Raw genomic sequence first — 71,865 nt, 5'->3', positions numbered from 1 at the left:
TGCGAGTCCTCTGGACCTAGCCCCGAACCAAGTTCCCCGGAACGACAATTTTTCGTCGATTCCTCCGCAATTCGCCGAGCAGGACTGGCACCGAACGGTGTTTGTGTCAAGTTCGACGAAATGCTCAACAGTCGGCTGGCAACGCTGTTCTTCGTGCGGCGACGAGAGGGGCGTATTTAAGCGCAAGCCGTACGCTCCATCATTTGGGCACGACACCGACTGCAGAATACGGCACTCATGTCGCATCGTTTCCCAGGTGGCCGGTGCTTTCTTCGTTATGTTCCTGCTGGGTTCATCTGCGACTCCTCTGGACCTAGCCCCGAACCAAGTTCCCCGGAACGACAATTTTTCGTCGATTCCTCCGCAATTCGCCGAGCAGGACTGGCACCGAACGGTGTTTGTGTCAAGTTCGACGAAATGCTCAACTGTCGGCTGGCAACGCTGTTCTTCGTGCGGCGACGAGAGGGGCGTATTTAAGCGCAAGCCGTACGCTCCATCATTTGGGCACGACACCGACTGCAGAATGCGGTACTCATGTCCCATCGTTTCCCAGGTGGCCGGTGCTTTCTTCGTTATGTTCCTGCTGGGTTCATCTGCGAGTCCTCTGGACCTAGCCCCGAACCAAGTTCCCCGGAACGACAATTTTTCGTCGATTCCTCCGCAATTCGCCGAGCAGGACTGGCACCGAACGGTGTTTGTGTCAAGTTCGACGAAATGCTCAACAGTCGGCTGGCAACGCTGTTCTTCGTGCGGCGACGAGAGGGGCGTATTTAAGCGCAAGCCGTACGCTCCATCATTTGGGCACGACACCGACTGCAGAATGCGGCACTCATGTCGCATCGTTTCCCAGGTGGCCGGTGCTTTCTTCGTTATGTTCCTGCTGGGTTCATCTGCGAGTCCTCTGGACCTAGCCCCGAACCAAGTTCCCCGGAACGACAATTTTTCGTCGATTCCTCCGCAATTCGCCGAGCAGGACTGGCACCGAACGGTGTTTGTGTCAAGTTCGACGGAATGCTCAACAGTCGGCTGGCAACGCTGTTCTTCGTGCGGCGACAAGAGGGGCGTATTTAAGCGCAAGCCGTACGCTCCATCATTTGGGCACGACACCGACTGCAGAATGCGGTACTCATGTCGCATCGTTTCCCAGGTGGCCGGTGCTTTCTTCGTTACGTTCCTGCTGGGTTCATCTGCGAGTCCTCTGGACCTAGCCCCGAACCAAGTTCCCCGGAACGACAATTTTTCGTCGATTCCTCCGCAATTCGCCGAGCAGGGCTGGCACCGAACGGTGTTTGTGTCAAGTTCGACGGAATGCTCAACAGTCGGCTGGCAACGCTGTTCTTCGTGCGGCGACGAGAGGGGCGTATTAAAGCGCAAGCCGTACGCTCCATCATTTGGGCACGACACCGACTGCAGAATGCGGCACTCATGTCGCATCGTTTCCCAGGTGGCCGGTGCTTTCTTCGTTATGTTCCTGCTGGGTTCATCTGCGAGTCCTCTGGACCTAGCCCCGAACCAAGTTCCCCGGAACGACAATTTTTCGTCGATTCCTCCGCAATTCGCCGAGCAGGACTGGCACCGAACGGTGTTTGTGTCAAGTTCGACGAAATGCTCAACAGTCGGCTGGCAACGCTGTTCTTCGTGCGGCGACGAGGGGCGTATTTAAGCGCAAGCCGTACGCTCCATCATTTGGGCACGACACCGACTGCAGAATGCGGCACTCATGTCGCATCGTTTCCCAGGTGGCCGGTGCTTTCTTCGTTATGTTCCTGCTGGGTTCATCTGCGAGTCCTCTGGACCTAGCCCCGAACCAAGTTCCCCGGAACGACAATTTTTCGTCGATTCCTCCGCAATTCGCCGAGCAGGACTGGCACCGAACGGTGTTTGTGTCAAGTTCGACGGAATGCTCAACAGTCGGCTGGCAACGCTGTTCTTCGTGCGGCGACGAGAGGGGCGTATTTAAGCGCAAGCCGTACGCTCCATCATTTGGGCACGACACCGACTGCAGAATGCGGCACTCATGTCGCATCGTTTCCCAGGTGGCCGGTGCTTTCTTCGTTATGTTCCTGCTGGGTTCATCTGCGAGTCCTCTGGACCTAGCCCCGAACCAAGTTCCCCGGAACGACAATTTTTCGTCGATTCCTCCGCAATTCGCCGAGCAGGACTGGCACCGAACGGTGTTTGTGTCAAGTTCGACGGAATGCTCAACAGTCGGCTGGCAACGCTGTTCTTCGTGCGGCGACAAGAGGGGCGTATTTAAGCGCAAGCCGTACGCTCCATCATTTGGGCACGACACCGACTGCAGAATGCGGTACTCATGTCGCATCGTTTCCCAGGTGGCCGGTGCTTTCTTCGTTATGTTCCTGCTGGGTTCATCTGCGAGTCCTCTGGACCTAGCCCCGAACCAAGTTCCCCGGAACGACAATTTTTCGTCGATTCCTCCGCAATTCGCCGAGCAGGACTGGCACCGAACGGTGTTTGTGTCAAGTTCGACGGAATGCTCAACAGTCGGCTGGCAACGCTGTTCTTCGTGCGGCGACGAGAGGGGCGTATTTAAGCGCAAGCCGTACGCTCCATCATTTGGGCACGACACCGACTGCAGATTGCGGCACTCATGTCGCATCGTTTCCCAGGTGGCCGGTGCTTTCTTCGTTATGTTCCTGCTGGGTTCATCTGCGAGTCCTCTGGACCTAGCCCCGAACCAAGTTCCCCGGAACGACAATTTTTCGTCGATTCCTCCGCAATTCGCCGAGCAGGACTGGCACCGAACGGTGTTTGTGTCAAGTTCGACGGAATGCTCAACAGTCGGCTGGCAACGCTGTTCTTCGTGCGGCGACGAGAGGGGCGTATTTAAGCGCAAGCCGTACGCTCCATCATTTGGGCACGACACCGACTGCAGAATGCGGCACTCATGTCGCATCGTTTCCCAGGTGGCCGGTGCTTTCTTCGTTATGTTCCTGCTGGGTTCATCTGCGAGTCCTCTGGACCTAGCCCCGAACCAAGTTCCCCGGAACGACAATTTTTCGTCGATTCCTCCGCAATTCGCCGAGCAGGACTGGCACCGAACGGTGTTTGTGTCAAGTTCGACGAAATGCTCAACAGTCGGCTGGCAACCCTGTTCTTCGTGCGGCGACGCGACGGGAGGGGCGTATTTAAGCGCAAGCCGTACGCTCCATCATTTGGGCACGACACCGACTGCAGAATGCGGTACTCATGTCCCATCGTTTCCCAGGTGGCTGGTGCTTTCTTCGTTACGTTCCTGCTGGGTTCATCTGCGAGTCCTCTGGACCTAGCCCCGAACCAAGTTCTCCGGAACGACAATTTTTCGTCGATTCCTCCGCAATTCGCCGAGCAGGACTGGCACCGAACGGTGTTTGTGTCAAGTTCGACGGAATGCTCAACAGTCGGCTGGCAACGCTGTTCTTCGTGCGGCGACAAGAGGGGCGTATTTAAGCGCAAGCCGTACGCTCCATCATTTGGGCACGACACCGACTGCAGAATGCGGTACTCATGTCCCATCGATTCCAAGGTGGCCGGTGCATACTTCGTTACGTTCCTGCTGGGTTCATCTGCGAGTCCTCTGGACCTAGCCCCGAACCAAGTTCCCCGGAACGACAATTTTTCGTCGATTCCTCCGCAATTCGCCGAGCACGACTGGCACCGAACGGTGTTTGTGTCAAGTTCGACGGAATGCTCAACAGTCGGCTGGCAACGCTGTTCTTCGTGCGGCGACAAGAGGGGCGTATTTAAGCGCAAGCCGTACGCTCCATCATTTGGCCACGACACCGACTGCAGAATGCGGTACTCATGTCCCATCGTTTCCCAGGTGGCCGGTGCTTTCTTCGTTACGTTCCTGCTGGGTTCATCTGCGAGTCCTCTGGACCTAGCCCCGAACCAAGTTCCCCGGAACGACAATTTTTCGTCGATTCCTCCGCAATTCGCCGAGCAGGACTGGCACCGAACGGTGTTTGTGTCAAGTTCGACGGAATGCTCAACAGTCGGCTGGCAACGCTGTTCTTCGTGCGGCGACAAGAGGGGCGTATTTAAGCGCAAGCCGTACGCTCCATCATTTGGGCACGACACCGACTGCAGAATGCGGTACTCATGTCGCATCGTTTCCAAGGTGGCCGGTGCTTTCTTCGTTACGTTCCTGCTGGGTTCATCTGCGAGTCCTCTGGACCTAGCCCCGAACCAAGTTCCCCGGAACGACAATTTTTCGTCGATTCCTCCGCAATTCGCCGAGCACGACTGGCACCGAACGGTGTTTGTGTCAAGTTCGACGGAATGCTCAACAGTCGGCTGGCAACGCTGTTCTTCGTGCGGCGACAAGAGGGGCGTATTTAAGCGCAAGCCGTACGCTCCATCATTTGGGCACGACACCGACTGCAGAATGCGGTACTCATGTCCCATCGTTTCCCAGGTGGCCGGTGCTTTCTTCGTTACGTTCCTGCTGGGTTCATCTGCGAGTCCTCTGGACCTAGCCCCGAACCAAGTTCCCCGGAACGACAATTTTTCGTCGATTCCTCCGCAATTCGCCGAGCACGACTGGCACCGAACGGTGTTTGTGTCAAGTTCGACGGAATGCTCAACAGTCGGCTGGCAACGCTGTTCTTCGTGCGGCGACAAGAGGGGCGTATTTAAGCGCAAGCCGTACGCTCCATCATTTGGGCACGACACCGACTGCAGAATGCGGTACTCATGTCCCATCGTTTCCCAGGTGGCCGGTGCTTTCTTCGTTACGTTCCTGCTGGGTTCATCTGCGAGTCCTCTGGACCTAGCCCCGAACCAAGTTCCCCGGAACGACAATTTTTCGTCGATTCCTCCGCAATTCGCCGAGCACGACTGGCACCGAACGGTGTTTGGGTCAAGTTCGACGGAATGCTCAACAGTCGGCTGGCAACGCTGTTCTTCGTGCGGCGACAAGAGGGGCGTATTTAAGCGCAAGCCGTACGCTCCATCATTTGGGCACGACACCGACTGCAGAATGCGGTACTCATGTCCCATCGTTTCCCAGGTGGCCGGTGCTTTCTTCGTTACGTTCCTGCTGGGTTCATCTGCGAGTCCTCTGGACCTAGCCCCGAACCAAGTTCCCCGGAACGACAATTTTTCGTCGATTCCTCCGCAATTCGCCGAGCACGACTGGCACCGAACGGTGTTTGTGTCAAGTTCGACGGAATGCTCAACAGTCGGCTGGCAACGCTGTTCTTCGTGCGGCGACAAGAGGGGCGTATTTAAGCGCAAGCCGTACGCTCCATCATTTGGGCACGACACCGACTGCAGAATGCGGTACTCATGTCCCATCGTTTCCCAGGTGGCCGGTGCTTTTTCGTTACGTTCCTGCTGGGTTCATCTGCGAGTCCTCTGGACCTAGCCCCGAACCAAGTTCCCCGGAACGACAATTTTTCGTCGATTCCTCCTCAATTCGCCGAGCAGGACTGGCACCGAACGGTGTTTGTGTCAAGTTCGACGGAATGCTCAACAGTCGGCTGGCAACGCTGTTCTTCGTGCGGCGACAAGGGGGCGTATTTAAGCGCAAGCCGTACGCTCCATCATTTGGGCACGACACCTACTGCAGAATGCGGTACTCATGTCCCATCGTTTCCAAGGTGGCCGGTGCTTTCTTCGTTACGTTCCTGCTGGGTTCATCTGCGAGTCCTCTGGACCTAGCCCCGAACCAAGTTCCCCGGAACGACAATTTTTCGTCGATTCCTCCGCAATTCGCCGAGCACGACTGGCACCGAACGGTGTTTGTGTCAAGTTCGACGGAATGCTCAACAGTCGGCTGGCAACGCTGTTCTTCGTGCGGCGACAAGAAGGGCGTATTTAAGCGCAAGCCGTACGCTCCATCATTTGGGCACGACACCGACTGCAGAATGCGGTACTCATGTCCCATCGTTTCCCAGGTGGCCGGTGCTTTCTTCGTTACGTTCCTGCTGGGTTCATCTGCGAGTCCTCTGGACCTAGCCCCGAACCAAGTTCCCCGGAACGACAATTTTTCGTCGATTCCTCCGCAATTCGCCGAGCACGACTGGCACCGAACGGTGTTTGTGTCAAGTTCGACGGAATGCTCAACAGTCGGCTGGCAACGCTGTTCTTCGTGCGGCGACAAGAGGGGCGTATTTAAGCGCAAGCCGTACGCTCCATCATTTGGCCACGACACCGACTGCAGAATGCGGTACTCATGTCCCATCGTTTCCCAGGTGGCCGGTGCTTTCTTCGTTACGTTCCTGCTGGGTTCATCTGCGAGTCCTCTGGACCTAGCCCCGAACCAAGTTCCCCGGAACGACAATTTTTCGTCGATTCCTCCGCAATTCGCCGAGCAGGACTGGCACCGAACGGTGTTTGTGTCAAGTTCGACGGAATGCTCAACAGTCGGCTGGCAACGCTGTTCTTCGTGCGGCGACAAGAGGGGCGTATTTAAGCGCAAGCCGTACGCTCCATCATTTGGGCACGACACCGACTGCAGAATGCGGTACTCATGTCGCATCGTTTCCAAGGTGGCCGGTGCTTTCTTCGTTACGTTCCTGCTGGGTTCATCTGCGAGTCCTCTGGACCTAGCCCCGAACCAAGTTCCCCGGAACGACAATTTTTCGTCGATTCCTCCGCAATTCGCCGAGCACGACTGGCACCGAACGGTGTTTGTGTCAAGTTCGACGGAATGCTCAACAGTCGGCTGGCAACGCTGTTCTTCGTGCGGCGACAAGAGGGGCGTATTTAAGCGCAAGCCGTACGCTCCATCATTTGGGCACGACACCGACTGCAGAATGCGGTACTCATGTCCCATCGTTTCCCAGGTGGCCGGTGCTTTCTTCGTTACGTTCCTGCTGGGTTCATCTGCGAGTCCTCTGGACCTAGCCCCGAACCAAGTTCCCCGGAACGACAATTTTTCGTCGATTCCTCCGCAATTCGCCGAGCACGACTGGCACCGAACGGTGTTTGTGTCAAGTTCGACGGAATGCTCAACAGTCGGCTGGCAACGCTGTTCTTCGTGCGGCGACAAGAGGGGCGTATTTAAGCGCAAGCCGTACGCTCCATCATTTGGGCACGACACCGACTGCAGAATGCGGTACTCATGTCCCATCGTTTCCCAGGTGGCCGGTGCTTTCTTCGTTACGTTCCTGCTGGGTTCATCTGCGAGTCCTCTGGACCTAGCCCCGAACCAAGTTCCCCGGAACGACAATTTTTCGTCGATTCCTCCGCAATTCGCCGAGCACGACTGGCACCGAACGGTGTTTGGGTCAAGTTCGACGGAATGCTCAACAGTCGGCTGGCAACGCTGTTCTTCGTGCGGCGACAAGAGGGGCGTATTTAAGCGCAAGCCGTACGCTCCATCATTTGGGCACGACACCGACTGCAGAATGCGGTACTCATGTCCCATCGTTTCCCAGGTGGCCGGTGCTTTCTTCGTTACGTTCCTGCTGGGTTCATCTGCGAGTCCTCTGGACCTAGCCCCGAACCAAGTTCCCCGGAACGACAATTTTTCGTCGATTCCTCCGCAATTCGCCGAGCACGACTGGCACCGAACGGTGTTTGTGTCAAGTTCGACGGAATGCTCAACAGTCGGCTGGCAACGCTGTTCTTCGTGCGGCGACAAGAGGGGCGTATTTAAGCGCAAGCCGTACGCGCCATCATTTGGGCACGACACCGACTGCAGAATGCGGTACTCATGTCCCATCGTTTCCCAGGTGGCCGGTGCTTTTTCGTTACGTTCCTGCTGGGTTCATCTGCGAGTCCTCTGGACCTAGCCCCGAACCAAGTTCCCCGGAACGACAATTTTTCGTCGATTCCTCCTCAATTCGCCGAGCAGGACTGGCACCGAACGGTGTTTGTGTCAAGTTCGACGGAATGCTCAACAGTCGGCTGGCAACGCTGTTCTTCGTGCGGCGACAAGGGGGCGTATTTAAGCGCAAGCCGTACGCTCCATCATTTGGGCACGACACCTACTGCAGAATGCGGTACTCATGTCCCATCGTTTCCAAGGTGGCCGGTGCTTTCTTCGTTACGTTCCTGCTGGGTTCATCTGCGAGTCCTCTGGACCTAGCCCCGAACCAAGTTCCCCGGAACGACAATTTTTCGTCGATTCCTCCGCAATTCGCCGAGCACGACTGGCACCGAACGGTGTTTGTGTCAAGTTCGACGGAATGCTCAACAGTCGGCTGGCAACGCTGTTCTTCGTGCGGCGACAAGAAGGGCGTATTTAAGCGCAAGCCGTACGCTCCATCATTTGGGCACGACACCGACTGCAGAATGCGGTACTCATGTCCCATCGTTTCCCAGGTGGCCGGTGCTTTCTTCGTTACGTTCCTGCTGGGTTCATCTGCGAGTCCTCTGGACCTAGCCCCGAACCAAGTTCCCCGGAACGACAATTTTTCGTCGATTCCTCCGCAATTCGCCGTGCACGACTGGCACCGAACGGTGTTTGTGTCAAGTTCGACGGAATGCTCAACAGTCGGCTGGCAACGCTGTTCTTCGTGCGGCGACAAGAGGGGCGTATTTAAGCGCAAGCCGTACGCTCCATCATTTGGGCACGACACCGACTGCAGAATGCGGTACTCATGTCCCATCGTTTCCCAGGTGGCCGGTGCTTTCTTCGTTACGTTCCTGCTGGGTTCATCTGCGAGTCCTCTGGACCTAGCCCCGAACCAAGTTCCCCGGAACGACAATTTTTCGTCGATTCCTCCGCAATTCGCCGAGCACGACTGGCACCGAACGGTGTTTGGGTCAAGTTCGACGGAATGCTCAACAGTCGGCTGGCAACGCTGTTCTTCGTGCGGCGACAAGAGGGGCGTATTTAAGCGCAAGCCGTACGCTCCATCATTTGGGCACGACACCGACTGCAGAATGCGGTACTCATGTCCCATCGTTTCCCAGGTGGCCGGTGCTTTCTTCGTTACGTTCCTGCTGGGTTCATCTGCGAGTCCTCTGGACCTAGACCCGAACCAAGTTCCCCGGAACGACAATTTTTCGTCGATTCCTCCGCAATTCGCCGAGCACGACTGGCACCGAACGGTGTTTGTGTCAAGTTCGACGGAATGCTCAACAGTCGGCTGGCAACGCTGTTCTTCGTGCGGCGACAAGAGGGGCGTATTTAAGCGCAAGCCGTACGCTCCATCATTTGGGCACGACACCGACTGCAGAATGCGGTACTCATGTCCCATCGTTTCCCAGGTGGCCGGTGCTTTCTTCGTTACGTTCCTGCTGGGTTCATCTGCGAGTCCTCTGGACCTAGCCCCGAACCAAGTTCCCCGGAACGACAATTTTTCGTCGATTCCTCCGCAATTCGCCGAGCAGGACTGGCACCGAACGGTGTTTGTGTCAAGTTCGACGGAATGCTCAACAGTCGGCTGGCAACGCTGTTCTTCGTGCGGCGACAAGAGGGGCGTATTTAAGCGCAAGCCGTACGCTCCATCATTTGGGCACGACACCGACTGCAGAATGCGGTACTCATGTCCCATCGTTTCCAAGGTGGCCGGTGCTTTCTTCGTTACGTTCCTGCTGGGTTCATCTGCGAGTCCTCTGGACCTAGCCCCGAACCAAGTTCCCCGGAACGACAATTTTTCGTCGATTCCTCCGCAATTCGCCGAGCACGACTGGCACCGAACGGTGTTTGTGTCAAGTTCGACGGAATGCTCAACAGTCGGCTGGCAACGCTGTTCTTCGTGCGGCGACAAGAGGGGCGTATTTAAGCGCAAGCCGTACGCTCCATCATTTGGGCACGACACCGACTGCAGAATGCGGTACTCATGTCCCATCGTTTCCCAGGTGGCCGGTGCTTTCTTCGTTACGTTCCTGCTGGGTTCATCTGCGAGTCCTCTGGACCTAGCCCCGAACCAAGTTCCCCGGAACGACAATTTTTCGTCGATTCCTCCGCAATTCGCCGAGCACGACTGGCACCGAACGGTGTTTGTGTCAAGTTCGACGGAATGCTCAACAGTCGGCTGGCAACGCTGTTCTTCGTGCGGCGACAAGAGGGGCGTATTTAAGCGCAAGCCGTACGCTCCATCATTTGGGCACGACACCGACTGCAGAATGCGGTACTCATGTCCCATCGTTTCCCAGGTGGCCGGTGCTTTCTTCGTTACGTTCCTGCTGGGTTCATCTGCGAGTCCTCTGGACCTAGCCCCGAACCAAGTTCCCCGGAACGACAATTTTTCGTCGATTCCTCCGCAATTCGCCGTGCACGACTGGCACCGAACGGTGTTTGTGTCAAGTTCGACGGATTGCTCAGCAGTCGGCTGGCAACGCTGTTCTTCGTGCGGCGACAAGAGGGGCGTATTTAAGCGCAAGCCGTACGCTCCATCATTTGGGCACGACACCGACTGCAGAATGCGGTACTCATGTCCCATCGTTTCCCAGGTGGCCGGTGCTTTCTTCGTTACGTTCCTGCTGGGTTCATCTGCGAGTCCTCTGGACCTAGCCCCGAACCAAGTTCCCCGGAACGACAATTTTTCGTCGATTCCTCCGCAATTCGCCGAGCACGACTGGCACCGAACGGTGTTTGTGTCAAGTTCGACGGAATGCTCAACAGTCGGCTGGCAACGCTGTTCTTCGTGCGGCGACAAGAGGGGCGTATTTAAGCGCAAGCCGTACGCTCCATCATTTGGGCACGACACCGACTGCAGAATGCGGTACTCATGTCCCATCGTTTCCCAGGTGGCCGGTGCTTTCTTCGTTACGTTCCTGCTGGGTTCATCTGCGAGTCCTCTGGACCTAGCCCCGAACCAAGTTCCCCGGAACGACAATTTTTCGTCGATTCCTCCGCAATTCGCCGGGCACGACTGGCACCGAACGGTGTTTGTGTCAAGTTCGACGGAATACTCAACAGTCGGCTGGCAACGCTGTTCTTCGTGCGGCGACAAGAGGGGCGTATTTAAGCGCAAGCCGTACGCTCCATCATTTGGGCACGACACCGACTGCAGAATGCGGTACTCATGTCCCATCGTTTCCCAGGTGGCCGGTGCTTTCTTCGTTACGTTCCTGCTGGGTTCATCTGCGAGTCCTCTGGACCTAGCCCCGAACCAAGTTCCCCGGAACGACAATTTTTCGTCGATTCCTCCGCAATTCGCCGAGCACGACTGGCACCGAACGGTGTTTGTGTCAAGTTCGACGGAATGCTCAACAGTCGGCTGGCAACGCTGTTCTTCGTGCGGCGACAAGAGGGGCGTATTTAAGCGCAAGCCGTACGCTCCATCATTTGGGCACGACACCGACTGCAGAATGCGGTACTCATGTCCCATCGTTTCCCTGGTGGCCGGTGCTTTCTTCGTTACGTTCCTGCTGGGTTCATCTGCGAGTCCTCTGGACCTAGCCCCGAACCAAGTTCCCCGGAACGACAATTTTTCGTCGATTCCTCCGCAATTCGCCGAGCACGACTGGCACCGAACGGTGTTTGTGTCAAGTTCGACGGAATGCTCAACAGTCGGCTGGCAACGCTGTTCTTCGTGCGGCGACAAGAGGGGCGTATTTAAGCGCAAGCCGTACGCTCCATCATTTGGGCACGACACCGACTGCAGAATGCGGTACTCATGTCGCATCGTTTCCCAGGTGGCCGGTGCTTTCTTCGTTATGTTCCTCCTGGGTTCATCTGCGAGTCCTCTGGACCTAGCCCCGAACCAAGTTCCCCGGAACGACAATTTTTTGTCGATTCCTCCGCAATTCGCCGAGCAGGACTGGCACCCAACGGTGTTTGTGTCAAGTTCGACGGAATGCTCAACAGTCGGCTGGCAACGCTGTTCTTCGTGCGGCGACAAGAGGGGCGTATTTAAGCGCAAGCCGTACGCTCCATCATTTGGGCACGACACCGACTGCAGAATGCGGTACTCATGTCCCATCGTTTCCCAGGTGGCCGGTGCTTTCTTCGTTACGTTCCTGCTGGGTTCATCTGCGAGTCCTCTGGACCTAGCCCCGAACCAAGTTCCCCGGAACGACAATTTTTCGTCGATTCCTCCGCAATTCGCCGAGCACGACTGGCACCGAACGGTGTTTGTGTCAAGTTCGACGGAATGCTCAACAGTCGGCTGGCAACGCTGTTCTTCGTGCGGCGACAAGATGGGCGTATTTAAGCGCAAGCCGTACGCTCCATCATTTGGGCACGACACCAACTGCAGAATGCGGTACTCATGTCGCATCGTTTCCCAGGTGGCCGGTGCTTTCTTCGTTATGTTCCTGCTGGGTTCATCTGCGAGTCCTCTGGACCTAGCCCCGAACCAAGTTCCCCGGAACGACAATTTTTCGTCGATTCCTCCGCAATTCGCCGAGCAGGACTGGCACCGAACGGTGTTTGTGTCAAGTTCGACGGAATGCTCAACAGTCGGCTGGCAACGCTGTTCTTCGTGCGGCGACAGGAGGGGCGTATTTAAGCGCAAGCCGTACGCTCCATCATTTGGGCACGACACCGACTGCAGAATGCGGTACTCATGTCGCATCGTTTCCCAGGTGGCCGGTGCTTTCTTCGTTACGTTCCTGCTGGGTTCATCTGCGAGTCCTCTGGACCTAGCCCCGAACCAAGTTCCCCGGAACGACAATTTTTCGTCGATTCCTCCGCAATTCGCCGAGCACGACTGGCACCGAACGGTGTTTGTGTCAAGTTCGACGGAATGCTCAACAGTCGGCTGGCAACGCTGTTCTTCGTGCGGCGACAAGAGGGGCGTATTTAAGCGCAAGCCGTACGCTCCATCATTTGGGCACGACACCGACTGCAGAATGCGGTACTCATGTCGCATCGTTTCCCAGGTGGCCGGTGCTTTCTTCGTTATGTTCCTACTGGGTTCATCTGCGAGTCCTCTGGACCTAGCCCCGAACCAAGTTCCCCGGAACGACAATTTTTCGTCGATTCCTCCGCAATTCGCCGAGCAGGACTGGCACCGAACGGTGTTTGTGTCAAGTTCGACGGAATGCTCAACAGTCGGCTGGCAACGCTGTTCTTCGTGCGGCGACAAGAGGGGCGTATTTAAGCGCAAGCCGTACGCTCCATCATTTGGGCACGACACCGACTGCAGAATGCGGTACTCATGTCGCATCGTTTCCCAGGTGGCCGGTGCTTTCTTCGTTACGTTCCTGCTGGGTTCATCTGCGAGTCCTCTGGACCTAGCCCCAAACCAAGTTCCCCGGAACGACAATTTTTCGTCGATTCCTCCGCAATTCGCCGAGCACGACTGGCACCGAACGGTGTTTGTGTCAAGTTCGACGGAATGCTCAACAGTCGGCTGGCAACGCTGTTCTTCGTGCGGCGACAAGAGGGGCGTATTTAAGCGCAAGCCGTACGCTCCATCATTTGGGCACGACACCGACTGCAGAATGCGGTACTCATGTCGCATCGTTTCCCAGGTGGCCGGTGCTTTCTTCGTTATGTTCCTCCTGGGTTCATCTGCGAGTCCTCTGGACCTAGCCCCGAACCAAGTTCCCCGGAACGACAATTTTTTGTCGATTCCTCCGCAATTCGCCGAGCAGGACTGGCACCCAACGGTGTTTGTGTCAAGTTCGACGGAATGCTCAACAGTCGGCTGGCAACGCTGTTCTTCGTGCGGCGACAAGAGGGGCGTATTTAAGCGCAAGCCGTACGCTCCATCATTTGGGCACGACACCGACTGCAGAATGCGGTACTCATGTCCCATCGTTTCCCAGGTGGCCGGTGCTTTCTTCGTTACGTTCCTGCTGGGTTCATCTGCGAGTCCTCTGGACCTAGCCCCGAACCAAGTTCCCCGGAACGACAATTTTTCGTCGATTCCTCCGCAATTCGCCGAGCACGACTGGCACCGAACGGTGTTTGTGTCAAGTTCGACGGAATGCTCAACAGTCGGCTGGCAACGCTGTTCTTCGTGCGGCGACAAGAGGGGCGTATTTAAGCGCAAGCCGTACGCTCCATCATTTGGGCACGACACCAACTGCAGAATGCGGTACTCATGTCGCATCGTTTCCCAGGTGGCCGGTGCTTTCTTCGTTATGTTCCTGCTGGGTTCATCTGCGAGTCCTCTGGACCTAGCCCCGAACCAAGTTCCCCGGAACGACAATTTTTCGTCGATTCCTCCGCAATTCGCCGAGCAGGACTGGCACCGAACGGTGTTTGTGTCAAGTTCGACGGAATGCTCAACAGTCGGCTGGCAACGCTGTTCTTCGTGCGGCGACAAGATGGGCGTATTTAAGCGCAAGCCGTACGCTCCATCATTTGGGCACGACACCGACTGCAGAATGCGGTACTCATGTCGCATCGTTTCCCAGGTGGCCGGTGCTTTCTTCGTTACGTTCCTGCTGGGTTCATCTGCGAGTCCTCTGGACCTAGCCCCGAACCAAGTTCCCCGGAACGACAATTTTTCGTCGATTCCTCCGCAATTCGCCGAGCACGACTGGCACCGAACGGTGTTTGTGTCAAGTTCGACGGAATGCTCAACAGTCGGCTGGCAACGCTGTTCTTCGTGCGGCGACAAGAGGGGCGTATTTAAGCGCAAGCCGTACGCTCCATCATTTGGGCACGACACCGACTGCAGAATGCGGTACTCATGTCGCATCGTTTCCCAGGTGGCCGGTGCTTTCTTCGTTATGTTCCTGCTGGGTTCATCTGCGAGTCCTCTGGACCTAGCCCCGAACCAAGTTCCCCGGAACGACAATTTTTCGTCGATTCCTCCGCAATTCGCCGAGCAGGACTGGCACCGAACGGTGTTTGTGTCAAGTTCGACGGAATGCTCAACAGTCGGCTGGCAACGCTGTTCTTCGTGCGGCGACAAGAGGGGCGTATTTAAGCGCAAGCCGTACGCTCCATCATTTGGGCACGACACCGACTGCAGAATGCGGTACTCATGTCGCATCGTTTCCCAGGTGGCCGGTGCTTTCTTCGTTACGTTCCTGCTGGGTTCATCTGCGAGTCCTCTGGACCTAGCCCCAAACCAAGTTCCCCGGAACGACAATTTTTCGTCGATTCCTCCGCAATTCGCCGAGCACGACTGGCACCGAACGGTGTTTGTGTCAAGTTCGACGGAATGCTCAACAGTCGGCTGGCAACGCTGTTCTTCGTGCGGCGACAAGAGGGGCGTATTTAAGCGCAAGCCGTACGCTCCATCATTTGGGCACGACACCGACTGCAGAATGCGGTACTCATGTCGCATCGTTTCCCAGGTGGCCGGTGCTTTCTTCGTTATGTTCCTGCTGGGTTCATCTGCGAGTCCTCTGGACCTAGCCCCGAACCAAGTTCCCCAAAACGACAATTTTTCGTCCATTCCTCCGCCATTCGCCGAGCAGGACTGGCACTGAACGGTGTTTGTGTCAAGTTCGACGGAATGCTCAACAGTCGGCTGGCAACGCTGTTCTTCGTGCGGCGACAAGAGGGGCGTATTTAAGCGCAAGCCATACGCTCCATCATTTGGGCACGACACTGACTGCAGAATGCGGCACTCATGTCGCATCGTTTCCCAGGTGGCCGGTGCTTTCTTCGTTATGTTCCTGCTGGGTTCATCTGCGACTCCTCTGGACCTAGCCCCGAACCAAGTTGCCCGGAACGACAATTTTTCGTCGATTCCTCCGCAATTCGCCGAGCAGGACTGGCACCGAACGGTGTTTGTGTCAAGTTCGACGGAATGCTCAACAGTCGGCTGGCAACGCTGTTCTTCGTGCGGCGACAGGAGGGGCGTATTTAAGCGCAAGCCGTACGCTCCATCATTTGGGCACGACACCGACTGCAGAATGCGGTACTCATGTCCCATCGTTTCCCAGGTGGCCGGTGCTTTCTTCGTTATGTTCCTGCTGGGTTCATCTGCGAGTCCTCTGGACCTAGCCCCGAACCAAGTTCCCCGGAACGACAATTTTTCGTCGATTCCTCCGCAATTCGCCGAGCAGGACTGGCACCGAACGGTGTTTGTGTCAAGTTCGACGAAATGCTCAACAGTCGGCTGGCAACGCTGTTCTTCGTGCGGCGACAAGAGGGGCGTATTTAAGCGCAAGCCGTACGCTCCATCATTTGGGCACGACACCGACTGCAGAATGCGGTACTCATGTCCCATCGTTTCCCAGGTGGCCGGTGCTTTCTTCGTTATGTTCCTGCTGGGTTCATCTGCGAGTCCTCTGGACCTAGCCCCGAACCAAGTTCCCCGGAACGACAATTTTTCGTCGATTCCTCCGCAATTCGCCGAGCAGGACTGGCACCGAACGGTGTTTGTGTCAAGTTCGACGAAATGCTCAACAGTCGGCTGGCAACGCTGTTCTTCGTGCGGCGACAAGAGGGGCGTATTTAAGCGCAAGCCGTACGCTCCATCATTTGGGCACGACACCGACTGCAGAATGCGGTACTCATGTCCCATCGTTTCCCAGGTGGCCGGTGCTTTCTTCGTTATGTTCCTGCTGGGTTCATCTGCGAGTCCTCTGGACCTAGCCCCGAACCAAGTTCCCCGGAACGACAATTTTTCGTCGATTCCTCCGCAATTCGCCGAGCAGGACTGGCACTGAACGGTGTTTGTTTCAAGTTCGACGAAATGCTCAGCAGTCGGCTGGCTACGCTGTTCTTCGTGCGGCGACGAGAGGGGCGTATTTAAGCGCAAGCCGTACGCTCCATCATTTGGGCACGACACCGACTGCAGAATGCGGTACTCATGTCCCATCGTTTCCCAAGTGGCCGGTGCTTTCTTCGTTACGTTCCTGCTGGGTTCATCTGCGAGTCCTCTGGACCTAGCCCCGAACCAAGTTCCCCGGAACGACAATTTTTCGTCGATTCCTCTGCAATTCGCCGAGCAGGACTGGCACCGAACGGTGTTTGTGTCAAGTTCGACGGAATGCTCAACAGTCGGCTGGCAACGCTGTTCTTCGTGCGGCGACAGGAGGGGCGTATTTAAGCGCAAGCCATAAGCTCCATCATTTGGGCACGACACCGACTGCAGAATGCGGTACTCATGTCCCATCGTTTCCCAGGTGGCCGGTGCTTTCTTCGTTATGTTCCTGCTGGGTTCATCTGCGAGTCCTCTGGACCTAGCCCCGAACCAAGTTCCCCGGAACGACAATTTTTCGTCGATTCCTCCGCAATTCGCCGAGCAGGACTGGCACCGAACGGTGTTTGTGTCAAGTTCGACGAAATGCTCAACAGTCGGCTGGCAACGCTGTTCTTCGTGCGGCGACAAGAGGGGCGTATTTAAGCGCAAGCCGTACGCTCCATCATTTGGGCACGACACCGACTGCAGAATGCGGTACCCATGTCCCATCGTTTCCCAGGTGGCCGGTGCTTTCTTCGTTATGTTCCTGCTGGGTTCATCTGCGAGTCCTCTGGACCTAGCCCCGAACCAAGTTCCCCGGAACGACAATTTTTCGTCGATTCCTCCGCAATTCGCCGAGCAGGACTGGCACCGAACGGTGTTTGTTTCAAGTTTGACAAAATGCTCAACAGTCGCCTGGCAACGCTGTTCTTCGTGCGGCGACGAGAGGGGCGTATTTAAGCGCAAGCCGTACGCTCCATCATTTGGGCACGACACCGACTGCAGAATGCGGTACTCATGTCCCATCGTTTCCCAAGTGGCCGGTGCTTTCTTCGTTACGTTCCTGCTGGGTTCATCTGCCAGTCCTCTGGACCTAGCCCCGAACCAAGTTCTCCGGAACGACAATTTTTCGTCGATTCCTCCGCAATTCGCCGAGCAGGACTGGCACCGAACGGTGTTTGTGTCAAGTTCGACGAAATGCTCAACAGTCGGCTGGCAACGCTGTTCTTCGTGCGGCGACGAGAGGGGCGTATTTAAGCGCAAGCCGTACGCTCCATCATTTGGGCACGACACCGACTGCAGAATGCGGTACTCATGTCCCATCGTTTCCCAGGTGGCCGGTGCTTTCTTCGTTACGTTCCTGCTGGGTTCATCTGCGACTCCTCTGGACGTAGCCCCGAACCAAGTTCCCCGGAACGACAATTTTTCGTCGATTCCTGCGCAATTCGCCGAGCAGGACTGGCACCGAACGGTGTTTGTGTCAAGTTCGACGAAATGCTCAACAGTCGGCTGGCAACGCTGTTCTTCGTGCGGCGACGAGAGGGGCGTATTTAAGCGCAAGCCATACGCTCCATCATTTGGGCACGACACCGACTGCAGAATGCGGTACTCATGTCCCATCGTTTCCCAGGTGGCCGGTGCTTTCTTCGTTACGTTCCTGCTGGGTTCATCTGCGACTCCTCTGGACGTAGCCCCGAACCAAGTTCCCCGGAACGACAATTTTTCGTCGATTCCTGCGCAATTCGCCGAGCAGGACTGGCACCGAACGGTGTTTGTGTCAAGTTCGACGAAATGCTCAACAGTCGGCTGGCAACGCTGTTCTTCGTGCGGCGACGAGAGGGGCGTATTTAAGCGCAAGCCGTACGCTCCATCATTTGGGCACGACACCGACTGCAGAATGCGGTACTCATGTCCCATCGTTTCCCAGGTGGCCGGTGCTTTCTTCGTTACGTTCCTGCTGGGTTCATCTGCGAGTCCTCTGGACCTAGCCCCGAACCAAGTTCTCCGGAACGACAATTTTTCGTCGATTCCTCCGCAATTCGCCGAGCAGGACTGGCACCGAACGGTGTTTGTGTCAAGTTCGACGGAATGCTCAACAGTCGGCTGGCAACGCTGTTCTTCGTGCGGCGACAAGAGGGGCGTATTTAAGCGCAAGCCGTACGCTCCATCATTTGGGCACGACACTGACTGCAGAATGCGGCACTCATGTCGCATCGTTTCCCAGGTGGCCGGTGCTTTCTTCGTTATGTTCCTGCTGGGTTCATCTGCGACTCCTCTGGACCTAGCCCCGAACCAAGTTGCCCGGAACGACAATTTTTCGTCGATTCCTCCGCAATTCGCCGAGCAGGACTGGCACCGAACGGTGTTTGTGTCAAGTTCGACGGAATGCTCAACAGTCGGCTGGCAACGCTGTTCTTCGTGCGGCGACAGGAGGGGCGTATTTAAGCGCAAGCCATACGCTCCATCATTTGGGCACGACACCGACTGCAGAATGCGGTACTCATGTCCCATCGTTTCCCAGGTGGCCGGTGCTTTCTTCGTTATGTTCCTGCTGGGTTCATCTGCGACTCCTCTGGACGTAGCCCCGAACCAAGTTCCCCGGAACGACAATTTTTCGTCGATTCCTGCGCAATTCGCCGAGCAGGACTGGCACCGAACGGTGTTTGTGTCAAGTTCGACGGAATGCTCAACAGTCGGCTGGCAACGCTGTTCTTCGTGCGGCGACAAGAGGGGCGTATTTAAGCGCAAGCCGTACGCTCCATCATTTGGGCACGACACCGACTGCAGAATGCGGTACTCATGTCGCATCGTTTCCCAGGTGGCCGGTGCTTTCTTCGTTACGTTCCTGCTGGGTTCATCTGCGAGTCCTCTGGACCTAGCCCCGAACCAAGTTCCCCGGAACGACAATTTTTCGTCGATTCCTCCGCAATACGCCGAGCAGGACTGGCACCGAACGGTGTTTGTGTCAAGTTCGACGAAATGCTCAACAGTCGGCTGGCAACGCTGTTCTTCGTGCGGCGACGAGAGGGGCGTATTTAAGCGCAAGCCGTACGCTCCATCATTTGGGCACGACACCGACTGCAGAATGCGGTACTCATGTCCCATCGTTTCCCAGGTGGCCGGTGCTTTCTTCGTTATGTTCCTGCTGGGTTCATCTGCGACTCCTCTGGACCTAGCCCCGAACCAAGTTCCGCGGAACGACAATTTTTCGTCGAATCCTTTGCAATTCGCCGAGCAGGACTGGCACCGAACGGTGTTTGTGTCAAGTTCGACGGAATGCTCAACAGTCGGCTGGCAACGCTGTTCTTCGTGCGGCGACAAGAGGGGCGTATTTAAGCGCAAGCCATACGCTCCATCAATTGGGCACGACACTGAGTGCAGAATGCGGTACTCATGTCCCATCGTTTCCCAGGTTTGTTCTTTTTGGCCTTGTTCTTACCGCGACAACAACGTTTTTGTTATTGCGATGTCGTGCCCTCCATGCGTGTTTGACCGTGTAATGGCTTGGAAGTGTCAGATATCCGCATTGTTAAGGAAACTGTTGTTGCTATCAGGAGACGTTGAAACAAACCCGGGACCTGATGATATCGTTCCCGAGGTTGTCGCGTAATTGAATGAAGTGATGCCAGTGTTAAATAGATTAACGGAGGGTCAACACCTGATTTTGCAAAAAATTAGAAAGTTGCAACAAAGACAAAACCAGACTGACTGTGTTCTCGAATCTTTGAAATCGGAGATCGCCGGCATAAAGCTAGAATTTTGCAGGCATGACAAAGCTGAAAAGCGATGTTGATAAAATTTCGAACACAGTTGTAGATAACACTACTTTACTGCAACACCTCGCGGAAAAAGTTGACTCTTCGGAAAATCAGTCTCGACGGAACAACCATTCTGCTCTATAACATCCCAGACACACCTAACGAAACATGGTGGGAGTCGGAAGAAAAAGTAATAAGTTTCTGCCACACAAGTCTTGGCGTTACTCTCACACCGTCCGCCATCGAGCGTGCTCACAGACTTGGAAAGCACCGTAATGAGGGCTCTCCTCCCAGGCCTATAATAGTCAAATTTAACTCTTTCAAAGACAAAGAACTCCTCTTATCTAAGGGTCCCGCATTAAGGGGATCAATCTTCCGGCTAAGTGAAGATTTCTCCCCAGACGTACGCGTTGCAAGGCGGGCATTGTTAGCGTGTGCAAAAAACCAAGGTCATGATTTTCGACTACGGCACGATAAGCTTTTCATTGGAAGTACTCGGTACGCGTTCGAAAAGGAAACGAATTCCGTGAAAGCTGTTCCAGCGTAGCAACCAAAGCAAAAGGAAACGATATTGCCCCGACGCGAGCACTCTGCCTGCCTTTCTTTCTTTATCGCCAATGCAAGAAGCGTGTGCTCAAAACAAGATGAGCTACAATCTGCTGTTAATTCATGTTCTGCTGATATTGTGATTATAACAGAATCTTGGTTAAATGGAGATATTGATAATTCTGAATTACTGCTGAACGACTCGCATTCAATTTTTCGTAAAGACAGGGTGGGACGCAGGGGATGGGGTGTTTTTATAGCGGTTAAAAATACATTGCATGTTCTAAAAAGCCAAGTGCTTAATGATTGTGAAGCATTGTGGGTCCGAATAAAGACGCCTTCGTCCTTTGTACTGATCATTGCCTGTTACAAACCACCAGACCTTTTGGGACTACCGTCCGTTCTCGAGAAATGTATAGAATCCCTCACCGAGTTGTATCCCTCAGACATATTTATACTCGCTGGTGACTTCAACTACCCCGAAATCACATGGCCTGTTGTGCCTGCCCCATGTCGTTCGACTTGTGGAGTTCTCCTCCTGCTCAGGCCCGGTGTTTCGTTGACTGGTGCAGCGCGCACTCTCTTTTCCGAATGGTCGATAAGGCAACTCGCGGCTCCGCAACTCTTGACCTATTTCTCACTACCAACGCGGAATGTGTCACAGCTGTCGAACTCTTAGAACCTCTTAGCGATCATTTGTCTATTTACGTCCAATTGTCCATTCCAACGACTAAGTCCTACCCATTAGGTAAGACTGTGTTTAGTTACCCTCAAGACGACCGAAATTCTCTTCTTCTCTATCTGTCACGTTTCATGCATACCATTCTCGATAATTTTCAAAGTAGAACTGTTGGTGAAAATTGGATCCTAACCAGGAATGCACTAATAGAAGCATTGCACATATATGTTCCGAGAGTTCATATCAGGTCATGTAGCGAGCGCCCTTGGTTTTCTCTTAGTCTCAAACGGCTTCTCAGTAAAAAGCTAAGGCTCTATAGTCGCGCAAAGCTCGTAAAAGCCTCATCAGCGTGGTCTAAATACCGAGAATGCGCCTCGACTTGCAAGTACGAAATTGAGAAAGCTAAGCATAAATTCTCTAACGTAGATCTCTTTAATTTACTGAAAACAAACCCCAAGAAATTCTGGTCAACTATAAAACCCAAGCAAATCAGACCATTCCCCCGCATCGTTGACTCGGGTGGAAATGAACTCTCGGAAAGAGAAAGCTGTGAGACACTTAACTCTTATTTTGGTGATTTTTTCACAGAAGAGTTTTTTTCCCTTACCCGACCACGCGCCCCAATACACAATCACAACCAGGATGGACCCTATTTCTATTACACCGTTTGGTATCGAAAAACCGATTGATAACCTTCCCAATATTTCTGCCCCAGGCCCGGATGACATATCGACTAAATAGCTTAAATTAACTAAGCCTGTTTCCAGCATTCTTCTATGCAAGCTATTCAACAGTCCATTGACTCCGGTGACGTACCCCCTGACTGGAAACATGCTCGAGAAAGCCCAATATTTAAGACCGGGGACAAGGATTGCCCCACGAATTATAGGCCCATCTCTTTCACCTGTGTTGCAAGTAAGTTGATAGAGCATATTGTTTATTCAAAAATTATGAACTACATGGTTGATAATGGTCTACTTTTTTGTAAACCAGCACGGCTTCCGACGGTCTGTCTTGTGACACCCACCTTTTTGAATTTATAACAGACATTCATAAAAACCTTCAACACCATACTGAAACGCATGCTATTTTTATTGACTTTTCAAAAGCGTTTGACAAGGTTCCTCATCACCATTTATTATTAAAATTACGTTTGCTTAAAATTGAAGAAACTCTGATCAACTGGATAGCTAAATTTCTTTCAAGCCGTACACAGTATGTCGCCCTTAACAACTGTTGCTCGTCTTCTATAGCAGTTAAATCCGGAGTACCTCAGGGAACCGTGCTGGGTCCATTATTATTTCTCATCTATGTTAATGATCTGCCTTCCCTAATTAAGTCTTCTATTAGATTATATGCCGATGACTGTGTTGTGTATTCTAAAATTTCCAATCCATCTGAGTGCGCGCAACTCCAAACTGATTTGCACGCTATCGAATCTTGGTGTGAAAGGTGGCAGATGCAAATAAACGTAAATAAAACCAAACAAATGACGTTCACTACGAAACGTAACACAATAGACTTTCAATACTACCTTTCCGGTAATATTATGAAAAAGGTATCAATTTACAAGTACCTCGGGGTTTACTTAACATGCCGTCTTTCATGGGAATGTCATATAACTAGCATTGTCAGCAAAGCTAACCAGACATTCGGCTTTTTGCGACGCAACCTTTTTCTTGCCTCTAAGGAAACTAAACTTTTGCCGTATTTACTCGAAAATAGGTCGAACCCTATTTATTGGACCCACCGAGAATCAAAAAAATATTTCAAATATGGGTCGACCTTTTTTTTTTAAGAACAGGGGAAACGTTTGGGCAAAAGAAAGAAACAAAACTTTATTTACATCACTCTGAGCTAAATCACGGGGAGATGCCAAAAACTTAATCACCCTCAGAACTTCTGGACATGTCATTGTCGTCCGAAGCTTCGTCAGCTTGGTAGACATTCTCGCAAATATGCAACAATACTTCACTGACACCGTTGTAAAATGACGACAAGAAGAAACGAAAGAAGGTGGAGGCGGGCGAAGCGACGAAGGACGAAATACAAAATACGCAAGCAACGCCGCGAGTCCAGTGGCCATCAGCAACACGCGAGCCGAGCCGCCTCAAGCAACAAACAAAAGTAACCTCCGTTTGTTTGCTGTTTTTTTTTTTTGGGCGCGTTTGCGAGGAAGGAGGGCAAAGTGCATGGCACATCGCGTTCCTCTCCCTCCCCTTCCCCGTTGCCCAGCGAGGGGAACGCTAGTAGCTAGAGGCACGATGGCGAAACCCGACGCCCGAGGGATGAGCGTGGGAGAGCGGCTGCAGCCGTTTGGGTTGTTTACGTGCACCAAAAGCTTTTGAAACAAGAAGCGGCGCGGCTCTACGGCGACGCCGGCTCGGTGACTCGATAGCTCCATGCCACCGGTAGGGTCACAAAATTTGGTCGCGAATGTAGGTCGAAATTCTTTGGTCACGATGAACGAAAAAAAGAGGTCGACTTATATTCGAATAAATACGGTAGCATACACCTCACTTGTTCGTCCCCAGCTGGAGTAAGCCTCATCGGTTTGGAATCCCCATCAGTTATTCTTAGAAGAGATGTTAGAGGCCGTCCAAAACAGAGCGGTACGGTTTATTCATAAAAATTATAATTTCACGGCTGGTGTCAGTAATCTTCAAACTTAACTTGGCCTCCCCTCTCTTAAAAAACGTAGGACGACTTCCGCCTTAACCATTCTACATAAATTTTACTATCATCTTCATTTGCAGAGATCTTTATACTGCATACCTGCACCTCACACCTCCCGTCGCTTAGATAACTCCTGCAAGCTTCTTTTATCCATTCCTAGGACAAATATATTTACATTTTCGCCCCTGCAGCTTTCTAATAATGATTGGAATAAATTACCAGACTCAATAGTAACAATATTGAATACCTCAAAATTTAGAAAAGCACTTGCCACCTTTTACGGCCTGTAGCCCACTTGTGTATTACCTTTTGTTCGTTTTTTTTTCTTCTCTTTTTGTTTGTACTGTGTACCTGAAGTGTACAAAGACTGCCTGCCCGCCCCCCCTTATGTAAAGCCCCACGTGGGCATTTAAGGGATTAATAAATGAATGAAATGAATGAATGAATCATCCAGGTAGCACATCGCAATCGCTCCCCTCAGCGGCCCCAAAACGTGGTTCATAAAACGCTGGAACACGGATAGAGCATTCGTGAGTCCAAACATCATCCTCTCAAATTGACCTGTCTCGGCCCGAGTGATGAAAGCCGTCTCCTTCGCATCGTCACTCAAGGGAACTTGAAGGTAGCCGTGAGCGAGGTCGAGAACTGTGTACATCACTGCTCCGGATAGTCCTTCTAGTTGATCATCAATGCTTGGTGGGGGGTATTTTTCTTTTACGATCTGGGCGTTCAATCGTCTATAGTCCACCACTAGACGCTTCTCTCCGTTCTTCTTCTGAACAAGGATCTCGGGACTTGCGTAAGCGGAATGCGTCTCGCTCACAATTCCCTCTCGTTTCCATTCGCTGACGATCTCGCGAATCGTTTCTCTTTCTGCCACGTTTGTTCGGTAAGGCCGAACCGCAACTGGTGAGCTTCCCGGCACGTCCGGGATGTCCATTTCAAGGATATTTGTGCACCCAAGCTCGCTCAAGTTCCTAACGAAGCACTCCCGATACTAGTTCAGGAGGTCAAGGAGCTCATTCTTTTGCACCTCGGTTACCGACGGAACTACTTCAACCTGATTCTTGTCTATCGGCTTCCGAATTGCCGTGGTGAAAACCCCTTGTTTCTCGGTTTCGTAACTCTCTTCCGCTCGGTTTCTCTGGTTGTCCTCCTCACTGGGTGTGTTTACAATGTCGACCGCAGTGACACGTCCAAGACGCTGTCCCTTTTTAATGACTACATCGTTATTTCCGCTTGGGAAAACTGGAAAAGCAATCTCTCCGTCTTTCATGTCGAGAAGAATTTCCTTTCCACAGTTGTTGAAAAGGACGGGGCCAGTGACATCAGATTCTGATGACAGCGTGATCCTATTTATCACGTTCGCCTGGAGGGTGGGCCTTTCGGTTGTCTTTACAATCAACTTGGGATCGTCACTCAAGGGTTCAAGGTGGGAGAAGGGGCACCGACTCTTGTGCCAAAAGCGTAGACATCCGCCCAGCCTAGCATAGGTCACGTACGGGAGCTCGGTTAAAGTTCGACCAACGAGCAGGTCGATCGACTGGGCCTCGTCTGGTACAACAAAAATTGTAATGTTCTTCACGGTAACACCGTCAATACCCAAGTCTGCTTTGCATTTACCAATTGTCCTTACTGCTGGGACGTCCTGGTTGCCGAATCCATGAAAAGGTGTTGCGTATCTCATCAGCTCAGCACCGCAACGCGCCGCCGCAGACGCGCGCAAGAGGCATCCGGAACTTCCGGTGTCAATCATTCCAATGAGCTTTTTGTCGCCATTCCATGTAACTTGCTTAAGGAGCACTTCAGAGAAACTCCTCTCTTTTGAGTTGCTTATGGTGTTGGTCTCACTCCTTGGAGCTCTTTCGATGCAGTGACGCTGAGTGTGCCCGGTTTTCCCGCAGCTCAAGCAGTTTACTGGACGCTTTGGCTCTGGACAATGACGCGCGATGTGACCGAACCGTGAGCAGTTGTAGCACTTACGCTCACCCTTTTCGTTGTGTATTGGTGATCTCTTATCCTTGTTGTGTCTCTCGTCAACGGTTTTCTTGACAGACGTCATACCCAGGTCTCGGTTTCGCGGTGTGTCGGTAGCAGCCCCTTTCTCACGCTGTCCACCGAAGCACTCTTGTCGCTCCCGATCAATCTTTTCGAATTCCTGTATGTCGTGTAGGTCATCACCGTCCTCGTGTGTTCCCCCCATTAACATGGTGCACAGTTGTCGCGAACGCAAGCCGGTGAGTACTTGCTTGCGAGTATCGCAGAAGTCGAGGTTTGCCTGTCCACAAAGACAAATCTTCAAATGGAAGTAGGCAATCGTGCTCTCGTTTCGCTGCTGGACGCGGTCTTGCATTCTTCTCTAGCGTTCCGCTGCTCGGGTCTGGCTAACGAATGTTCGTCGAAACTGGTACTCTAGATCTTCCCACGTCGCAATCTTTGCATGGCGTAAGCGTAACCAGTTTTTGGCAGCTCCTGTGAGATGTGATTTCGCCGTTTCCAGGAGGAAAGGTGTTGGCCACTTGTGAAGAGTCGCCATCCTCTTAGGTTTTCAATCCAGTCTCGCGCTGCTGCTGAGTCCTCACTTCCGTCGAAATATGAGTTATCGATGGTTGTTTCAAATAAAATAACTTCTTCATAATAAACGAGGTCTTGACAAATGGGTTTTTGAAATTAGAGAAACACTGGATTTAATATTCTCGATTCAATTTTAGTTTACAAGACGGACACTATTGGTGGTCGCGTACCACCATCGCACAGACACTCTCGCTTTGAGTCCCGCTGTTAGATTGCCGCATAGTTTTCTTGGGAGGCATGGTCTCACCCAAGGCTGTAACCCAATCCGCATCCTGCCCGACGCCAGCCACTCGCGCCTTCATGGCACGGGCATCCACGTGCGAGATTCCTGGCGCCGAGGAGTTCGAATAAATTACAATCTTCCGAGAACTCAACCTTGCGCCCAGCGAAACAAAAGAAAAATACAAAACGCAATGGCGCTCGCTTGGAATACGCTTGGCGAAATAAAATAAAAGGGCCAGTACAGAATGGCGCTCGCTTACAGATGTACGCGGTGGCGCTGCGGTCGTATACCGACTCGAGGATCCGGCCGGTTCCGAGCATTCCGAAGGCTTTCGGCGCGGGCTTGGCTGGCGATTTGGCCATATGACGGTATGGCAGCGCGAAGTGGCTCTCGTTCTGAACTGACCTTTACCTCGCGTTTGCTGTCGTTTGTGGCCAATGAAGCGTTATGCGGAATTAGTCTTTAATCGCGCAGCAAATGCAACGCGAGCCGCCCTGACCGCCCGCTTCATACAGCCTATCCAACACATGCTTTAGTGGCGCCCTCCCGAGTCGTCGACACGGAGTGCGGCAGCCGTGAGCGCTCGATGAGCTCACTGCTTTTCCTCTAGTTCACGGCCACTCTAGCCAGGACCTAAGACATCATGAAGGAGGTTATTTACCCTGCGGACGGGCACGCGCTACATACGCATGGAGATGAAAGAGGCCACGCCTGTCCCGAACTTCCTTTGCGTCTCCGCCCATCGGGCAACCTTTAAATACCGCGGCCTCCGACGCGTATGCCGACGGTGCCAGCAAGAGAGCCACATGAAGGCGGCTTGCAAAGTGCCCTACTGCACCCGCTGCGTCACTTTCGGCCACGACTCCGCCGGATGCGCGGCCGGTTGTGGACGTTGCAGGGCGGCCCACGCGAGGGTGGACTGCACCCAACGTCACACCTACTCATTCGTGGCCGGCCGGAGCCTGGGCGATTTCCCGGCCCTAGCATTGACCCCTCAGGATATACCCCCTGCCACCCCTTCTCCTGCAGCTTTGAACGCACCCGCCCCGACACCCGCCGTAGGCCCCACCGAGTCTACCGTGCCCTCCCCGTCCGAGTCCACCGAGACAACCTCGCCTGAGCTCGATGTGGCGACACCGCAACCCACGCCGGCTACCGCCGTGGCCACGGGTGATGATTCGAACGCGCCAGCAGCCATGGTTTCGAACGCGCCGGCAAACGCATTTTTGAGCGACGGTAAGACTTGCGTTGCACTCCCCTCGAGCTCCCGCTCCGATGAAGCGCCGATATAACTTGAGTTCCCGACTGCGCCGGAATTTCGGTCCAGCCCGAGCCTCAACTGGAGCGACCTCACGGAGGACTCGGACAAGGAACGCCTCGTCATCCACGAGACCGCCGGGGATGCCACCGGGGACCCTGCCAAAGGAGTGGAAACCCGCTCAAGACCGGGTTACCGAGAACGACGCCGCAACGCAAGCCTGGAAGGGCGGAGACTTCGCAGCCGCAGTCGCAGCCGACATGGTGCCGCTGAGGGGTGGAAGCGTGTCCTTTCCAGCAGCGACGAGTTCACGACCCCGCAAGGCATCCCGCCCGCAGCAGCTCGCCTCAAGCACTTGCGCAACGACTTCCCTTCGCATACTGGAAGCCCCAGCATCCAGGCATCGTCCGAAACACCCTCGGATTAACGAAAAGCCGATGACTTATTTTTCTCCTCTTCGCACGACTACGGCTCTTCACCCCGAATGTCCAGGGGTTCCGCAGTGCGACCAAACAACTCGAGGTTATCCAGCTTGCCCGGACTGTCGGTTGCGACCTCCTCTTTCTCCAAAAAAAAAAAAACAAATTTTGTTAGGCAACCCGACGTCACCCTCTTCAAGCAACGTTATGCAATGGATTGTTTTTTTTTTTTTTTTTTTTTGCTACTGCCCGGAGCTCGAAGGTAGGCATTATTATTTTTAATTGCGCGCTCATGCGGCAAAGCTCATGCTGCTTTGACCCCGATGGAGAGATTTTTTTTTTCCTGCCACCGACATTGGAGTTGACAAGTACTGAACTAGAATTAAGAACTTTAACTTAACAGTTCTTATGTTACAAATTTTTAAATACAAAAAGAGAGCCAGCATTTCAGAGCTAAAAAAATTCATCTGAAACAAAATTTTAATCTAGTATTAATAAGTCTAGTTCAGTGGAAAGAGCACTCCTATTAGTTACCAAAAAAATGTTCCTTAACATGGCCTAAAATGCATGGGAAGTATAGGGCTTACCCTCTGCCCTTAAATATAATTGCAGGGCCCCTTTGAAGGGATGCTGAACAGAAATCTGGATTCCCCAAAACACGCGGCAAAAGCGTGCAACGGGATGCTGCAAACAAAAACACCACTCATACAGCGATATCTCAAACGGATGACCATATTTAAAAAAAAAAACAGGCGCATTAGGCAGGAATGCTGACGCCATGCTTTTCCGAGAAGGAGAGGAAACGGCCTCGCGTCTTCTCCGCCTCGCGGCCTTGAGGGAGCGAAGTGAGTAGATAAGGACTAGGTATCTTGACGTCACGCGCCTTGTCGGCCTGGTTCAATCTACACTTCTTTTTCCAAAAATATGGCCGTCCATTTGAGATATCGCCTTACTAGTAGTGTTGTAGGGATTGTAGCGTCCCGCCTACATCTCCAGCATTGTTTTGAAATCCAAATTTCGGTTCACCATGTTTTGGAACCCAAATTTCGGTTCACCATTTAATGCAGCTGCTGTCCCATATATGCACGATGCAGAGTTCACACTGCTGTGACCAAGATATATCACTCAATGTTGCTTGCTTCCTTTGTTGGCTTGCCAATAATACTGATGACTTTCATCACAGTATCAGTCATGCATATGCTTTTACATAACAAGGCATAAATAAAACATTTCTTGCAGGTGATAAAGGTGAGGATGAGCTCTTGATAGATGCCATGCCCACTGCGGACGACGAAGATGATGGAGTGCTTGGAACTTTGAAAGTGCAGGGGAACAAGGTGAGATTTGGTTTGTCAGAAGTTATATATCCTTCTGAGATAACTACCTGGGGAAAAAAAGCAACCACAAGTACTCACGAGTAATAAATATTCAAATACTTATTGGCCAGACTCGGAAATGAATCGGAAACGTGGTTGCAGACTTATTTATGAAACCATTGTAAACTTCGGGAAGGGCTCAGATTAATTGTAATGTCCCCCTAAAAGCCCTTTTTTTTATCGCATGAGTAAGCAGTCTTTTTGTAAAATGTTTGCTGATTTCTGTGGCTTCTCCAAATATCATATCAAATAGTGCTTACAGCTCATCCTATAGGACAAGTGTGAATAAAAATGAATTTTTCAGTGTTTGAGAGATTGGTTTTAGTGACTTGTTCAGCACAAAGCTGCTAAGCCTTTTAATCACAATACAAATTAAAACATGTTAGGTATTTTTGTGTCTCGTTCTAGGTCTGCGTTGCTGATAACGTATAAGTCGACAAAAGTACCTGCAAAAAGTTTCTCGAGCGGAAAGGTGATTCCATGTTCGTCCGGGATGCCTCGGTCATCATCTTTGGTACAATCGGCCTTCTTGGTCGGAGTGTTACTGGGAGACCTTCCAACCGCACCAAGGCAGACGCGAAACCCTCACTGGATGCAGCACGACTAAAAGCCCTTGCAGGTAAGTTGTGTGCCTTCTGGAATTCTGGAATTTTGTCAGCTTAATACTTGAGCCCCATGTTTCAGGGCAAGAAAACATGCCTCTTGTGTAAGTCTCATCAAAATATTAGAAGGTAGAAAATGTCAGTCATCTATCTTAAGCTCTTATTCCCTTTTATTCTCATTCTGTCCTCTGCAAAACATTACAAAAAATCTGAAATGCGCACCTTATCTTGCTACGCTGCCGTCTCCTTTCGCACGATAAAGTCCAAAGTCAGCACCCCCATGGCAACGAAGTATGCACTGTATATGCATGCAAGCTCGAATGCAGCGTCTTCAGCTAGCGACAGCAGACGCCATTTTCCGAATGCCGTCTACTAAATTAAATGCGCCAATGTTATAGCTTGACGTTCCAAGCTAGGCTTTCAAATTGCACTACATGCAATCGCCCCATCGCTTCGACCAACTCTGGGATAAGAGATTATAATCTGAGGCTCGAGCCTGTGACAAGCTTTTTCGGAATTGGTAAGGGTTCGCCAGGGACTCACTTCCTGCTGTCAGCGTCGAGCGCTGCACGACTTGCCTTGTCTGTCTTGTATTACCACATTCTCCAGAGTAGACAGCATTTGAAAATTGGTATTGACCGTTGCTGGCTTCAGGTGCTGCATTTGTGTATGTCTCCACAGGAGACTTTATTGCCTAGGTGATGCTGGCTATAATAGACTATTTTTATTGGGCACAGATTGCTGATATGTTCTCCGAGAAGGCGAGCCTTACATGAAAAGCATGTCCTTAACTTGCAATTTGGACTTTATTTTTTACTGCAACATGAGGCTAAGCTACCGATGTGCCGGAATTTTAATTAGTATCTGTAGTTGAATCCAACTCGCTGTTCTGGGTAAGTTTGATGGCATACCTTAAATAGGACAATAAGAAGTGATGCTGGGTAGGCCACAGGGAAATCCGTAAAATTTGTGGCAGTGAGGCCTCACTGTGACAGCAATCTTTGATCTCACTGTGACGGCAATCTTGGAGCACTGCATGTGGTGTGGTGCTTCTAAATGAGCTCTATTTACTCTTTTCAGTTTAAATATAAGAATACTGAAAATACTCAGCATCTGCCCATGTCTCAATAAACACCCACCCTTACTTTTGAGACATTTAAGGTATAAGCAAAAACATACCAAGAGACTACCAGCAAGCGTCCCAAGCAGCACAGATTTCGGCCAAGCAATGGCCGCTTTCTGGCGATGGTCTTTTGGCCAGTGGCCAGAGAGTGGCCATTCAATGGCCAATGCTTGGCCAATGGCTGATGGCCAGTGGCCATTGGCCAATGGCCAGATAAAGGCCAGTCACTGGCCACTCTCTGGCCACTGTCTGGCCACTTGGCCAAGGACCATAGCCAGGCATTGGCCGATGACTGGCCAGCTCTGTGCTGCTTGGGGTCTGACTCTGAGCCCACCGAGATGTTTTTTTTTTTTTCACATCACCGGCTTTTCCGAGAAGTCAATGCAAGGTGGTAAATCTTTATACCCATGTACCGATGCAAAACAACGATGGTGCGAAGCAGGCTTGTTGAGAGCAGCGTGGCTGCTTAAGGAGTTTAGGGTTTTGCCAGGAGCCTACATCGATACTGTACCATTCCCTAGGACCAACTAAAGTCCTACTTAATAAGTTAAATTTTATGTATCTTTTACTTTTTAACTTTTTGTAATCCACTGTTTTTACCTTGACTTCTCACATACATAGGTGTGTGTGTGAGAGATCTGGTGCTGGCATTTACTGAATCAATACTTATTTTAGAAAGTTTTTTTGGCTCAGTCCTATACTTATTACACTAGAGCATTCAAGAAAGCACCTAAAAATAATCGTTTTTCGTTTATTTCTGGAATTTCTTTAGCAGTAGTTTACATTAAATTGCGTGAACACCCTTTAAACTGTCTTTTCAAGGGTTTGTATAATACTCCAAGGTGTAAAAAAGAACCTATAGGTATAACAAATTAATTGGAGATTTTGATGTGGAATTTATTTTCTTGCGTTATAGGACTGCTTCTAATTTTTTTAGGGCTCCGACTTCTACCTGGCACGGCAGCGGACACCTAATGGAAAAGAAATTCCAGAGGAGGCACAGCGTGTTCGACGAAAACAGACGAGTTGACACCTAGCACAGAAACTTATAGATGTTGCCCGGGATTACGTCCTTCGGGATGAAAGCTGAACTTGTTAGGCGCTTAATTTAATGTTTTTAAGCCTACACTTTGATTCTTTTTTACAATTTACATCATAATTTTATGCCAGCAAAGGTGCTGTACTCAATTATGATAGCAAGCACAAGCTTTTTTTTAGGATAAATGAAAAGTAGCAAAAAGAAGGAAGACGAGACACCTTTCCAATCGGCAGTGTGGGCATTTATTGATAGTTTTCAACAACCATAACACTTGCAGCAGTGCAGCAGTTGGCTGAGTAAAGAGGGAGAGAAAAAGAAGTAGCCAAGGAAAAGTGAAGCGGAGAAAAGTGAAAAGAAAATGACATAGAAGATGGGAAACAGCAGGGAGATTTAGCTTTAGGACCGCCTGGTGGGTTGTAGCTGTGGACAAATATGCTATTTCAGTGTAGGACAAGCTGAGAGACGGTGATTCTGGAAACGATGCCTGGTGAAAGCTTCAATTATCCTCATACCTTTCACAATGAATCATCCTCTGGGTAATACTAGACCCCTCCCCCCTCTCAGCAGTCCTGACCCCAAATAGCCCATGCCTTTTCACAGCTACAACCCACCTAGGAAGTAGTTAAGTATCTGAACTAAGTTTCCCATCTTCTGGGTCGCTTCCGTTTTACCTTGTTCCCTTCATTTTCCTTGGTTACTGCCTTGTCATATTTCTTCACTCGAGCCACTACTGCAACTGTTATTAGTATGCAGCCAGTTGGAGAGAGATCTCCTGTCTTCATCCTTTTTGTGGCTTTCCATTTCTTCTTTTCACATTATGAGAACGCGTTTTGTAGCGCTGTTTTTTTTTCTATGCTTCGGCCTCCTTAACTTCTAATAAAAGAGGCACAATGACCGGAGAAAATATGCTAAGCGTATCTTCCAAACACTGCTATTGCATTTCTACTTGACTTCGGATTGTGTCTTGTAAATATTCTTGTAGGTCTGAACCCTTCTATTCAACAAAATATTTTTACGAAACGTTGCTCAATAACAGCTTAAATACTATTTGCATGTGCTCTAGTCAGTTTTATTCCATAGAATTTGAAATGTTCAATCTATATTAAAAATATTGCCTTTATTTAGTTGTTTAAGTTCCAGTCAATCTCATGCTACAAGTGTTAAGTACTGTTCAATTTCAATTCAAAGTATAACCATCATTTAGCTGCTTCAACTTCTAGGTTATTTCACGCTACAGGAGTCATGTACTGTTCCATTTCCATTCAAAGTATGACCCTTATTTAGAGATTTATTCCGAAGAATTTGTGAAATGTTTCATCTATATTAAAAAGATTATCTTTATTTAGTAGTTTAAGTTCTAGTCAATTTCGTGCTACAAGTGGTAAGTACTGTTCAATTTCGTACTACAAGTGTTAAGTACTGTTCAATTTCAATTCAAAGTATAACCATCATTTAGCAGCTTTAAGGTCTAGTCTATTTCATGCTACAGGAGTTATGTACTGTTCAATTTTCATTCAAAGTATGACCTTCATTTAGCAGCTTCACTGTCATTGTCAAATATGTAAAACAATTTTATTGTTCTTTTTCTCAGTGTTATAGCTGTTTGTTAATTTGCTAACATATTGCAAATATTTTCTTCAGTCATCTCAAACCACACATTTCTTGATCATTTTTAGTTTAAATAAAATGTTCTGAACAAGTAATCCTTATTGCCCTGTTGTGAAATGTATAATGCATTTTTTTGTACAGTCATGCACTACGGGAGGCCTGTTCAATGGACATATAAGAAAATATTTTCATATTTCACCTGCTGAAGGTAATTGCACATTTTCATCCCAAACTGTAAGGAAATCCAATTTCCTCTGAAATTTGAAACATTGAAGCTAAACAAAATATTTGCAGTTTACCTGCCTTCTAGGCATTTCAGGATTGTTAGGTTTTAAAAACTGGCAGGGTTTCAACCCTGACAAAATTTTGTTGACCTACTTGTAAGACTAATATCTTAGAATTTGTATGGAGCTATTCCCATTATCTGGGAATTCCCCATGCACTGTTTATTCACTTTTAGTGGCCAGTTAGCAGTGCAAGGTCATAATGAATAGTGTAAACTACGGTGCCTGGAGTCTGTATGACTGGTGTGCCTGGCATTTTGTATTGTTTATGCATCGAAAGATGCATAAACGGTAACAAAGTATGTCGCCGAAGCTGGCGTGTCATGCTGCTACGTAAACGGTATGTGTTTAAAAGTTGACCCCACCTGACGTCTCTTTCCTTCCGGGGCTCCCGCGACCCCGGCCCCGCCGGTGACCACCTTGTCGTGCAAGACCCTCGTCTTTTCCGCAGGCCCGCATGGGCTCTGCTCTTCTTTATTTGCACAGCTGGCCGTCACTTCCTACATTTTTGGCGAACGAGCATCGGATTACTTTTTCGCATTTTGTAACCCGCTGCCGTTTAGGCCCGTCACGTTTCGCAGCCGGTGCTGCTTCGAATCCCTCGGCAGGAGCCTGTTTATTTTTTTTTGTATAACAATGACCCGCCTCAGTGTTTTCCTTTTTTTCAGAGCCGTACTCTGTGTCTGGACGGGACGTTATTTTTTTTAAACAAAAAATGGCGCCTTTGTTTGTTGCGTCCAAGATGGCGGCTCCGCAGGGTTGCGTTCCTGCCGACTTCCTCCGTACGCCTGATAATACAGTGGCTCACATGGAAGCACGGCTTCCCGAACGACCTAGAGGCGATCGACGCCGAAGATTTTCCGCCGAAACAAAAGAGGGCGATTTTGTTATCTTTCTTGAGAGGAAGGAAATCGCGTAGTTAATGCATTAGACATGGCAGGTTTAGCCGTTAACGCGGCACAGGATGAGTTTCACGTCTTGTTGTCGCCTCTGGACACCCACTCTGCTTCCGCTCAAAATGTCGTAGTTGAGCGTAGAGAGTATGTCACGAGGGTACAAGGTCCAGGCCAGACCGTCCTCAAGTATCCTGAGGCGCTCAGATGCCTAGCTTCCTTCTGCGGTTACGGCGAGGCTTTGGAAAACCGCGTCGCGGAGATGTTCGTTTCGGGGATCCGTAACACGGAAGTGCAAGATCGTCTAATCGGAGTCTGGCAGAGCTAATGCACATAACCTCGAGCGTGCTGTCAAGCTAGCGCAGCAGCTCGAGCAAACGTCTCGTAATTGCGATCTCTTTGGACGCTTGTCGTTAGACTCGACACCGAACGCGCCGCACGTGGTACAGAGCATTCAAGGTGGTCGCGTCGCGACCGGGACGGTCAACATGGCGGGCGGCCACCACGCCGCGGGTCTTTTTCATTCGAGATGCACCTCCCCCTTTCTTTGTTGACACGTGAGCCCTCTCTCTCTCCTCCACCGAAACACGAGCCTCCCCCTCTTTCTACGAGACACGAGCGGCCCTTTCCTCCTTCCCCGCCGCGTCTGGACCGCCGGGAAGCGCGAGCTCCCTCTCCCCTCCTCTTCCTTGAAGATAATGCTCCGTCACCTGAGCAGAACCTGTCTCCTGGGACGTCGGCAGACAACAGCTGGTCAGACGCCAGCTGGTCATCCAGCTGCACAGAGACTGCAACTGAAGGGGCAACTTCTAGCACCTCCTTTGACGGTGCACCAGTGCCAGTACCGTTCCTGTTGGAGTGCCGCCGGCAACACTCAGTGAGCCGACACCCAGGATGGATCCTCCAGAGACCCAGGCCCAGGCTCCAGACACATCTACTCCCCGGCAAGAGAGTCGCCCGCTTTGAACTTGGCGACTGCTGGGATGGTTTAAAGACTCTGTGATAACAATAAAGGAACTCTTAGGTTAATTTCGACAAGTGTATAGATGAAACAATAGACACTACTCATAACCAACCTCAGTGAATTTTTTTTTGTAGTGACAACAACTGCATTTCAGAAGACATGACTATTTTCAATGTTTTACATGTCAACAAACATGTTCACGTGTTTTTATTCGAAGTGTTTGGTTTTTCTTTCTCGCTTGTTATTGGCTACACGCCCAGTTTTCTGCCCAATTTATTTTGTCCAATTATTGTTTTATTCTGCCCTTAAAAGGCACCGACACCCACCAAAAAATGTTCTTAATTTTTTTGCCAGGCGCTTTATTATGGTGTCGGAGGACTACCCAATTAATGTTTAGTAACAGAGTAGCGTATATGTTTAATAAAGCCAAAAGATGCAGCTGCTCAAAACTGAAACCAAAACCCGCGCACGGAGGTCGGAAAAGTGGAGAGGAGAGAGTGAGTGGCGGAAGTGACGTGGCTACACCCGACCGTGCACTTTTTTTTTTTTTTTCCCCTCTGTTTGGCAGACGACATGAGTGGCAGCGTAGCGGGAACTGTTTGCCGTGCGATTCTTTTGCAGTCATGTTTGTTCCGCTCGCAGTTCTGTACTTCAAGATGAGTTGTTTTGTACACTGAGGAGTTGGAGATGAGTAGTGAGTGCCCGTGGTGAATTTCCGTGATTGGCTCCGAAAAGATTACCCCCAAGATGTTGCGTGAAGAGCTGGCTCACATGTCCTGCGTTCGAAAAAAAGTGGCATTGTGCGACAGTCTCCAAAAGATCAACGGGATCGGGACCAATGGCTGGCGACGGTTCCTGTAAAACATTTACGGGCGCCTCAGAAAGTGGACGCTACCTGATTTATATGCTCCTTGCATTTTGTGGAAAGTGATTACATTAAGTTCGCAGGTGTCAAAAAGGAAATCCCATACCATTTAGTTCAGCGATGTTTCGTCGACAACATTTGTTTATATTTTTGTTTCTTTCTTCAGAGATAATTTTAAAATAGAGAAATGTAAACATCGCAAAATGTCTGAAAAAGATACAGAGTATGGTTTCACTGGGGATCGAACCCGGTCCTACCGCGTGCGAAGTGGACGTCTTTCCACTAAGCTACTGGGGGAACGCCCTTCTCAGTAATAATACAGCCGGTAAACTGTAAGTTGGAAAGTTTGCTGCCGATTTTCCTCCAGCAAAAGCACTCCCAGTTCATAGTCGAAGCACCACGCATTGGCGACATTCGCACCTAATAAAGAAGTCGTACGTGCGCGTATTAAACTCGAAGTACACACTTCGTGCGGTGCTTGACGTTTGCGCGATCTGTCTTTAGCAACGAGAAGGGAGCGACGGCTCGGCGACGTCTTCGTGCAAATCGGCTTGGTGGTCGGGCGTGTCGTACGGGATGAAAACCAATTCTTTTGATCAGTCCCATATTTCTCTTTTAAAGGCAGACAGAATTCACCGGTACCGCGAACGACAGTTCTGAATAGAGGTCCCACGCCCGTCGTCCGCTGCCATCGCAGTCGCCGCGACTCCTACGATACGCAAAACGACGCACGCACAGAATGCTTCCGGTTCTCTTTGCAACTTTTTTAATCAACATTTTGCAGCTTTTTAGAAGCCACAAAAATTTTAATGTTTTTTTTTCTATTTTTAATATTGAGTGTGTGCCTTAAGTGACCGACTGATTAAATTTAGTGGTCGCGTCGAAACCTTAGAAAACGGCCCGTGACCACGGAAAAGAGAATGAGTTCTAGCCAGTTCTTGATCGGCGGTTTTCGGGCGGACAGAAACCGAATTTCGAGCTGCAAATTGAATTCTGGGTAGTTGGGCTCTCATATGTCATGTACAACTAAAAACCTTGGTGAGCATAAATACCCTGTCAGTGTCCCTTTAAGGCTTTGGCCTTATGAAATGTCATGTGTTAAACTGCATTTCTTGTCGCTTAGGCGACATTGTCGCAAGTGTTAGCTCATTTATTCTTCACATCTTCTAAATGTATTTTCATATGATATTCTTAACCTATGCTGTGCATTTAGTCTAGTCTTTCCTCTTCTCTATGCAACGTTTTGGTCTTGAAAGAGAACACAGCGTGTTGTTTTTGTATAAGGAAAGGTGTGTATTTTTTTCTAAAAAAAAGAATGTGGATTTAATTTTTTGTAAAGGAAAGATGTTTTATTTTAATTTTTTTCAATTAAGTTTTCACGCTACATAGTTGGCACCATTAACTGCCACAGGTATCTATTGTAGCGAGGTGGCACCACTAGCCACCACTGAGTTCAAGCCTTCAGACAAATGGCCCCGGGGCGCTTGACCCCCTATGCAGTTTACCGTCAAATAAACAGTATGTGCTTGGAAGTTGACCCCGCCCGACGTCTCTTTCCTTCCGGGGCTCCCGCGCCCCCGGACCTGCCGGTCACCACCTCGTCGTGTAAGACCCTCGTCTTTTCCACAGACCCACATGTTCTCTGCTCTTTATTTTCATGGGTGGCCATTATTTACTGGTGTACCACTCGCCATTCTGGACCACGTCTCTTGTTGTCGCACTCAGTGCCATCACGGTACCCCTCTTGTGTGCTCCCAATTAACCAAAACCACCTGCAGTTATCAAAGCGTCTTCTCTGCCCCCTCTTTCTTCGCAAGACATCATCACACTAAGGCACCGCAAAACTAGCAAATGGGCACCCAGCGTCCGCTAAGGCTCTAACTGAACATGAGAGCCGAACGCTGAAACAGCACTTGCGTCTCATCTGTTGATGCACTCAGTCATAGTGTGGCAATGCCGAAATTTGGGTGAACAGGCTCACAGCTTCACTAATGTCGGATGTGCCTCCACTGCCAAGTAGCGCCACACAAGCTCTACTTTAGCTTAGGCAGACCTAATTTTTGTAATGAGGCGTGCTTTCGCTTAATAAATATTTTTTTAATGCTTGGTCTCGTGCCAGAACTCCTTGCAGGCTTTGACCAACCCAAAAATCTAACTTTCTGCAGCTACACGTGCCATTTATTATTATTATCATCATTTGTGGTGTTGACTCTACTTGTCTTAAAACGCGTGGCAGTGTAGTAGAGAGTCATATTTTTTATAGCTCACCGGCACATTGTTATCTCTCTCCTAGGATGCCGGTGACTACACCGAACCAGTTGCTGGAACCAGTGGCACGCCATCGCGGCCTCCTGATGCACCTCCCACGCTGTGGGATGCACATGGTATGTTCCAGCTCCTGGGTCTTGTTAGCCCAGTCGAAGTAGAAGAACAATCAGAACTCGACGCATACCTGAATGCCGGGTACACCAACGATGGAATCCTAGTGATTTGCAAAAAAAAAAAAATGAAAGCAATTACCCTAAGCTGGCACAGCTGGCAGTGATCTGCATGGGTGTTCCCGCTTCCTCTGGAGATGTGGAGATTGTTTTTCACGTCTGGCGCGCTCCGAGCGTGCCGAGCATCCCACGCACAGTGAAATAAATTATCATGGAGAGAGAACATGTCAGGGCAAAACAATATTAGAACACAAGTGATACGGCTGTAATTTATGCAACAGGCTGCGTTTCTCTAAATATGCGAATAACACTTCCATGCTAATATACAATAAAAGAAAATATGGGGTTTCTTTTCTAACTCCAATTTTAGTTAACCCCAATCTTTAGAATAGAAAGCCTTGCACTGTCAGAAATATGACCACAATTGCATCTTTAGATACAAATTATGCATACGACTTAAAATAAAATTTGCACAACACCCCCAGCCTCTTCATAGACTGGTAGCCAGCTGGTGATGGTGCCATCACTCAACCCCATGACCAAGAGTGAAGTGCTGAAGAAGGCCCACCATTGTGAGAACACGCCATCCTGGGGTGATAGGTTCACCTGGCACCACTGATTGGCCGTCGACCCCAGATGTCGTTTCCTCATGGCAGCATTTAACATCTGCCACCAGTTGAGGGCCCTTCCAGACACTTTGCAGAAGTTTCACACAATACTTGTCTCCACAAAGGGAGACCCAAGTGACATCGCCGTTCGGTGTTCGCTCTCACACTTGCAAATGACCAGCAGCAAACTCCATTTGAGGGTGCTGGCAAACCGTCCCGACCTAGTTGTTGGAGCACAAGATCTTGAGCAGGGTGCAGAAGGGTTTTGGTTTTCATTATGAGATGCCAGAGTGTTGAATATTGCAAAGGTGCCTAGATGTGGCATGCACAATGGGTAAGGATTCTTGTGTCCTTTCTGGACTTCAGCAATGCATTTAGCTGCATCCCCCACAATGCCATTTTGGAAGCAGTGTGCAGAGGGCTGGTGACACCTTCAAATAGCTGGTCAAGGACTTGTACCATGACAGCAGCAGAAGCAGTGTTCTCGCTAACAACGGCTGTACAGAGCTCACCCCCTTAGCTGGGGCATCAGACAGGGTTGTCTGCTCGGTGGCCTGCTCTCCAAGTTCAGCTTTTCTAGTTTTTATATTTTATAGCATGTCGAATTTCTAACAGCCAGCCTGCAATTGCAGAGCCAATTTCTAGAGAAAAAACCTGGGCTATTTATACTTTTTTTACATATTAAAATACCTATTTCATGGTAAATGCATCAAGCTGAAAAGTTGAGATTCTTTTCTGCTAGAAAAGACATTCATTCCTGCTAAGTTTCGTAATGAGGAACGCGGCATAGCCCTTTTACATGACGGCTCGTTGAATGGCGACATCAACTATTGGCCCAATCAGAGGGGCTCTGTCGCGGAGTTGAGTGAGACGCAGACGCATCGGGTTCCAGTCGGCAAGTGAAGAGACTTTATTCCGGCCACCGCAACGCAGGAGCAAAAGAGTGAGGGGGCACCACTTGCGACCTCTACATCTCCCCTTCAGGGAAAAAGACACAAACTTGTTATCTTCATAAATTAAGTCTCTTGGGCGTCTTGATGCGTCGCCCGAAGCGAGAAACTCTGCCCTGTTGCTGAGGGCACACTGGTGACTGCAGAGAGGGCACCGACGCTGTGCCCAGCACTGGGGATTCCGCCAGAGACCGCAGAGACCCAGTGGAGAGTTGTAGGGGTTGCGGAGGCGACGAAGAAGCATGACGAGGCATTGGAGGTAAGGTCGATGCAGCTGGAGTGTCGGAGACCGGCGAACTAGCAGACTCCACTGCAGGCTGAGATGCTGTAAATGGAACCAGATGACGACGGTTTCGCTCAAGTATGCCGGTGGGCGTCTGCACAACGTACGAGCGAGGTCGTCTTGCTGGCCCCAGGACACGCGCAGCTGCAGGTACATCTGCGACCCAAACATCTTCGCCCGGAGACAGCGGACGTAGTGGACGAGCGGCGTGGCGCCTGTTGTAGACCTGCGCCTGTCGGCGTCGAGCACACGAGTCTCGTTGGTGGAAGAGCGTCCTTGGAGGCGTTCGAGGGATCAGGGCCTCCTCAAGCTTCGGCACCGTGGCCTGCAGTCTTCTCCCCATCAAAACTTGCGCTGGGTTCCATCCACTTACTCCCGGGCTGTCGCGATAGACGACCAGGGCAAGGTAGGGATCTTTCGTCTTGGCCAGCAGGTCCTTCACTGTCCGGACCATGCGTTCAGCCTCTCCGTTGGCCTGCGGGTACCGGGGGCTGCAGGCTACGTGATGGAAGCTGTAATAAGCAGCGAAGGAGGCGAAGTCCCTTGAGGAGAACTGTGGCCCATTGTGGGAGACGACCACAGTGGGAATGCCAAAGCGTGCAAAAATGCTCTTCATTGCTGCAATAACAGCCGAGGAAGACGTCGATGATAGGGTAATTACCTCCGGGTAGCGCGAATAGTAATCTACCGTGAGGAGGTAGTGACGTCCACCTTTTTCAAACAAATCAGCCCCCATCCCAAACCAGGGCCTGCTCGGAGTCTGGGAGCCCATGAGTGGCTCGTGGCGCTGTACCCGTGTCTGAGCGCAGGTCTCGCAGCCGGCCACCAGCTGGTCCAGTTCAGAGTTCAGTGTCGGCCACCACACGGACTCGCGCGCCCGTGCCTTGCAACGGCCAATACCCTGGTGGCCCTCGTGCAGTCTGCTCAGCATGTCACGTCGGAGCACCGCAGGAACCAGGATCCGGTTGTTGTAGAGCAGCAGCCCCTCGCAGACTGTGATGTTGCTCCTCGTGCTCCAGAAGCAGCGTAGATGGGCAGGAACTTGCGACGCTCGCCGCGGCCACCCACGTTCGCAGAGACGAGCCAGATCCATGCAGGTTCCGTCTTCCTCCTGGTGTTTGCGCAGTTGCTCAAGACCCGGAGCAGTGAGGTCTTGCCATCCCTTCACGATGTTGTTTACAAAGCGCTCTACATCGAGGGAGTCGACTTCCAGACTGGCAACCTGCGTAGTAGCTGGAGCCAGGGAGAGGGTATCGGCGGTAGCAATAAGCTTCCCAGGGACGTAGAGCCCCCGGAACTGGAAGCGAAGGAGCCTCATCCGCAGCCGTTGAATTCTTGGAGGGACGAGGTCTAACTCGGCGTTGTCCAGAAGTGTGACTAGAGGCCTCTGATCAGTCTGGACGTCGAGCTGGATACCCCGCACGAACTGTTCGAATCGTTCAACTGCCCATGCCACGGCGAGTGCCTCCTTTTCGGTTTGGCTGTATCTGGACTCCGTCGGAGTTAGTGAACGACTTGCAAACGCCACTGCACGATGCTCTCTGGAAGGTTGCTGCGGCAGGAGAACTGCTCCGAGGCCGTAGGAGCTGGCGTCGGCGGACACAGTCGTGGGGTAGGTAGGGTCGTACCGGGCCATGCAGGTATTTGAGCTGAACAGCCTTTCAGTTTCTGGAAAGCTTGCTGCTGTGCATGGCCCCAAACCCATGTACTAGACTTCTGAAGAAGAGCCCGGAGGGGTGCGGTCGTGTCCGACAAGTGGGGAAGAAAACGTCCCAAGTGATTGGCCATCCCCAGCAGTCGTCGCACACCACTGACGTCTGAGGGAGCCTCGAGATCGGCGAGTGCTTTGATCTTCTTCGGATCGGAACTGATGCCAAGTCGCTGACCATGACGCCCAGGAACTTAAATTCACGCGCCGAAAAGAAGCACTTGGAGCGGTTGAGCTTGACCCCGGCTGCCTGGAGACGCTGCAAGACGTTGTTCAGGCGACGGTCGTGCTCAGCCTGAGTGCTGCCGAAAACCAATATGTCGTCGATCATGTTTACCACACCCTCGAGGCCTTCCAGGATACGGTTCACTGTCGCTGGAAGTATTCCGGCGCCGAGCAGATTCCGAAGGGGAGGCGTAGGAAGCAGAACCGCCCGAAAGGGGTGATGAACGTAGTCAGTTCTTGGCAGCTTTCTGCAAGCTTCACCTGATGAAAGCTCGCAGTTGCGTCGAGTTTGGAGAAGACCTGGGCTTGTCCAAGTTGTCCCAGGGTGTGCTCGACGGAGGGGAGGAGGTGTCGCTCTCGTAGGACGACCTGGTTGAGGCGGGTCAGGTCGACGCATATTCGGTAGCCGCCAGACTGCTTCGGAACGACGACGATGCCCGAGCACCACTCTGTGGGGCCGTCAACGCAGCGAATGACCCTGTCGGCTTCAAGCTTCGCGAGTTCGCGCCGGACAGCGTCATGAAGTGGAAGGGGAACCCTTCTCGGCGTGCTCAACGAAAAGGATTGTGTCCCGGGTTGGAGACAGATGACGTACTCCTCTCGCAGTTCACCCAGCCCGTCGAAGATGTCTCGGGAAAGAGGCGTGCGCTGCTGTGGCCCTTCGGAGCTTGTGATACCATCTGCAAACCGGACGACGCCCAGGGCCTGGATTGCGGGGAAGCCAAGTAATGGCGTGGTCGATGCTGGCAGCACGTAGATATGCTAGACTGTGGTCGTTCCCATCCACGTGAGAGTGGCGTCGAAAGTGTCCAAAACGGTCAACGCGTGGTTTCCAGGTCCCGTGAGCTGGCCTTCTGCCAGTTGCAGCTGTGGAGGGAGGCCTGGAAAAGTCTCGGGTACGGCTGTGACTTCGGCGCCGATGTCGATCTTGAAGTTCACGGAGTGATCGTCGACGGAGACTTGCGTGAACTTGGCAAAGGGGTGCGGCGTCACCGAGTGCAGCTGAAGAGAGCCAAGTCGGTCCCGCTGTTTGCAAACGGCTGCGTAGTGACCTTTCCGCTTGCACCGGCTGCATATGGCGTCCCGTGCCGGGCAGTTCGCACGGGGGTGAGCGGTGTGGCGGCAGTAACGGCAGGGGTTGTCGCCGTCGTGCTTGTCGCGGGCCGCGTGCTTGCCAGTGCGTGTGTTCTTGCGCTGTTGGTTTTTCCCGGAGCGTTGTCGACCCTCGGAGTCGTGCTTGCGTGTCTCGGCGACCACGTGGCCGGGAACAGACTCTGCGAAGAGCGTGTCACGTGCACGCCCGGCGTCCTCGTGGACACGAGCCTGGAGGTGGGCTTCGTCCAGCGATAGCTTGGGACTTCGGCAGAGTTTGTCGACGAGTGCCTTGTCGCAAAGGCCCACGACGAAGCGGTCCCTTACGAGTCGGTCGTCAACTGCGTCGACGCGTAACCGCATTTCCTGACGAGCGACCGGAGCCCCGTGAAAAACGCGTCCACGCTTTCGACGGGTTCTTGGATGCGACGATGAAACACGACGCTTGTGTATACCTCGTTGGTAGGATGCACGAAGTGCCGTGTGAAGGCTTCTTTGACGGCGTCGAAGGACAGTAGCGCTTCCGAAGACAGGCCGAATGTATCGAGTACGCGCCGAGCCTCGTGGGAGCCAATGAGGTAGAGAAGAGTCCGTACCTGGACCTCGTCGGCGGCGTGGTGTAGTCCCAAAGCGAAGCGGAAGTCTTCCAAGACTGTAATCCATTGTTCCCAAGTGCTGGGGTTCGCGAAGTCGAAAGGAGGCGGCGATGGGAGGGACGTGTGGGGACTGTCGAGCGGCTGTCCGCTAAGCCTTGTCTCCTGCTGCGCAGCTGGCGTAGCCATGCCGGCCGTGTCGAGCGAGCGAGCGAGCGAGGCGAGGCGGCGAGGCGAGCGAGCGGGCGGGCGAGCGTTACGCCGCTGCTGTCGTGACCACTTCTGACACTATGTCGCGGAGTTGAGTGAGACGCAGACGCATCGGGTTCCAGTCGGCAAGTGAAGAGACTTTATTCTGGCCGCCGCAACGGAGGAGCAAAAGAGTGAGGGGGCGCCACTTGCGACCTCTACAGGCTCTACGACGATTCTTTCCCACATCAAAACTGGTCAGCAGCCAACGTCCAAGTGGCAAGCATTGCAATGTATTCCCATACAGCTGGTTGCTATCTGCCACTGACACTGGAACATTTTCTTACGAAATAAGGCTGCTGTATTAGCACTAATTCAGACCGGAAAACATGTACGTTTTCATTTTTTTTGCAAATCCAGTAAACACACAATATCACAGATGGTGCTTAGTAGTCAGGTGCACCTGCCCTGCCAGCCCTTGGACATACAGTAGTGCAGACCCTCTAGTGTCTCGTCTCGCCAACTGTGGAAATCCTGCGTAACCATCGCGTCATGGTTGGGAGCGCATCAGAAACACCAAGGCAACAGGTTTCAACTACGAGTGCAGATAGACCCACGAAATCCTTATCAGCGTGGCAGACCCGCCCACACTTCTCCTGTTCCTAGGCTTTGCCCTAATATTCATTTAAAGCCCACCAGACCAGCGACAGTATGTCGTCCAACGATGGCAATGAGGATACAGGTGACATGCCCTTCAAAACACCTGCACTGCGCCTTGGGAATCAGGAAAACCGGCGTGTGACCTCAACGACTGTGTTTGGTGTTGAGCTCGATGCGCGGCAGTCATTCACAGGACAAGTTCACCGAACTGTCGCCAAATCGCATTCCATGCTTGGTTTCGTCACCCGCACAACCTCCGGCATGCACCCAACGCGTTTACACAGCTCTACACAGCCTTAGTATTACTGACACTGGAATATTGTTGTGCCGTCTGGCTCCCCCCTTCTGCCGCATTCCGAGCTAGACTCGCTAGTGTACAGCGTCGGGCTGCATATATGCTTTGAAGCCTCTTTACACCCAAGATACAGCGCCTCTCTTAAGGCCCGTTCCCACACTTGCGACCTCTTAGAACCGGGTGCCTTGGAAGTTTTCTCGCCAACCCAGTTCATGGCCGACACGGTGCAGGCGTACAGGTTTCTCTAAGACTACAATTACTTCGAGCCACTTTCCGCGCTGCCAACGGGATCAGCACAGGGCATCAGCAGACTGTGGGTCTGAGGAAGTGAATTTATTAATTGATTAAATAAATACAGCGTCCTTCCCGTCAAGGTATATTTTTCTGACCGTCATGATTACAAGGCACGACAAGCGGTAACGCTTTTTCCGTTCTGCCGCCGGTCTTCTTCCACTTGGAAGCACGGGCCTAGAGAGCAGTGTTGCAGGCATTACCGAAAAAAAGTAATGAAATATGTTGCTCGTTACTTCCAAATAAAAGGAGAGAACTACCGTTAAAAGTGACGCAAGTTACTTTTGCATTACTTTTTATTTATGAATCGATGGTAACAGTGTTGTTGTTCTTTGTTTCGTTTCCTTTGCGAAAGCGTTTTTTCGACACTGGAACAAAGGGCGTAGGGGTTGAGTGAGACTTTTCCGAAGTGGAACTTTTTGCACGGGGAAAAGACAAGCAAAATTTAGAAGGTAGGTGGAATGTAGCACAATAAATAATGACTTGGTGCCTATACTTGGTTTCAGTTAAAGTCCACGCAGCCGACGCTACGAGCTAGTGGGACCAATCAAGCAGCGTCAAAAGAGTGAGTCACTGGATCTTGTTTCTGATTGGTACAGCGATGGTAGAACACATACTACAGAAACATGACGGACACCATGATGGTGTTGTTTTTCAGGCTGGCGATCGGTCCCATCAGCTCGTAGTGCCGACTGCATCTGTGCTGAAATTAAGACAAAGTATGAAAGCACAAAAAAATTACTGCTTTTCAGATCTTGGAAAGAACGTGTAACGAGCAACGTTCCTAGTACGCATTATTCGAAATAAGTAGCGTATGTTCCCCATTACTGTCTTAAAGAAGTAACGGGTATGTCATTACCTAACAAAAAAAAAATAAAGTGTTACCGGCAACGCCGTTACTTATAACGCATTGCCACCAACACTAGTAACGAGCGACCGACAAGCGCTTGGCTGGTGCTTTTTGCGAAAACACCGTGGGAACAAAATCTGAGTGGCCTCCATCAGACTACGGTTTCCCTGCACATAAGCGAGCCTCGGAACGGAGATTGAAATGGAAGCCACACCTGCGTCCAAGAAAGTGCTTCCCACGCAAATGGTCATCCGCACGAGGCAACCATTAGTTTCGATCCACGGATAGTATCCACCTTCTGCACCTTTCAGAGTCAGCCGGGAACTTGTACGCTACTCACTCCGCTACTTCTTCTACACCTTTTGGTGCAATTAACGGCTGCACAGCTTTGCGGCATGCTGAAATGCTACGATGCCCATGCAAAACACGCGCCCTATGTTCCGCACCACCCGGCTCCGGCGCCATCTCAGCGGCCCCGCAACTCCGTGACGTCAAGCCCGCGTGTCGGTCTATACATGTTGATGGATTTAAGTCCTCACTTCCCGGCATGCTTCATGTATATGTCTCTTGAATGCGAGATTGTTTCGCTCACAATGCTTCTTTTGCAAGTTTTCATTCGGGCGCCCAGGGCCTTAAACATTGTTTCGAACTGTTGAAAATTGAGCTTCGATGTGCTTTCCACACTCTAAGAAAAAGGGGAGCGCGACTTAGTCCCCGAAGGGAGCAAGTGCGTTGCCACAACCATGGGAAGGGGAGTAACAGTTGCGCCCCTCCAGTAGTCTCTCGCACTAGCAACGCTGGGACGAACTGTTACACCGTTTCAAATGCACCTCGAGGACCAACTGTTAGGCCCTTGCACTTGGACCCCTGGGACTAACTGTTACACCGTTTCAAATTAACCCGAGGACCAACTGTTAGGCCCTTGCACTTGGACCCCTGGGTCTAAACGTTGCGCCCTTGGATTTAGACCTCTGGGACTAAAGGTTTACCCTTTACATTTGGTCCCAAGCCACAAATCTCCAAAATGAAATTAAACAGTTCAGGTTAAACATAGCTTTATTGCCTCGTTGATACACATCCTATTCAAGGATGACAGAAGTCGAAGTTCCTGAGCGGTAGACTTCACGATAAGGCCAAATTCCGAAGAGTGCACTTGCGTCGACGGTGGCTTGAACACTGGGACGTCTGTCCAAACCGGTCGTGGTCCAAGCACCGTTTATTGGGGCACCGGCAGCTTCTTGCCTGTTTGCGAGGAATTTGGATTATTAGCACCAGGGGCAGCGTGAAATACTCAATCGCTGAACAAAAGTATGAGATATAACACACACATATAAAAATAACAAATAGGCTACAAAAGTGCTACAATGGTTCACATCTAACATGCCATCTGTTGGCAGCAGACCACCGCAATATTATATTTTTAGTAGTCCGTTCGCTGCGAATTACAGACCCAGCGTGTGCGTGCTCAAACTATGCTTCGAAGTGACGGAACGAGCTCCCGACATCAAAGCGAAATTCTGTACAATCGAATAAATGTCTCCATTAAAGCCGGTTCTCACTCGCAGCGAAGCGCTGAAGTAGCGCTGCTCACGTGTCGTGAGCTGCTTTTCGTCTGCCATGAGCAACAGTTTTGACGGTGCGATACAAAACTGGTGAAAGCTCCCGTCAGCACGCAATTACCGCTAGGTGAGCGCTATGCTAGTGGCTCTCTGCTGCATGTGTGAACAGGCCTTTATGGTAAAGCGATCCTGCCAGGGTCTGCAAAACACAAAAAATAAGTCATCGGTGGAACTGGCGTTTTGCTCGATACGATTGAATATCAGGTCTCTGTGCTGCGTAACAAAATAAGCAACCATGGTGCCAAAAAGAATAGACCATGGCGCGTGCTTTGGAAGCTAGAGAACGCGTTCAATATAAAACACTTTCTGAAGCCGCAGTTAATGAACATTCCATAAACACAAGTACTTTGACATACCTTAATCGAGTACCCTTGTCTTGTGACTTCATAACAGATCAAGTGCAGTGTTGCAGCACCGCGAATCCAAACCATATCCCGCAATGATCGGAGACGACCAGCTTCTAAGTCCTGACGAAGGCTACACTAAAAACAGGTTCGTTTCAAACAAAAACCCCTTCCCATTTTCCCGACGGACCCTCTATGCCCCATCTGGCCTACCCCCCGCGTGAGCGAGGAATGCGGGGTAAAAGGTTGGTGGGAGAGGAAAAGGAAATATCTTTTCCCCGAAAATCTCTTGTCCCCCTTTCACTACACACGACACACGAACACACCAATGCCTGAAGGACGGGAGAAGGTCGAAGGTCGCCATTTTCAACACGCCAGTCAAGTGACGTACAAGCAAGCACGTTTTCCTTTATTTTTTTTTTTGCTTTTTTTTTTTGCTTTTTTTTTTCTCTTTCTCTTTTTTAGTTTTCTCGGGGGCCTTTTTTTTTTTTAGTTCGCATTTGTTTTGTATTAGCAGGGTGTTGCCATGAATGACGTCCGGGAGCAGTTCGTTCTTCGTTGTTCACCTGGAATATTATCTGAAACATCAACGACAATGGCATGAAAGCGTCTGGATACTGCCCCTGAATGTGCTTTTTGAGTGGAACGTGCCGTGCATGAAGTGTGTCATTGCGGATTTTGAGTTCGACATTGGACTACCAAGAAAGGTTGGTTACGGGGAGACGCAGAGACGAGGCTCGACCTGTTCTCAGTGACTCAGTTTTAGCTGTTGAAGTGACCATTTATTAGGGAGTTTTCATATATCGTTTTCGCCGTCCCGCAACGCCCTCCGCAACCAGCTACGATAGCGGGAACCGCGCAGTCAAGGCTATCGGCGCGGAGGCAAAGTACCAACTTCTTTGCGGAACGATTAGCGGAGGGGGCAGCGCGGTCTACGAAAACTCCCTATTCTGACTGCGAGACTCCGGTGTTGAAGGCGCGTCTTCTACCAACTCTTAAGTTTCATTTAAGGAAAAAAAAAAGTGTTCGTATTTGGAGGTGTTGCATTTGAATAAATGCTCATTTTTCGCGCGAAGGCAAATAACGTGAATGGGACTTGTGAAATGTCAACAAATAATTTTTGACGAGATAGTTGGGTGAAGTAGAGTCAACACATTCATTACCTCGCATTCGCACAACGCGCGAAGCTCTATCACGTAATGTCTGACGTTCGTGGCACATTAAACAAATTCGCCAATTTCGTCCGAGTTTTCTCAACACTTTCAGCCGTGCTGGGCAGAGTCTCGCCGATCCCCAAGACAAGCGAAATATCATCCGAACTCCCGGCGAACATTCCGTTTGCCTTCGGGGACTAAATCCTACAGATGCACCCTTTCTGAGGGAGACTAATGGCTTCTTTTGCTCGCGCACGCCGATCGGTTAGTCCCAGTCGAGCGCAGTTAGTCCCCAGCTTTTGCGCACGGTACCTAGCTTGAACCAGATGGTCCTTACGGGGAGCAACTGGAAGTTCAGAGGACCAAATGTTGCCGTTAGTCCCTTGAGGCCAACTTTTTTCTTAGAGTGCACGCGACATAAAAGCGTGGCATGCTGTCGGTGGTGTGTGTTACATACAGGGTGTTCCGCATTCGGAGGTTCTTTAATCGAAACAGGGCTGTGTTCAAAGGATTGTGAAATCAAGAGGTATCTGCCAGGTGAACAGCACGCCTCTAGTTCGTCTGGTGGGATGGGGCAGTGTTGAGGGACCCTCCGCAATCAGTCGTACCGCACGGCGGCGGTTGCGGCGGTAGAGAGACTGGATTTGCTGGGCGTTCTGCGGGTTGACCTCTCGCCGCGGTCGTCCGTCAGCAGTGGCATCAGGCAATTTCACTGTGGTGGCTACCACGCTGATGGCATCGTACAGGATGCTCCCGAACTCGGCCCAGTTCTCTGCATTAGGGGCCCTTGTCAGTAGTCGCCGGAGTTTTTTGGTGTGCTCGGAGAGCACTGAGCTGTCATCTTCTAGTTTGGCAGGTGCAGTCTCCACGGCGTCCTCCTGCTGGTCGCTGTTCTGCAGGCTCCCTCCTTGGCTGGGAGAGTCCTGGGTGAACAGGCGAGATGGAGTGGCCATCGCGTCCATCGGGCTTTCCGCCAAGGTAGAGGGGGTCTCGCCTATCACCTGGGTGATGGGGGTGCTCGCGAGGGTGGCTCTGGTGTTGTAGTCCTCGGGGGTGGGGGTGCCGAGCAGGCGACTCTCCTCCGAGCCGTCCCCACGCACTGGATTGCTGCATGATACAGGTTGTTGCTCGAGCTCCTTAGGCTCACCGCTTACTGCCGAGGCAGCTGGCGTTGCAGGTGGTTGTTGCGCCTCTTCCATGGGGGTAGTGCTTGCCTGGGAGCTGGCTGAAGGACTTTCTGCCAGAGCAGAAGGGGTCTCGCCTGTCGCCTGAATGATGGGGCTGCTTGCTAGGGTGCCTTTGGTGCTTTGGTCCTCGGGGGTGGGGGTGGCAAGCCGGCGGTTCTGCTCCGAGTCGTCACCATGTACTGGGCTGGTACATGGCGGAGGTTGTTGGTCGAGCTCCCCAGGCTCGCTGCTTACTGCCGAGGCAGCTGGTGTTGCAGGCGGTTGCTGCGCCTCTTCCGTGGGGGAGGTGCTTGCCTGGGAGCTGGCTGCTCGCAGCTGCTTCGCCTCCTCTTTGCTGTGCCACTGCAAGTGGTTGTGTAGCCCTTTCCTGTAGGGGAAGGACTGTGGACATTTGTTGCATTGGCACCGCTGCTGAGTGGGCTGAGCAGCTGCTCTGCCATTCGCCAGGCATGGGTGTGATGTCGGCCTTGTCCCCAGCGTAGCCCCACATAAGGTGCAGAGGTTGACCGTGCGGCGAATCCGCATGCCGTGGTCTCCCTCGAGGTGCCGCTGTAGGGATTGTCGTTTTGCAGTCCAGCCAGCCGCAGTGTAAGCAGCTGAGCAGCCTTCCTCTGGGCACTTGAAGACGTGTGGAGCCGGGAAGGAGACGGAAAGCATCTCTCCATCCCGGCGTGGCTGCTGACCTTCACTGAGCACCGATTGGGGTGGGCCTGGGGGGTTCGGTGCCGTCGGCGTCGGAGGCGATGGTACCGGGATGCCGCTGCTGCGTCTCCTTGTTCCCGACAACTGGTCGGGCGGCATCGTTGGACTGCAGGCTGCAGGGTCTGCCATGGTGGGGCCGGTCCCCCATCCAGCTCCTGGTTGACGGGGTAAGTCTCAGAGGCAGGTTCCCAGAGGCAGGTCCCAGTGGCAGGTCCCAGTGGCAGGTTCCCAGTGGCAGGTTCCCAGAGGCAGGTTCCCAGTGGCAGGTTCCCAGTGGCAGGTTCCCAGTGGCAGGTCCCAGTGGAAGGTCCCAGTGGAAGGTCCCAGTGGAAGGTCCCAGTGGAAGGTCCGAGTGGAAGGTCCGAGCGGAAGGTCCGAGTGGCAGGTCCGAGTGGCAGGTCCGAGTGGCAGGTCCGGGTGGCAGGTCCCGGTGGCAGAGGCTGATGCAGGTCCCGGAGGCAGTGCAATGCTGGGCCAACCCGTGGCACCGATGAGGTAAACCTCCGGCCAACGATGTTTCCACAAAGCAATAATTCTTCCGTGGAGGCCGCAAACGTGCTGAAGACTCAAAGGTAGTGCACTGTGATCGTACGCACTACACTTTGATCTTAGCCAAAAGGCCGAGAAGCGATCTACATTTTGATCTTAGCCAAAAGGCCGAGAAGCGATGGCTTGCTGGTTTTGGGTAAGCGTGCCACCCTACCCCTCCTGTGTTCCAAAGACAAACAGACTTTTAGAGTTAAAGAAAAAAAGCTCACAGACTTGGCAGCCTTGTATTACACTACATAAATACAGCTGGACTGGTTTTTGACATATTAATGTGTCCAGTGACAGTTTCCTTTATTGTTCTAGAGAAAATTTCGAACCGTATACGCATAACGGACGTTAGGGGCAGTGGCTGGCTAGCAAACCAGCCGAAGCTTTCATTTTTGCTGAGCAGTTAAAGTAAGGTTCTGCTGCTTGGTGTTTGTTGTAGTCAACAATTATACGTGTCCTTATTGGAAAGCACTGTTCCCTCCATATAGTCCTTTTTTTAGGTAGCCTTTACTCCTTTTACTTTTCCTGCGGCTCCTTGAACCTTTGTTTTGTCTGCGGCTCTAACCCCATGTCACTTTGGCCACCCCCGGGCTAGTCCTATCAACTGCAGGTAGCACGCCATGACGTTGTGCCTCTTTCGGTGTATGAATGGCCCTTCGGCTCATAAAAAAAGGCCGCGCGCGGACCGAAGCTTAAACGAAGTTTATAAAGACTGATTCTTTCTTTGGATTTATATATTTCCCCCCGTGAGGGGGGTGGGCCGATCCTGGAGGCAGTGCAATACCAGGCCAACCCGTGGCATAGGTGAGGTAAACCTCAAGCACTACGCCGCATTCCAAAAATAAGATTAATATCTTGGGTCCAAATAGGACCCGTATCAGATATTAAGCTGATAAGAACAGATACTGGAAAGAGTGATTTATTGACGAGAAGCACAAAGTACAAGGCGCAAATATATACAAATGGCAGAGACAAGGACAAATTACAGAAAACAGTTAATACCAAACTAGGGCCCAGCCCGACCGCAGGGGCCCCAGCACCACCAGGACGCCGACCCCCGCCCGGCCCCAACCGAAGGCCCACCCCCCACCCCCCAACAAGAGCCGACCAAGGCCCGGCGCCCCGACGCCACCGCAACCCCGTTAAAGCAGCAGCCGATCCCGTGCTCCCCACAAATGATTAGCTGGAAACACCGCCATCAAAACCAGCTTGAAGGCCGGCTCCACGGCGGGAGCGCTGAAATCATAACGTAATTAGAGCGGCAACGCACCCCCAAGGACCGGCCGATGGGAGCGGATGGCAATAAAGTCTGCATGCCAGCGTCGGAGGAACTCCTCCTCCCCGAGGACAAAAAGGGCATCCTCAAGGTGGCAAAGCAAGAGGCTACGCAGCCGGCGGATCATCGGGAACATCCGCCTTAAACGACGCCCTTCGGCGACAGCAGTATTTCTGTTTTGCCAGAAAATGGTACATGCGGCCGCAAACACAAGCCTGGAGCTGCGGTGGCGCGCACGGAAGTGTCGGCCCAGTGGGAGCGCAAACATGCGGCTGACCAGAGTCCAAAACGTACGAGCGACAACACAGTCGAAGACAACGTGTACGTTTGCCTCAAGGGCGCCGCAGTTAGGGCACAGGTTAGACGCCGAGACGTCCCACTGGGCGAGGCGATCCCGGGTAGGCAGGACACCCCAGCCAAGCCTCCAGTGAAACTCTGCTACGGCCGCGGGAAGGTCCGGGGACAGGGCACACGCCCAGTCAGAAGTGCAGCTCCGCACCTGATGGAGGAGGGGAACTTCTGGCGCACAGAGAGCCTCGCATAGACGTGAAGCAGCGGTGTCCAGGACATCAGCATCCGGCGCGTCGGTTGTGAGCTGCTGGTGAGTGCGTGCTGCCGCGACATAAAACGGCGACGGTACCTCGGCGGTGGGGCAGAGGTTGCCAAGTCCCCGAGGCACCAAGATGCGCCGATGCGTGCCGAGCCAGTAGAGAACAAGGCTGCGTCCAGGGTAGTCGGGAGCCTCCAACAGCTGCAACACACCTCGAAGTGCGAGAATGCGACTAAATGTGACCAAACACGGTAGTCCCCAACCTCCGGAGGTACGAGGGAGGCGAAAAGCCTGCCGAACAACTAGCTCCGTACGCTGTTCCCAGAAATACAAAAAGATTACGGAGTTGAGTCGGCGGACAATGGTCGGAGGCGGACGCGCAACGCGCGCCACAAACCACAGTTTCGCACAGAGGACTGACTTCACCATGTACGCACGGTCCCGCAAGGGGAGTGAGAAACGAGCCGCCAACCCCGCTCGGTGCGTCACGTCCGCAACGATGCCGGCCCAAGTGTCAGGCGACACGCCGGAACAATCAAAAAGAACACCTAGGACCCGGACAACCGCAGTCGTCGGGATGCCACCTGGAAGTGGGTCGGGAAAGCCGCCAAAAATGAGGGCCTTGCTCTTTGACGTATTCAGCCGGGCCCCGGAAAGGGCAGCGTAATCCTCGTAAAGCCGAAAGATAGCAATAAGGCTATCCGAGTCCCGGACGAATAGCGAAATATCGTCTGCATAGGCTGACACCTTCAAGGATCCCGATCCAGGGAGCGGAAAACCACGCACCGAGGGGTGGTCATTGATCCGGCGCAGCAGGGGATCCAAGCAAAGCACAAAAAGCAAGGGTTACAAGGAGCAGCCCTGACGTACACCTCATGCCACTGAGAAGCATGGTGTGACCCGACCGTTGATAACAAAGTCACTGACCAGGTCGGCGTAGAGAACCTCGAAGAGGCGGACGAAGTCAGCCGGGAAGCCATACGCCCGGAGGATGGAAAAAAGGAAATGGTGTTCTAGGCGATCAAACGCCTTCTCCTCGTCAAGTTAAACGAATGCTCCTCGTAGGCCGCGTGAAGTGGCGTACTGGAACACGTCGCGGGTAAGGGATACTGACGAAAAAATCGTTCGCCCAGGGACGGAGCAAGTCTGGTACGGGCTGACGAGCCCCGGCAAGATGTCACGGAGACGCCAGACGAGGACGGCGGCCAGGATCTTATAGTCCGTGTTAAGAAGCGTGATGGGGCGCCAAGCGTTGGGTGTGGAGTTATCCCCACCCTCCTTGGGGAGCAGGATAAAGAGTCCGGAACGCCGCCACCGCGGAGAAAAGCATTGAAAACAGCGACCAGCGTGGTGCCTATCTGAGGCCAGAACTCTCGATAGAATTCCGTGGGCAGGCCATCCGTGCCTGGTGAAGAGCCAGACTTCATGCACCTTAGGGCTTCCGATGCTTCTAGAAGCGTAATTGAACGAGCGAGGGAGTCTCGCTCGGGTTCAGGTACCAGGAGGAGCGCGCCGCAAAAAGAAAAGACGCGGGAATTGAAAAAGCCGTCGAGGGGATCCCTATAAGACTCGGACAAAGCCGAAAAATGTCCATAAAAGACCCGCTCGATATCTTCCGGCAGCGACGACTTAGCACCGTCGGCCAACGTGACAGACGGGATGTGGCACGGCATGTCGCCGCCCGAGCGAGTCATCCGAAGGTACCGAAGAACCTCCGGGTCAGACACCGAATGGTTGTCGAGGGGCTGCAGAGCCGCAATGCCCAAGTGCCCACGCAAAATGCGTGAATACCGAGCCCGTAACGTGTCCAAATATTCCTGCATGAGTGGTGTCGTGGAGCCTCCTCGTTGAACTATGCGTATACGGCGGAGGACCTCAGCAAGCCTGCCAGAGAGCTGGCGTCTGCTCCACCTACCCTCGCGCACACACAGGGTACGCCAAAGAATTTTCAGACCGTCCCAGCGCTCAGGATCTGGACCCATAGCCTGTATGGCCTCAACAAGGGCCCGGCGGAGCGACCGCACTGCGTCTTGATCGTGTAAGAGCCGCACGTCCAGACGCCAGAGCACGCAACGAGCGCTATCGGCGCCTGGAATGGCTAACGAGAGCAAAACGGGGTAGTGGTCCGAAACGTATCCTACCGCTGGGGGGAACGAAAGAACCTCGCACCCCGAAACGTAGGGCGCGAGAGCGGCCCGGAAGTATGCGCGGTCCAAGCGACTGCTCGAGGCAGCACGAGACCACGTGGGGGCAAAGGCGGGGCCGTGCAGCTCGCACCAGACATCACGTAGATCAAACTGCTCGACAAGGCGCTGGAGCTCCCGAGCATTCCAATTTGACCGGCCCTGGCCTGGCCCGCGAACATCGCGGTAAGCGTCAAGAACACAATTGAAATCCCCCAAAGGAAAAAAAGGGTGAGATTCTAACAAGAAAGTATCTAACTCTTGGAAAAAACTGTTCGACAAAGACGGCTGAGCGGACGCGTACACGTTTACAGCGCGCAAACGTTGCTGCCCAACAAAAAAATCGAACGCGAGCACGCGGCCTGCATGATCGAAAATGCAAGAACACCCGCGACAAAGCGAGCGGTGCAGAATCAGCACGCCTACGGCTCGGCAGCGAGCATCGCCGAAGGAAAAAAACAATCGAGATTGAAAAGATCGCGAAACGCTGCAACCTCACGCATTGAAAAAAAATTGGTTTCCTGAAGAAAAACGATGTCTGCGTTAACTGAGAGCGCAAAATGCTCAACCTCACGCTGCTTGTCTGGGTTGCGAAAACCTTGAACATTCAGGGTGAGGATCTGCAGCAGCGTAAAGAAAAAAATGGCGAGGGAACCTAGACTTCAAGGTCACTGTAGCCCTCCAGATCGGAGTCCCCCGGGCTGTCTTTGTGCACCAGACGCTTCTTGACTGCAGCGGAGCTCGGCGCGTCTGGGCCGCTGCTGGAACTCGAGAATCCACGTTTGGCCTCCTGTCTGTCACATTCCATCGTCATGTCGACGGCGAACGATGCTCCAGCAGGTGTGCCGGTGGGCGTACCTGCAGACGCAGCTTTCGCGCCCAGCCGCTCCAGCGTGCCGGGAGTCGCCGGAACACGAGAAGCGGGCGAAGACGGGGGATGCCCTTGGCCGGGCGTCACTTCGTCATCCTCCGCCACGACGAGTCGGTCAGCATCGGAACTCAGGCTACCCGCTTCACTCAACTGGGAGTCGTGGGCAGCGACCAGGTTGCCTTGGAGCGGGAGCCCGTCTTGTGGGCAGACGGGTGGACTCGGGTCATTCTTGGGTTGCTCTGACGCCGGGGGGACTACGGGGGCGCTTGCAGTCTGCTGGGGCTGCATGCGACATGGCCGGGCGGCTGTCGACTGGGTGACGGCGGCGTAGGTCTTGCGTTGTGTGCAGTCGACCGTTGCGTGGGCATGTCCACACCGCTGACATGGTTCCGTACAGCCTGCCGTTGGGTGGCCGAAGACCGCACACCGATCACACCATGGGATTTTGCAGGCAGGCCCGATGTGGCCCTCCTGCCCACACTTACTGCACACTCGCCGCAGTCCCCTGTAGTCTACCATGACGCGATGGCCCAGGATGCTGATAAAGTTGGGAATGGGCTTGGTCATCTCTACCTTCACCACCCTGGTGCCGGTCATGATGTCCGGGCGGTCCCGAAATGTCACATAGGAGATTCCCTTCACCTTTCCATACGTGCTGAGGGCTTGGACGACGGCTTCCTCGGTCACGTAAGGGGGCAGCCGGTAGACAGACACGTGGAGGAGTCGGGCGCCAACGGGCTCCAGGGGAACTGCCACGTCACCAAGCATCAAGTGACCTTGAGCTACAAGACGGTCGGCTACAGCCATGCTGCTGACGGCCGCCATAAACCTCACCCCACCGTGGTGTTGGAGGTACTTCAAGCCACCGGGGCCGGTGGCTACTTGAAACGCGTCCATTACTTCGTCGACCGAAGTATCGTTGGGGACACTGAAGGAAAAACACTGTGCCTTCCCCGGCACGGAAGGCGTTGCCATGACTGGCAGAAAAGGAAACCCCAGGGGCCACGCAACGAACGGGGTCCCGGGGACGCACTTTAAGACTCAAAATTCTCGGCCCGCTACACTTTGATCTTAGCCAAAAGGCCGAGAAGCGATAACACCCAATTGTCCTTTAATTTGGAGTCATTCTAGACTTGAACTCCAAGAGCACGAACCACCGTGTGTGATGCACGCCAATGAGCATGGCTTCTGCGGCGTCAGAGTCCATACCAGATAGCTCGTCGCGGCTTCTTGGAGCTAAATAACCGTCTCCAATGTGAACTAAACTTGCAATTACCTAATTAGATCGAAAATAGTCAAATTAGGCCGTACACTAGGCACTGTGAAGAGGTACTAAAATCCTCGTCACCACCTCTCCAAATGTCAACTTATACAGTGTACTGCAAATCGTAGTAAACGATATACGCTTGAAAGAAAAATAGTTCCACGCTATTTATAAACCGTTACAAAAATACCACTCACCAAACAATTGATGATACTAAAACCGGATCTCTACTCAAGTCGTTCCTGTAAAGTTTCGTCTGCTTCAATCACACATAAGGGTGGCTCGCGCTTGCTGACTGATTGTAAGCCAATGTCGGATACCAACAAACTATTGTTATTAAACCGCTTTCGTCTTGCCATGGCGGTGCGAAAGTATCCAAACCAGAGCGAGAAAATAAGCAGTTATTTTTGGGGCAAACTCATCCCTCAAACTCGGTCTGCAACGTCTCCACAAACCAGCTGACAGTAGTGCAGGCACAAACGCGGCACCGCCTAAAATTTCAGGCGGCTTAGAAACGTATTTAAAAGATATCACCCGCCAAAGAAAAAACACCGCAAAACTATTGACGACGTTTGAAAACGAAATCGAGACAAATTAACTTAATCACGATCACCCAAGAAGAATCATGCAGCAGACATCGCCAAATTGAAGTAGTTTGGCTGGATTTGCGCGAGATGGCGACACCGCCGCTGAAGGTCTACAGTTTTACTACTAGTACAGTGTACCAGAATACTTGGGTAGTGTTGGGAACGAAGAGGCTCGCTTGAAGCGCGTGGTATTGATCGCGACAGGTGTCGCGTCCGCCGCCTTACCCGGAAGGTGTGCGCATGCGCGGCTGCACGGGCGAAAATATTAATCTCTGGTGCCGCTTTGGTGGAGTGCACATAGGATTTCTGATACAGTTACGACCTGCCACCGGTCGTACCGCGGCTGCCGCGGCATCAATTTCGCTGCGACACGATCGTTAGCAACATGATGCTTCAATGTATTGGACGGTACAAGCTACATTACCCTTCCTTTACATAAAGGAAGGGTAATGTAGACTTTAAAGAAGCGGTTTCGGTTTGTCGGATGGTGAGCATTTTAAATGAAATGCCCATTTCCTTGGTCGCAAAGGCCGAACATTAGATATTTGGAAGGGATATCTAAAACTCGGAAGCAGCTTTTTTTTTTTTTTTTCCTATCTTATTTTATAACGGAACGAAACGGCACATACTAATGTTCGAGATTGTTTTAGTATATTTTTAATACCCCAGGTTAACTTCTCTGTCTTCATTTCTGCCCGTCTTCTTTTTCTTGACTTTAATCAGCTCGCTTCACTTGTCAGTCATTCTTGTGTCCATTTATGCAATGAACCGCCCAAGCGACGGTCGCAAAGGGGTGAGAATCTTCTATTTCTTCGTGGCTGCCACGACCATCCGAGAACCACCCGACGTTCACTTGTAAGAAATGGCTTATAAGCCGTGACAATTTTTATCACGCGTTTTAACATTTTAACTTGCGTCCAAAAACTGATACAATGTGGGCTGAACAAGTAACGCTTTATAAGATTCAAAGAAAAGAAGAAACTATTTCACATCATTTTGAGCAGAAAACATGAGCACATGTAGATCAGGCAAGGAAAAAGTTGTAATAGTTTACAGCAGGCATTGAAATAATGGCTACAATGTGCAGCGCATACATGGTTACAATATGCAGCGCATTATCCTCTTGAGGGTAAACCATCTGAAACCTACACGCTCACAACAATACATTTAACCGACAGCTGCTTTCTGACAACCAGGTAAGTCTCGCCTGAGCTGGGTATTCGAAGGGAAACACCCATGGTTCCACAGGGGGCGTATCTAGTTCACGCAGACATTCAGGATGTTTTTGTTTTATTCTTTACAGAACTTTCCATATTTTACAAAAAAAAAAGGATGTGGCAGATATGTGGATGCCGTCTTTCGTTATACCTGTAGGGCTCGGTGGACAATGAATGGGTGAATAACCGTTGCAATGTTTAATAATGAACCAAGATCTGGTAGTTAACTTGTTTATTAACGGCTTAGTTGGCCATGGTGCAATTGCAGTTTTAAAAGGAGTTATTATTAAAGGCAAACACAATTTCGACAATTCGCGAAAAGGCCAACGAGGTTCGCAAAATTAATCGTAAAAGTTTGCCTTTCTTCGCTTGATTCAGAAACCGCGTTATGAAAATAATACGTAGAATAGTAACTTAGTCGTCTTGATGTGTGACGCCGGCGAGTCCACCGAAGAAACGCTGTCGAGTTAGTGACGAGGGGACAGAAACAACTGCGTCATTCTTCTACGCACCAATATCAGCACAACTTCATTCGCGCTTTCAGCGCGCAGTTTTTTTAATTAAGTGAAGAAAGGCAAAATTTTAGCGATGAATATCTCAGGACAGAACAAGCAGGTTTGTAGAGATAATTAAGCTTGAGGAAGAAACGAGAAGGGACGGACAAACATAACAAAAACGAACGCCTTGTTACTTTCGCTCAAGCTCGTTGTTTGTTCGCGAACTTTTTAAATTAGGTTGGCCTTTAATGATGGCTCCCTTTAAAGCTGCAATTGCAACATGGCCCATCAAACATTTCATTAACCCTTTGCCAACCGCAAGAATTAAAGAAAAAAAAAGATTTGAAAATATCAATTTTTTTTTACGTGTTCTATACTCTGTTTCACCTTGTGTTGTACCGCAAAAAAGGCTTACAAGCGCGAGCTCCTTGCTCTAGGGCACATCTCAGCGGCACGAGCTCCCGTGCACCAAAGGCAGCTGCCAACGCTATGAGCTCGCGCTCCTAGCTTTCGCTACATGCACCGCTCAAAAAGAAAAAAAGAAAAAAAAAAGGCGGGCTGCGCGAGCCCGATAACTCGACTACAGCGCCGCCACGAACTGTCAATACACGCGCACTCACGAGCTCCCGTTGTCGAGCCGCTCCGGTCGCAACACTATTCAAGTATTCTAGTACACTGTACTACTAGTACACTGTAGTTTTACTGTGCGTCTCCGCCATCTTACACTCTGATCTCCGCTAGTGCCCCGTTCACCTACTTCTTCAAATCAAAGAAACACAAAAAAAAAAAAAAAAAATTCTCGAAACTTTGAAAAAGCCTTCAGCAAGTACGTACTTTCGAATGTTAAAAACCTTTGAAGAACCAAACGGTCTCGTCGGATTGTCCGACAGAAAAGGCGCCGAAAGCAATTTTTGTGGTGCAGGCGAAGCTGTCGCGGAAACGGGCTTGCGCGAGATGGCAACGCAGCAACTAAAAGGCAAGTTCGCCTCGCGTTCACTAGATGTCGCTAGTGCCCCATTGAACTGCGATAACAAAACCTTTTTTTTTTCTTTTTTTACTCTGCGTTTAAAGTTCTTAAACACGGGTTTTCACGTAACGTAACTACTATCTCAACGTCGCAAGCCTTTCAACGTGCAGTTATGACACTTAAAAGTCTCCAGCGGACAAAATTTAATCTCCAACCTAACGACCGGCAGAAAAAGGCGAGAAAAGGGATCGAAAGCTTCGCGCGGCTACGAAAGCGCGCTCCCGCTTGCACATTACAATGCAATTCAATGCAAAGGTGCAAACGAGCTGGACAAGAATGACGAAAATAATCCCTGGAGAAGGGAAACAAGAGGGACAAAGCACAAACACAAATCTCCAAACACATCTAGTTGACTGGTGCGCGACGGCAGCTAGCCAGTGATTATATTTCGAATATGGTGGCCGCAGAAAACACACAACCGGAGCACGTCCTACCACCACGATACCAACAACAAAAAGAGAAAAGAAAAAAGCCACTTTAATTTAGGTACTGGTTAGCGACAGCTACACGAAAAGAAGTCCTGAAATCGACTCACCTTAGCCCCACTCGACCGACCAACGAGGTTACATCACCCTTGACAAAACACGGCGAATGCGTTCCAGCGGCTATGGCACTTCAACCTGCGAACGGGAGCGCGTGATCGACCAATGAACAAACAATCCGTGACCAACCATCGCGAAGCGTCAAAATCATCAAAATCGTACCCAAGCGGGACGTCCGCACTTCGAGTAGCACGCGGCACAGCGCAAAAGCCGGAACTGAAGATTTCGGCGCCCAAGAGCCCCAGGCCTGCAGCAACAAAAACCACGACGCGACGAGGCAACACGAATTATTCTCGCAAACGCGAAGTGTAGGGGAAAGGGCGTTTCAAAACGAGAGGGTATCGTCGTTGCTGCTTCGGCCCTTGAGTCATTCCAGTCAGTGAAGGCAACACTGGCGGCACAAGACTCACGGTCCTTCGACGCATCGCAGTTGTCGCAGTGGTGACAGCGGGCGCGGGGCAAGCAGCTCGTTTCCTCCCTGCACTTCGTTTCACCGTGCTATGGAGCGCAGCAGAGGCTAGGCGCCCATCGAGCGCTGGGCATCGGGTTGGCTCTGATACGACGGTCTGTGGGGTTCCCCGCGGTCCAGTTTAAGATGACACGGTGCGCAGCTGGTGGGGTCCACCTTTGCCCAGACTCTCCTTCTGTTTGTCGTCGGCGAAGGATGATTCGTTTCGCTGTCTGTGGAGGTGCCGGCGTCTTATCTCCATGCTGTTGTGTTGTTGCTTCCGAAATGCTTGTTCCCGGCTGCTGTAGGCGATCAATTTTCTTCTTCCTTTTTCTTTGCTTTCATTTCTTTCTTTTTTTTTTTCCTGCTTTTTTTTACGGAAAGCGAACTGTGGCTGGGCGTGGGCCACGCGTGCCGTGCATAGAGCGTTTTTTTTTTACACTTTTTTTTTTTTTTTTTTTTTTTTTTTTAAAGAAGGGCTGGCCGGTTTTGTTTGCCCCGCTCTCCGAAGGGAACATCCACGTGCTGGGCTATGGATTTGTGAAAAATGTTTCGAGAGGGCTTTCTACGCTGCAGATTCCGGACAAACTTGCGGACGTTAGTAAAAAAAAAATTAAGGATTTACTGAATTGAATGTAAGTGCGCAAACGATTAAGCGTGACAAGAAAACAAAAAAAAAAAAAGAACCAGTGTGCGGGTGTGTACAAAGAAATATACAACCTGCCAGCGGTGGCCAGACGCTGACGATTCGTTAATTGGAAATGCGTCGTTGGTTCGGGAGAACAAAATAACATTTCTATTTATTTATTTATTTGTTTATTCATAATACGTCGCATAGGCTTACAAAGCCATTATTGCAAGGGAGGGGCACAAATACATTTCAGCAAAAGTAGAAAAAGCACGAGGCCGAACATGAGTTGTTTTTTAGGTTTATGAAGCATCACTTAGCACATGGTTAGAGAAAGAAGTAGCAGAAACTATTTCCTCTGGCAGCGAATTCCAGGTGCTCGTTGTGCATGAAAAGGAAACACATCCGTTCTACATTTATACTCTCGCACTTTTTTGGAGTGATCACGCCTTCCTGATGAGTAGTGGGCAGGCAGCATGAACGTCGATTGTCAATGCCGAGATAACTATGAAAAATGCTGTAGTCAAATTTCAGCGGCATAGACCGCCTTCTCTGGAATAATGGAATTAAATCAAGTTCTAATTGTCGTTGAGTCACGCTTGATCCAAATTTATAATTACCCGATATAAAACGAGCTGCTCTATTTTGAACTGCCTCTAGCTGGTTGACAAGGCAGGCCTGGTGGGGGTTCGTTTCGTAAACTTGGGAGAATCTTTAAAGTTACGTCTAATAAAGTGCAGCATTCTGGTCGCTTTTGTGGATGCGTAGTCCACGTGTCTGGCCCACGAAAGCTATTCTGTAAAGCATACACCGAGGTATTTGAGTTCGGAAACAGTTGGTAAAGAAATTTCGCTGATAACGTATTTGAAGGCGAGACAGTGTCTCTTGCGCGTGAAACATACATGATTACATTTGGTTATGTTAAAAATTATTCCCCCTGTTTCCCACCAGGTGGAGATACGACCGATATCTTTCTGCAAAGCCAAGCAATCCGACGTGTTATGAATTTCAAAGTTAAGTAGGCGGTCATCAGCATATAGCCGTATTTTAGATTGAACGGGGTTAGTAATAGCATTTGATAAAAACTAAAAAATAAAAGTGGTTCCAATGCAGACCCCTGTGGTACTCCGTACCCGAGCTTTTGCCGCTGATTAAAACAGATTGCTTTCTATGAGATAGCTAATCGCTGAGCCACGCAAGAATGTTGGATGGAATGTTTGACGTTGCTAGTTTATAGATAATGAACGCGTGAGGGTACTGTGTCGAATGCTTTTTGAAAATCAAGGAAAACGCAATCTGCTTAAAGCCCGTTATCAAATGAAGTTGCAAGGTCACACTAGAACTCAAACAACTGCGTTTCGCAAGAAACTCCTTTGCTAACTCCGTATTGTGCGGTAATAACAAAGCAGTTTTTTTTTTTTTTCGAGGCGATAAAATTTGTTGCGATAAATTCTATGTTCCATTACTTTGGAGCACGTACAAAAGAGGGAAATAGGTGTGTAATTTTGGGCGTGGTCTTTTTATTAGGAACAAAAACTTCACAGAGTTTCTTATGTTATCCGTAAAACGACTTGGAGGAGAAAGCCCAAGGGTTGATGCATTAAATACAGACACATGACTTACTTTCTTTCACGTTCTCTTTTTTCGCATAGCCACTTTAATTTGCCAGCTTAATTACCTGAGTCATCCCCCCTAATGCACTGAGTCATTCTTCTCAATGGCTGAGTCATCATCTAAATTCAATTAGCCCTCCATTTCATTCGCTTTAATTCATCTTAATTAGCGTTGTCGTCCTTCTTAATTAGATTTGACTGCTCTTGTCTTTAATTCCTCCTAAATCGCTTTATAGTCGTTTTAATTTCCAATTAATCACTCTCCACTTCTCTTTAATCACTCTTAATTCACTTTGATCCCTCTCAATTCGCTTTGTCATCCTTCTTAATTTCATTGCCTCTAATTCGCCTGAAAGGTCACGTAAACGTTTTGGTATCTTTCCTGTCGCCGACGTGTTTTCGCTCAAGGACTTCGAAGGTCGACTGAACAATGAGACATATAAGGCTTTCGCATTCATAACGTTTATTCTACTGGACTAACTTTGATCACATGTAGAGGTGTCGTTTGCGTGCGTTACGTGGCGTGCATCCCGTTGTTCTTTTCAGAGTGGTTTGTCCCCTGGCGGGTGCGAGCGGCTTCTTGTTCCTAGGCATATGCTATGGGCAAGATTTATTTTTTTGCGCTCGCGAAGGGTCACATGTTCCAGGATATACACGAACTGAACTCTGTGACGTCATGGCGCGGTGGTGGCGCGTCGGTCGCACTTCCGGTCTGGGGCTGTGGGCAATAGTCCCCATGCCAGACGTGTATTCCTGCGTTGTTTTGAAAGAAACCAGACAAAAACCTGCCTTCTCGTCGAAACGACGCGACTGGGGCAGTACCAAAAGTGTCGAGAAAGGTTTGAAGGTCAGTTTTCACGTGCTCCGTTCGTCTGAGAATCTGGATATGTGTCGTGAACAGGGGAAAGCAGACGCCGTCGAACAACGATTGCTTGGGCGGGAAGCACTTTGGGTTGAATTCACGGATACTTGTGGTCATCAGATTTATTTGTCTTGTTCCAACATGAACGCCAAAAAACCGTCAAGTTGTGCGGACCACCTGCGGACTACGTTCAGTGTGTCTTCAAGTTCAAACGGCCGCCTAATCGTTCATATGTCTTCTGCTCTTTCATATGTTTTTTTTTTGTCGTCTGTTCTCTTAGACGACGCCGGCCCGTAGACCAAATGTGGGCCCGGTACTTGCGATAAGAAATAAGTGCAGGCCTCAAAGTACTTAAATTTGAAGGTTGGTTAGCAGGCTCGATGTAAACAGTAGATACAAGGACGTGTTGATCATTGTTACCAGTGACCATCACCGACTTGTTACGCCTAATTCACTTGGTCCGATTCTGCTTGCGATTTTCATTATCGACGTCGACCACCTCAGCTACGGTTCACACTTTTGCAGCCCGAGCGGCGTCGCGACTGACATTTGTGAGCGAAATTTCATCATGCGAATCAGGTTGTAGCGTACATACTGCCGCGTCCTCGCGGAATGAATCGCCACATGTCACAATATTCACGCGAAGTTTTGCGGTGTAACAATTCTCGGTAATTTCGCTGACGCCGCTCAAGTAGTCAGACATCGCCAGGAAGACGTAGATTCAACAATTCGAACGCGAAAAAGGGCAGGGGGACTCACACCGACGCCGACAACATCGCATTCCAATGGTTTGTTTATGGGCGACGGCGAGAGTAGATGTTAAGGTAGGTTGTTTTCCCCGACCTCAATGGACCACCTTGAAGTTGCCGTCGCGGACCGGGGGATCGTGGATGAAGGTAGTTGCTGGAGGGCTGGATGCGTTGGTGGTGATGCAGAAGCGTCCGACAACTCGGAAGGTTAACGAGTTCAAGAAATCTTTACTTCGATAAAAAAGAGAATCAAACAGTTACATAAAAGACAAGTACGAACAGATTCCGCGCTGTAATAAACTGCCGCGCACGGCTTACAGACTGAGACGCCTCGGCGTCAGATGGTCCTACCGCGCACGGTAAGAACGGCGACTACCTTGTAGCCGCGAAGACGAAGATGCTGTCGCGCACGGCAGGTAACGCGGCGCACCGCGGGAGCTGAACGTCAGTGGGGTCGCTCACGAGCCCGTTCCAAAACTCAAAGATTTCCCTGTCCGGCCAGGGTCTAAAACAGCGTGCTCGAACCCGTTTAGGCCAATCAGGGTTCGGTCCTGGTCCCATTGGCTAGAGGGACCAAACTACGACGCGAACACACGACGCACTCCCGACCAATCGGGTGAGAGGTCATTGCTCCGAGAGAGAACCAAAAGCCAAGCCTTGGTTCTCAGAAGCCGAGGATAAAATAAGACTTATAGCTTTCCTATCTGCCACAGAAGATACACATTCGCGAACGGCGAGAAACACCGAGACATGTCGGCCGGGCCACGGAATGCCGTTGAAACAAAGTAAAAAGAAAGGCACGCCAGGCATATACGGAATATATAGGGAGCGCCTGGTCCCCGGGCGTCACGGAAGAGTTCCGAGACACGACTCCGAGAGCTCTGAAGCACTTTGTCTCCCAGCAAACGACCTGGCGACCGGTGACGTGTTAATGTCTCGGCCGTGGGTTCCCCGGCAAACGTCTACGTCTAGCCTCGCGTCTCAGGGTCAAGGGGTAGACGCACGCGGCGCTGAGACAGCAGCCTCTCGTCGCAAGTTAAGTGTTTTCACGTGCGTTCGAAAACCGGGGTTCCGCATGAAATGCAACGAAGAGGGCGACATGCCCGCGGCTATCTCCCCAATAGCGGAAAAAACTCATAAACAAAACGGCACCGGACCCCTTGAAACGCCACGCTCGACTCCCAAAGCGCCTCCTCATTCCTGAACGAAACGCCGTCAGGCGGCTAAACAAAACAGAGCGGGGTATGCCGTCCTGTCGGTCGAAAAAAAGTAATAAATAAAGGCGACCACCTCTACAGCGAGCTTCTTGCCCACACCCCGATCGCGCATGCACGGCGCCGGTGGCGTCTGCTAGGGGCGCTCCGGTTTGTTTGTAAACATGAGTTGGTGTATACGTGACAGCAAAGGCGCTCCACCCCCCCCCCCCCCCCCCCCCCCCCGGATTCCGAGTCAAGAGGTCCAACGAGTCAAAAGATCCAAAGCGTCAAAAGATCCATTATTGGACCTTCTGACTCGTTGGATCTTTTGACTCGTTGGACCTCTTGACTCGCCGTGGATCTTTCGACTCGTTGGATCTCTTGAGTCGCTGGACCTTTTGACCCACATTGGATCTCTGGACTCGTTGGACCTTTTGACCCACATTGGATCTCTTGACTCGTGTTTGGCGAGTCAAAAGATCCAACGAGTCAAAACATCCGTTATTGGACCTTTTGACTCGTTGGACCTCTTAACTTTCTGCCCGATCACCGGGGAAGGGAAAAAGGGCTTTGGAGAAGAGCAGGAAAAGAAAGAAAAGCAAAACTACGATGAATGACGGCTTTCGGGTGGCAAGGATAGGAGTGACGGTCACTGAACTGAAGCATGGTGGGATCCCGCGTCTAATAACAAAGCGACAAAAAAGAGGGAGATGAGAGAAGAGGATACAGTGACCTCGGGGACGACAGAATTTGGGATTCTGAATGGCTGGCTGTGTCACGGCGCTTTGTGTTTTCTAGTTTAATCGGATGGTGGCCAACGCCATCTCTTCGTACGGTATGCTTGACTAACGCAGGAATTTCCTGAGGGTTGTGCACGCTGCACGGTAGTGGGGACGTAAGGTGTTTCTCGAATTTAGAAATCAACGAACAGTTAATTGGTGACTGAATTACGAGGCACGTATAGGCCAACACGCGGTGCTGACGTCCCGCCTTTGCGGTGGTGATGCTATCGGCATTGCACACGCGCAGACGGTCCACTTGACGCGCTCCCTGCGCACGTGCAGTGGCCACACCTCGTGCGGAAACTGCGCCTTTTCCCGCACCTTGTGAAGGCTGGGAGCATCCGGTCTGTGCCGGCCGACAGTCAGGAAAAGGCCGAGGGTGGATTAGGGCCGAGCGAGGCGGCACTGCCGAGGGGGGTGATAGTGCCGACGGCGGTGGAACGGCCCAGAGACATGTCGAGGCCGACGGAGGGGGAAGGGCCGATCGCAGCGGCATTGCCGAGGAGAGCAAAAGGACCGATAGAGGGGGACGGGGAAAGGTCACGGCAGAGCCGCCGCGTCGACCGTCGTCGCTGCCACCTGTTGGGACAGAGGCCAATAGATGGCGCTACACGTTTATGTTCACTTTTGGCTTGGAGTACCCCCCCCCCCTCCCTTTCCCTCCCCTATGTTTCTTACTTTACTTACTAGAGATCTATTCACGTGGCTGGCTTGTCCGCTTACAAGTCCGTCGGAGCATTAAATACTTTCCCGTGGACTAAAAAGAACAACAAAAAAAATTGAGTTGTGTCTATAGAATTATACAGCCTAGAGCTTGGACTGCCTCAACGGGCGACGAGTCTCCCGGCTGTAGATGAGAAATTTAGCCAGTGTAGTGCAACCGCTAGCCTCGGGGTCTTTAACGTGCATCATGCAGTAGTGATACACGACCGCACGCCGGTACGATGCTCATCCAGATCCAAATGGGCAGCGAATAATGATTGAACCCAGGATTAAAAAAAAAAAAAAAAGTTTGGGCTGGAAGCGTTGTTTATTGCCCCCGCCGCACGAGCTATGCTGCAACATTAGCATCATCCGACCTTTTGAGCTCGCGCTAATAGCCTTCGTTGGAGGATAGAGCTCTTCCTGTGCGCTTCGCTTAGGGCAATGCAATCCTTTGTTCCTTAGATTGCTTGCCTACGACGCGGGGAAGCACACTGATAGGAAGAACGGGACTCAGGACGAAAACAATAGAAGGCCGTAACGACAATGGGTCAAGTCGTTCATTTCTAAAACCCGCATAAACGCATAAAAAAAAAAAACGGAAAGAATATCTTCCTTCTCGCCATTTTGCTTACGTTGCCACTTTTTTTTTTTTTGTTGCTAGAGAAAGTCGATCTTCTTTTCACTCTCATCCAGCTAGAGCCAAATCCACTTTTCCTTCTTTCTCCCTTTCTTCGCAAACCCCGGTGAAGGGGAGAAGAACACACACTGCCCTCCAGAAGCTGGAGTTTATATGAACATAATAGAGAACAATTAACAATGCGTCAACACCAGAGGAGCAGCTTATGGTCAAAACATTTAACGGGTCATAACATGCAACGAGTCAAAACATCCATTAGGTCACGTGACACAAGAGTCAAAACATCCAACACGTCAAAACGTCCATCGGAGTCGAAACATCCATAGCCAAACCGTCGATCGAGTGAGAACACAAAAAAAAAAAAAAAAGAAAACGCACGGACGGGTGTAGCCACGTGACTTCCGCCACTCACTCTATCCTTCGTGCAGTGCGGGAGTTTCGGTTTCGGTTTCGAACAGGTGCGTTTTTTTGGCTTTATTAAAAAAAAAAAAAAGAACGTGACTCTGTAGCAAAATATTAATTTTCTAGTATTCCGACACCATAATAAATCGCCTGACAAAGTATGAAAACAAATATTGGAGGGTTTCAGTGTCCCTTTATAGTGGTCGTAGCTGCCTTTGAAAACCCGTGGAAATTTTTACGAAAGCGCAGCATCGTAGGAAATAGGCAGAAGTCGTCGAACGCAAGTCTCGCGGTCAGGCGCTGTGAGGAAAGGATGCGCTTTGGCACGACAAACTGCTGCGTCTTTGTCATTTGGTGGTGTCAGCTGAACACTAATAAACACATAAATATACAAGCGCTGAACTTTCAACTGTATTGAACTATTGTGTTCAGCTGGCACTACCTATGACCAGCTACCTCAGCTCCAACCAGCAGTCGTCTCTGTGCGTTTGCACACTTAGATACCGATCAAATATAGACGCCGTGTTAACCCTTTTGAAAAAAAAAACATTCGCGATTGCAACGTGCTTAAAACGAATGTGCCTCTGGAGTAGCTTTTTGCTTTGCTTCGACGACTGTATTTGTTACTTGGAGCACTTGCGGGCCGGAAATGAGTTTGCCTATGTGGTGTTCGAAAACCTACCTCCCGTTCAGGGCTGCTTCAATACGTTGCTCTATATATACTTTCATGTGACTTGAGTAATTTGGATCCATTCGAGTGTATCACTACTGC

General features: G+C 51.3%; 1 non-coding gene and 1 pseudogene across 1 annotated transcript; both read right to left on the bottom strand.

The window, feature by feature from the left end:
• Positions 1–52,956: 52,956 nt before the first annotated feature.
• Positions 52,957–53,152, bottom strand: LOC120841212. Its single transcript, XR_005715711.1, has one exon. It is a non-coding gene; the product is annotated as a U2 spliceosomal RNA (small nuclear RNA).
• Positions 53,153–53,807: 655 nt separating this feature from the next.
• LOC115324581 lies at positions 53,808–53,976 on the bottom strand (annotated as a pseudogene).
• Between the last annotated feature and the right edge of the window lie 17,889 nt (positions 53,977–71,865).

This window comes from Ixodes scapularis, unplaced genomic scaffold, assembly GCF_016920785.2.
Source record: "Ixodes scapularis isolate PalLabHiFi unplaced genomic scaffold, ASM1692078v2 PGA_scaffold1__304_contigs__length_218370807, whole genome shotgun sequence".
Classification (NCBI taxonomy): Eukaryota; Metazoa; Arthropoda; class Arachnida; order Ixodida; family Ixodidae; genus Ixodes; species Ixodes scapularis.
The sequence above is the reverse complement of the archived record's forward strand: the minus strand, read 5'-3'. Positions and strand labels throughout refer to the sequence as shown.